Here is a 70,493-nt window from a genome sequence, read left to right as displayed (position 1 = left end):
GAAATGGGCTTCCATAGTAACACCAAATATTATAGCATTTATTATAAATGATAGGGAGGAAAAAACTATCGCAACTTTCATTTCATGCTGACTTTAAGAATCAACACATCGGTTTACCAATAATCCAAATATTAGTGGATATAATGTTATATATATAATTCAAATATAATATAAAATATGAAGTGTTTATGGTGGTTGCACAGAGGTTTTACATTCCTTGATCATAGTTTTACTCAACAGTTTACATTTAGACTCCGAAATTCTTCACCTACACAGTCTCTTTTCTCCACAAGGGGACGCTCTGTTCGGTATTAGCTGCTGTCAAAACAGCATGGTATGTATGATGTCATGTGTCTGGAGTCTGTAACCTTTTCCCATGCATTGCAGGCACATTAGCATTAACTCAGTACACAGTGACACAGGACATCCTGGACAGAGCTGTATACAAACAGGACAGGCTGAAACGAAGCAGGATTCTTTCAAAATCCCTGGATTCTGCTTTTCCTTCCCTACCCCACCTTTAACTCTACCACTAACCAGGCTCACATGGAATCTGCGTCTGCCGCCCACAAAAACCTCTGTGGATTAAAAAAAAAACATCAATCACAAGTCCTTGCCTATTCATAAATTAAATGTTTGGCTAATTATGCTTTAGCTACCAAGAATACTGTAGTACACATATTTGTCATGCTTATATCCATTCCATTCCTCTCAAAGTCAGAGCAGGAAATGCTGGAAACATTCATCTGAACCTGTGACTCAACTACAACTTAAATGCTGCGAGAACATACTCACTTGTAAACACATACAGCAGTCCATTAACGTAAATTACACTGACTCAAAAAAAATTCTCAAAAGCCTGGATTTGCATAGTATTTATGAACTAACCCTTTAAGAATGTTGTCAGTTACTCAGTTACTCACTCTTAGGGCTTTGACTCCGAACTTCGTTATTCGAATATAATTTGAATATTTAAAAAAAAAGTCTTACTGAAGGCATTTAATGGTCAAAATATTATTAATAAATATTAGAATATATTAGAATATTAATAAACAAACAAACTTCGAATATGATTTTTGGGATAAAGTCAAAGCCCTACTCACCCTTATGTCGTTCCAAAGCCAAAACACAAGATATTTTAATGTAATATGAGAGATTTCTGTCCCTCCATTAACAGTCCACGCAACTACCACTTTGACACTTCAAAAAGTTAATAAAGAGATTGTAAAATGAATCCAAGTGAATTGAGTGGTTTTGTCTTTTTCTGAAGAGACTCGATTGCTTTATATGAAGAACAGATTGAATTTAGGCTTTTATTCACATAAACATTCATCAACACACTCTCAAGTATGTTTGCTTGATGTGAGAGAACAAATGAGGTTCATTCTCGTGTTATGCAGCACGTTTGAGCTTCAGCAAAAACCAATGAGGTTTGTTCTCACGTCAGTACACTATTTATGCTCGCTATTTTGAAAATTTGACTAAACCGCTCAATTCATATGGATTCGTTTTCCATTCTCTTTATGAACTTTTTGAGGCGTCAAAGGGTTAGTTGCGTAGCTGTCAACGGAGGGACAGGAATCACTCAGATTACATTAAAAAAATTATTATGTTTTGAAGATAAACAAAAGTCTTACGGGTTTGGAACGACATGAGGGTGAATAACTGATTACTATTTTTCTTTCTTTTTTTTTTTTTAAAGATACTTTTTTTAAGAATTACACTACTTACAAATTTGTGTTAGTTTATCCTAAGAACTTACCCTTATTTATCCTTTTTTAAATCGTGAATCTGAACCTAGCACTGTCATTTTCTCTCCCTCTTACTCGCCCTTCTCTTTTCTACACTACAGGAAGTTGTATGTCATTGAGAAGCCAACTAATGAAATAAGATCATGTATAGTAACTCTGCTATCTGTCAGCCCTTCTGTGGTCAGTATGGATAGTCCAATTAAAGTCAGTCATTAAATGCTTAGCATGAACAGAGCGTCTCCTGCAGTCACGCAGGTGCTCAGAGTCGGCGGGTCTCCGCTTTGAACAGAGGCCTCAGTTTGAGCTCTTTGTTTACATTTTCCACTGTCTGAGGCAGTAAAGCACCACTGCCTCAAGTATGTTAGCTTAGCTTATCTAAATTAGCCACACTTTGAGAAAACCCACAGTGACCGCTCGCCTCTATTGCCCTTCGGTGGGGGAAGGGGGTTGACATTCTTACTCATTTATAGCCCCCATTTATGGATCTCTTCCTTTTTTGTTCCTGCAATTTGCGCCACAATAATTGTTTTACTACACACAAAATGACTCCCTGCCCAGCGTGCTGCCTTGAATTTGCCCTCCTGGAGTATTATGGATTGTTTAAGTTGTAAGATAAACAGGTTTAGGGACCTGAGGCTGTGGAATGTGTTCAGTGGGTCAAGCTTGTGTGATTTATAGGCGTCTATGATGAATTGCCTCCCTTTTCGGGGGTTAAGAATGATCAGATTTGCCTAACGGAGAGCAGTGAACTAATCTGTGGATTCAGCTGTGACCCTTGTACCTTCACAACTCAGGTTGGTGAGCGAATGAGGTGAGTTTGTTTAATCCGACCCTCCTCAGTGTGAATGTTATCAGTCAGAGCATCTACACAGGCCAGACAGCAGGGCAAAGAGCAGGCGGCTCAGACGAATGAACTCGGACCGTTCACAGATTAGGGATCTGCATGTTTTATCACCGAGAATATTCTCCTATATTTCTCTCCAACATGACAGCTTTATTTATATCGCCGCTTCTGTGCAAGACGAAATGTCTCATGGGAATGAGTTTCATTTGACTGAACAGAGTGACCGGGTGCAGATGTAGTCATTGACTGACATACTTCACTTTCAAATGACGTCTGGTAATAGCGATGCAGGTCATCAGACCTTATCATTAAATTAAAGATCATGCAAATCTAATCATTGTGCTATTTGTACAGTCTGGAAGCTCCAGAAGCATATGACATGAGAGAAAGATGACATTAAGGATAAGAAGCCCCTTTTTCCATTTGAGAGATCTGTACTTGCTTCACACAGAGATTATGAAATAACAGCCTGGCTCCTGCCGTCACATCCAGAACATGAGATTCGGGTCAGATGTGTGCTAATGCCACTGCTTAGTCATGCACACATATGGTCAGTGGGACTTTCAAATCATTTTGCCCATGGAAACAGTTGATTCGATGGCTGCAACCAAATTAAATTATTATTGTTATGATTTTTTTTATTGTTGTTTAAAAAAAAATGTGTTAAGGTCATGCTTAGGTCATGCTTTTGAGCTCTTAACTTAAAAAAAAAGATGTTTTGTAATTCTATAAAAGTATTTCTATAAAATAGCATATAGACTTATCAGAAACTAATAAAAAAAATTAAAAAACACACACTTAATTCCCCTTTGTATTTAGATTACCTTTGCCATTATCTAATGCTCAAGTTCATCTAAAAAAAATAATATAATATATTCAAAATCTAATATATTTAATAACATGGTTCATTGTAATCTTTAGCAAATCTTTTTTTTTTCATACTGAACATTATAATGTTGAATTCACTTGTAGCATTTCAATTAATTGATTTTGGTTTTTATTTAGTTTTAAATTTATTGAGGAGGCAATTAGTTTAGAATATTTATATCAGTCTATATTTACCATATATCAACCATAACTTATAAAATAATTATAAGCTTATCAGCATTGATATTTTTATGAATTTTGATGAGTTTCTTATATTATGATACTGATTTCTTTACATTTCTTCCCAAGAAAACGTGTTTTTTTTATTATAGATAATGGAAAACAATGAATATTCATGGAATATTTCTTATCCAGTTTTTCATATTAGAAGCCAACATTTGCCTCTATTTCCAATTAATTGTGCTAAAATTAACTAATATGATTTCCATCTTGAATAAATTGCATAGTATTTGCATATACTGCATAGTACGTTTTTATTTATCAAAACCTTTTTAAAGTGAGGCAAACAAAGAAGCTATTGGTAGTTTATTGCTGTCATATACATATATACCTGAACTAATTGGGTCACTGTGTGAAATCAACAAGCAACAAGCAGATGTCGGGATTAAACTCTGGAGATTAAACTCAGACGGAATGTTTAATTGCCTTGTGGTCAGATCTAGCTGAAGTGCTGCGATGGCCTGTTAATTAGAGGACAGCCTGCTAAATGAAGCATACCTGTGACATGTTGTTTCTGCTCACTGCTCTCTCACACTCTAATTACGGGAGAAAGAGAGAGCCGGCTCTTTGTTTTGCACCTTGTTTCAAGTGTCAGTCTTCAGAATGGCCGGCTGTCACAGTAACGAGCGCTCACAGATTTAAACCCAGACACGCGGATCGACTCAAAGATCCTAAAAACGTGTTAAAGGTCCTATTACTATCCAATTAGCCAAATTAACTTACGTATTATCCTTTAGCTTGCTAAATGTGTGCTTCCAGTCTCCTTAAAGTCATTTTACAAATGTTCGTCATGGCTCGGCTGTCAGAAAAACACCTTTTTATCTAGCAAATGTCTGAATTGCTGTGTTGAAGTCTTTAAGACTCAATTTCCATCGCTGCATCTCCACCGAGCTGTAGGTAAATTAAATGTTATTCTCCTGAGTAGATGAGTAATGGATGTTTAACAAGCACGTCACTCAACGGATGGCTTTATAACCCCAGTCTGCTTGTGATATAACAGTTATATCCACCAGCTTGGCTATGCGCCACATCTCAAATAAATGTCAAATAAATTCAACTTTTTTACAGGGACAAAAACAACAGGAGCCCCTGTTGCGTGCTGCAATAAGTGCAAAAAGTTTTTAGTATTCAGACTGGGTCTTCAATACTTGCAACTTGAAGATTTGTTCAGGCTCAATGTGTAAAACAGCTTGAGCTAGCTGAGATCAATACCATCATTTTTAACAGAGGGGCGATATTGATCACGGAGAGTGTCTTTACTCAAGGCCCAATCTCATTGTTGCAGACTAAGACGCGTATTATTGTAATCATTGAGATGTTTCATCTGCCAGTCTGGTTCAGAAATAGTTCAGAGGAGTGCAGCTGAATGCAGTGTCCCTGACACTGACGCTCAAAAAGAAGATGAGAAAATTCTATGAACTCAAATGTATTTTGCATGCATTATTTGGTGCATTATTCCTTTTTTTCTGCCCCCTCCCCCATCTTAAAGCACATGCATGCACGCCAAGGTGCGCTGTGGATTGTGACGAATGAATCAGCGAAAGCGCCGGATATGTGAATAAAATATGTGCCCATGAATCGGATTCGTCTGTAAAGGCTCATTAAACCAATTCACATCCATCAGGGACCTCCAGGGAGGCAGGGGGAACTGTCCATCACTCAAAGCCAGGGTGCCGCGGAGCATTTTTTTCCGGCTTGACACGCTTAGATCAACGCCAACGTCCCCTTAACAAATAATTGTCTCTCCTCTTGGGGGAGGCCATGACATCACGGCGGGCTGCGGCCAGTCTCTTATCCGTCTTGCCCAATAAACAGCTTGCAGCCATTATAAAATCCTACAACCCTGGGTAAATACCACGGTCATTATGGTGGTGCTAAATGGCAGACGCTGCTCTCCCTGGGATGGGGGTAAATGCCACCGGGGTCATCGCTGTGCCAAGCGGGCAAATAGTACTGGGTCATTCCTGAATGATCAGCCACATGCTAAAGGGCAAGGGGTTCCTTTTATACTGACTGGCAGTGAGACATCTGAACTGTGAAATTGCTCCGTAAGATGGCTCAGTCTTTATGAAGCACAGAAATGCATGCTTTTAGTTATCTGACTGGTTGCTTGTCTTTTACAATCAATTATCAGGGGTCTTCAGACACTGTTTCCTGCCTTGGTTGTCCACCACGTGAGAGTCTGTCGTTCATTGTTATTCAGGATGATAGATATTTGTCTTTGCATGTTTGCTGTCTGCACCGCTTGCAATTGGGGCTATTAACGAAACAACGATAACAGAGAAGAGATAACCTTTGCTGTTAATAATAACTCTAACACAATAAACATAATTGACTTCGCCATGACCTCCCTTCACCCTTTCCTGGCATTTTTTTTAGTAAGAGAGAACCATTCCAAGCACATTTGTAATTGCTTTGTTAATATGTGGCAAATTTATACAATTGCCAGTTGGAACTGTAAGCCTTTTGTCAGCTTGGTGGGCCAAACAATCTACATAATTTGCTATAATTTATTCATTGGACCAAATCTGCAATGGGGAAAAGCATATTCATAAAGAGTAAATGGGGTAGATTGAGTACAATCGTAAATTGTGCATCGCCAAAAGATCCATTGAATGTGATTCTTGCTCACACAATGTGAATATTTCATCAGAGCTTCTGACCCTATATTTGCCCTTATCCCACTCACTACTTACACACCGATATTCCAAATGGTAAATCAAAATAATAATATTTAAATTAATAATTAAATCAATAAATAAATTAACCAACAATTGAATTCACCTTAAGTATTTTGCAATATGCTTAAATTATCCATTTTTCATGTTTAAATGTTTTTTACAAAAATAATTTTCCAAATGACACCTAATGAATGAATCACAATTTTTGGTTTTATATACATACTTATGCTTTAGGATTAGCCAATCAACTCCAAGTGCTGTTGATTGACATTTATGAAAACTCTTCCATTATTATGACAAAAAAAGTATTTGTGGAAATCACATTTTAGAAATCTGTGATTTTTGGGGGGAAATAATATTTTTTCATTATGGACAAGCAAAGTGTTTACATTTAATCAATTGTACTTCTGTAAGATTTAATATTGTGGAATGTTTTAAACAATAAATGTTGTTTTCGTGGTTGCTTTTGTTACATTGGTACATTTATTTTTCGGCATAACTATTTATTGATTTAATTATTTAATTTACAGTCCTTCAGAAAAACAGAAGCACACTTTGTTTTAGAGACCTGATTAGATCTAGATTGCCTTCTCACTCACTTTTTAGGTCTAATATCAGAGTTGATTGTTGCATTTGGCTAAGAAACACAAGCTATTCAAAGAACCGCTTCTGCATCTCTGATAACATCTGGGTTTTTTAATACATGCTTATTTTCTTTAATCGTACCCAGCTTTCATTTAACAGAGATTTCTTTGAATTCAGCTCCTGTAATCTTTTTTTTGTGTGTGCAATGCAATTCACATTTTTTATTCCTCCACTCATGTTCGCATGAAGCCAGTAAAACGTGTTGCCTTCACTTCTGGGCTGTTATTGGATTTGTGAAAGATGGTGGCCCATGACCAGGCTGGCGGTGTGCAGCATTGTAATGAGGCGCTCTTCCTCTCACATATCATTACAGACAGGTCTCTGGAGACCATAAATCTCATCTCCTGCACTAATCACAGTAACCCTTTCTCTTCCTCTACCTTTCAGTCGCCACTTTCAACATGCCTAGCTTCCATATCAGAGTCATTTTTCCCGACCGCCGTTGTTCCCACAAAAGAATCACATTGTGAAGTGCGAGGGGCCCTTGATGTGATCCAGTGTCGGCCCCCTGGTCTCATTAGAATGGATCTATAATCCCACAGAGCACATTTCTGCAGTTACCGCTTGAAGAAAAGCACTGCACTTAAAAAAACACCTTCTTTCCAGCTCTGTGGGGAGGTCTCGTGGGAGCACAGATGGAGAATGACCATTTCACCGCTAAAACTGCTCTGCTGCGCGGCCGGTGCTCGTAAACTGGTTTACAGTATGAAAGCGAGCTCAAGGCGTATTTGTGGAAGTATATGTGTGTTTGCTTTAGATCATATGTGCAATATGTATAGAAGTGAGACTATTTGGTGCACACATGGTATGGAAGTGGGGAGGCTTTGTTTGGTTTGGGTGAGTTAAACTGTCACCTGTGCAACCTAAGGTGATTTTTTTCCCCCGCTGTGCTGAGCTGAGCGTGTTTGATGCATTAGGTCAGCATTCACTTAACATCGCTTTCCTGCCTGTAAACACTGTTTTTTCTACCTTTGACTAATGCATTTATATATATACTACCGTCTGTAAGATTTTTTTATGTTTTTGAAAGAAGTCCATTACTAAGCTGCGTGTTTTGATTAAAAATACAGTAAAATCAGTAATATTGTGAAATATTATTACCGTACAATTAAAAATAACGGTTTTCTATTTTAATATATGTTAAAATTGACTTTATTTCTGTGATTAATTCCTGCATTTTTTTGGCATCCATCACTCCAGTCGTCAGTGTCACATGATCCTTCAGAAATCATTCTAATATGTTGATTTAGTGCTCAAGAAACCTTTCCTATTATACATTTTGAAAACGTAATATTCAATTCTTCATATTTTTATGGAGACTTGATGTTTTTTTTCAGAATTCTTTGATGAATATAAAGTTCATAAGAATAGCATTTATTTGAAATATAAATCTTATAAATTATGTCTTTATGGTCACTGTTGATAAATTTACTGCATCTTTGCAGAACAAAAGTAGTCATTTAAAAAAACAACATTTGAATAGTATCGATATTTGTAACTTAATGTTATTTTTATTTTTTTACTTTTTAGATATTTGTATTTTTGTAGATTTTATTGTTAATTATATATTATTTAAAAAAAACAATTATAATAATTGTATTAGACTTTATGATTTTGTTATGTGATTGAACTATTTGGTTATTTTAAGTTTTTGGTTTTTAAATCACCGCTGCTTTGTTTCTTTTAATTTTTACATTTGCATTAATTGTTGTATTTCCGTTAAATGTTTTTAGATAGTTGTTTCTTAGTTTTTAGTTTTAGACAATAACCCTGCTCTGTACTTCTCATGAGAGAGTGAAACTCTGTAAAACGACCCTTGCACGGAATGGTAGCGACCTGACAATATCCAGGCTCTCCAGGCCACCCTCAAGTACAGGCCTGGACGATTAATCCACCTCCCCATGTTTACTGCACTGTGGATTACTGGTGCATTTCTGGGATTAGGGGAAAATGCCCCATAGATCATATAGCAGGGATTAGTCATAATTCACAGATTTAACAGCCAATTAATCTTTGATACAAACCAATATGGGACCAAGCCAGCTGACTGGCTTTGGCTGGATAGAATGGGACCCTGTAGGTGCCAAACGAACGGAGTTAACCGAACAGAGAGAGTGAGGCTGAGAGTGCAGTAAAGAGTGTGAGGCGTTCCAGCGCTAATGCATCCTGACAGGGTGAGTGAAGAGGCAGCTCATTATTATGCCACGCATCAGGAGTCTGGCACTGACCCCTGACTTCATAAAGACCCTCCGGAACATGAGCCTCACCGTTCACTCGCTCACTTCCAGCAATATGGCCCAAACTGCACTGGAACAAAGAGAGAGAAATGTACCCTGTGATATCAGAGCGTGGGCCGTAAATGTGAAATTTGGACAAACTAAAAAACAAAAAAAACAAGTCTGAGATGTGAGTTAGTCCAAGTTGTGCTTAGAAGAGCAGTTCAAACTAATGAATCATAGGCCTGACAGATGTCGTAAATCTTAATAAGGAAGCTATTAAACGCATCAAGCAACCAATAAATCATTTCTTCGTGTCAGCAGTGTTTAGCTCGTAGATTAGTAATGAGATGAGAGAAGTCAGAAAGAAATGACAGCAGCTTTCATTGCATGACAGGGTCTGGTTCTGTGCCACTGCTAATTTTCAGCTCTGTCGTGTTTGATGCTCGCTGGACGAGCAGTGGTCACCTTGTGGTGCTTTTCTACCGCATTGGATATAAAGGTCACAGGCGTTCACCCGTGACATGACTACACAGAGACACCAGCTGCTTACTGTTCTGCACGCCATAATATCTTCACTCAAATGTTATGGTGCAGAGTGCGCATAGGGATGGTGAGTTATTTTAATACGCAAAAAAAAAGCCTAGAAAGGCGCAGTTTGATTCTGAATCTTGGGTGTGTGTGTGAGGGAAAATACGGATTCTCATGCAGTGTCCTCATTCAGTATGTGGGTTAGAGGAATAGTTCTAGTGTAGTCACTCTCGTTTCATTCCAAACCCACGATGAAACCTTAAATGTTTTGAGAAATATACAATCTATTCAATTATAATTAAAGTTAATGAGGACTGGGGCTGTAAATCTCTAAAATGATACTATAAACAAATAACATTCATATGACTCATGGTCTATATTCCAAGTTTTCGGATGCCATACATTAGTTTTGTTTGAGGAACTGATTGAAAATTAAGTAATTGTTCATTGAAAATGTACTAATATCTGCCCTAGCTCTCCTTAGCACATTCATGAGAGTTAGTGAGAGAAGCAGAAGTCATTTTCGGTAATTGAAATAAAGATGAAATAAAAATAATATATTAGATGGAAGAAGAAATGTTTGAGTTGAAATACTACAACTAAAACTGAATTGAAAACTAATTAAAGCTAATTAGAAATATATATATAACAAAACAACATACCATAAAAAATAAAAGCCAATTCAAAAATGAATAAATACCAAAGAAATACTAAAATAACTCTGAGAGGTAGGATTTTAGTGTCAATGAATCATTCTGTTGACTTAATTATCCAGGTGATCCTGTTCACAAAACCGGTCAGGGGTGCGTTTCCCGTACAACTATATAGCTCACTGCTTAACTACCATAGTACGATGCATCGTTGGAGAAATCAACTAGCTCGTCACGACTGTTTCCCGAAACCGTATGTCGTAAAGTATCGTTCAACCACGTTGGTTTATGACGTCTCGCGCGTGGTGGACTAATAAATTATTTTAATTCATCTTTTTGAGATCGAATTAACGCTAGATTTTGTCATATAAGTTACAGACATGTCATCTGAAGATCATTTCTAATTTTTCTCAGTTATTTTGCTTTATTACCAGACTCAATATTTGGCTCGTTCTTACATAGTAGAGCACGTTCGCACATGCGCAGTCTTCAAAAACGGTGTTTTAAATCTCTTGACAAACTAAAAGACGTAAATTACATTTGTATGTATTCTAAATAAATAACACGGGTTGTACTGAATGTCAGCTTGCTTATTTTGCTAAAGATAAGGATTTATTCAGTCTATATCTCATGTAAACTAGAAACTATGCTTCTAACCACAGCTCGAGAGCTGTCGTTCCAACCACACAAGTTTGCGATGCTGTTTGCGAACGTTCGTCAGAACGATGGTTTCGGGAAACACCAAATCGTTGAACAATGCTGATAATGACGGAACTTGCGACCATAGTTGGCTAACGATGCTTTCGGGAAACGCACCCCAGAATGATTCAGTTCAGACAGGGAAAAAAGTCCGTCATACAGGTTTGGAACAAGATATGGGCGAGGAAATGATTACTTCAATTTTTGGGTGACAGTTCTTTACGGAAAGGCAACAGTTCTGAAGCTTGCCAGGTTGTGAAAATTATTTTTCCTTTCTTTAAAAATAAATCAAATGAAAACAATATCCTCATTCAGAATATGGGTTAATATCTCACTGAATCTCCTTCATTTTTCCAGCCAAGTTATTATGACTTGAGTGACATTTTCTCACAATTTAGTTTCACCTACACCTTCTATTCACTAAACAATGCAAGCAGGACTCGACTGCTATTACCTTTTATCCTTTCAAAATTCCTCTCAGAAGTGACCCTTTCCCTTTCGATGTGTCAGTCATCATCAGCGGGACATGCGAAGAATGACTTAAGCAGGCTATGCCTTTTTCAGTCTGAGTAAAAGGCCACCTCTGGCCCTCTGACTTTATTGAAATACATCTGCCTGTTTCATTCACGCTCTGCGGATCCCACCGGAGGGTCAGGTATCCCTCGGAAATGATGCCAGACATTCCTTTTTTTTCTGTGTATTCCCACTTCTTCAAGCACAGACACTGTAATGTGCAGATCTCAGTCTGCGTTAAAGAAATCCCAGCTGGTTTGATTTGATAAGGAGCTTGTTGTCTCTCTTTTTCTCTTTACACTCACAAGGTCTTAGATCAGATTGGACTTCCTTTGTCCCTGAAGACCTGTCCTCAACAAGTAGCTTTTTTCAGCAGAAACACGTTCCCATCAAAGACTGCATGAGTGTGTCAAGTGGTTTTTCATGGGGTAGGGTTCAAACACAGCTGCTTTAATGGGAATAGACAATTTAAACCTCAATATATAGATCTCAAAAGTCTGATGAAAGACTATAGACATGTTTGTAGGCATGCATGGTATAACCATATGTGAACGTGATTTCAAGTACAACACGTTCCTTGATAAATATCTTTGTGAATATCTTTCTCTCTGATTTTAGGGATAAGTTATGGGCAGGGTTAGGTGTAAGGGGATAGGGTTAGGACAACATTTTCGTACAAAAAATTCCAGGATCAAAAAAATATGTTGATCCAGGAACATGTCTTCCTTGGCAAAATGACGTGCATTTGTGTGTGGGTGCATTTCATGAATGTTGTGATGTCTAAATTCACTTGTAGAATATAGTTTTTAGTGTTTATGTCCACATGTATTTTTGACAAGATTTTGCAGAATTCTTATGTTTTTATGTTTATAATCTATCAGTTATTTGGCCGAAAATATATATTTTTTAAATTTCAAAAAAGGCTTGTATATTTATTGTAGTTCTTGCTTCATTTTTTTATTTTTCCTCCCTTTGTTGGGTTTATAGAGTTGCCCAGTTACATCAAATTGTATTTTATTTTTTTCTGCCTGGTCTACTCTACTCCACATCAGAAAATCCCTGAGGACTTATGTAGTATATGCTATAATACCTCCTGACATGCACTTCTTTATCTGTTAGACTGTCATCTGAAAATTTGTTCGGGGAAAAAGATCACACGAACGTAGTCAGCTGAAACTGATAAGTGAGCTGATTGCAACTGAGTGAATGAATCCGGGTCTTGTTCTGATCCGGCTCTATCCGGTGAGTGTCCCGCAGCAGCGAGAGCTTCCTCTTCTCCTCCTATGTCTGTCACGCCTGTGATCAGAGACATGCGGTCAGTCTCCAAAGTAATGTAAAACTACGGTGAGAACTTCCCGTTTTGGAATAGTTGGGATTCCGATGTCAGCAGCGCTCGTTTCATACGTTGAGCTTGAACAGGGAAGGTTCTATAGGTCACTAGGATTTGGTACCTTGGAGCAAGGACATGCCTGTCAGTGGGAAACATGTGCTGAGCGCCGTCCGTCCTGTTGGAGGGTATTAGAAGCGTGATGTGTGTGAACCGCAGGTCATGTAGAGATAAGAGAGGTCAGATGGTTCACCACATTTGCACGTTACTCAAATAAATCGTGACTTTAAACAAGCTCAACATTCAGACGTACCTCGAGACATAGTCTCACCCCAGACATTGCAGAATTATTTCCATGAATCTGAAAATAACCTCTCATTATTAGTCTTAATCATCTCATTATATACTGAGTGTGCGGATAAAAATATATTTTTCTTCTTCTTGTTTTGGAATAATTGGATGACACAGTTCATCTTTTATTTTAGGTGACCATTTACAATATGCCACACAAGTGCTACTAAACTTATAATGGTTAATCTATTGAACATTTATCATGCTTAATTCAATCAATATTTGTACTTTCACTCTGTTGAATTAGAAAGACCAGTTTATTTCTCGTACAACAACTGCTAAAATTCTAAGTTTCATTATTAGTGATTATTTAGAGTATTTGATTATTATATGAAAAACGTTTTCATTATTCTCTTGAATTTCGTAAATAACAATTTGGGGCCAATGTATGCAACGCTTTTGTGCATCTGCCCCATATAATAAGTGCACACTTAAGCCCCACTCATGAATGTCTTTGCATACAGTTGTGCTCAAACTAAGTTTACATACACCTTGCAAAATCTGCAAAATGTTAATTATTTTGACAAAATAAGCGGGATCATACAAAATTTTGTGTTTTTTTTACTTAGTACTGTCCTGAATAAGATATTTTATATAAAAGATGTTTACACATAGTCCACAAGACAAAAGCATAGCTGAATTTATAAAAATGACCCTGTTCAAAAGTTTACATACCCTTGGTTCTTAGTACTGTGTGTCGTTACCTGATTCTGGTGAAAACTTTTGAACAGGATGAAGATGTCCAAATATTCTTTATTTTGTTTAAACTTTTTTTTTTTTTTTCATTTATACTGTCCTTCGGAAGCAACAGTACTTAAATTTGTCCCTTGTAGTCAAATTAAGTACAATTTACCTTGAAATTAAAATTCAAAAAGTTTTCACCCCCCGCTCTTAATGCATCGTGCATCAGTGATTTACTTTTTTTAATAGTTGTGTTTGAGTCTCTCAACTGGTCCTCAGTGTGAAAAGATGGATCTCAAAATAATACAGTCTCTGCTGGAAAGAGTTCAAATATGCAAAAGATGCTGGAAAACTGAAGAATTTGCAGGATCTGAAGGATTTTTCTGAAGTACATTGGGCAGTTTAACTGCTTAGGACAAACAAGGGACTCAAGAACAAACATTACAAAACAATACAACAGTCGTATATAATCCAGGTAACGACACACATTAAGATTCAAGGGTATGTAAACATTTGAAGGGGTTCATTTTTGTAAATTCAGCCATTTTTGTGTCTTATGGACTATGTAAACATCTTTTATGTAATTTATCTTATTCAGGACAGTACTAAATAACAAATAACATGCATTTTGTATGATCCCTCTTATTTTGTTAAAATAATTCAACATTTTGCAAGGTGTATGTAAATTTTTGAGAACGACTGTATAATAAATCTATAATGTCAAATATCAAAAAGTCATATATTTTAATTATAGCATAAGCATGCTTTACAAGCACAACATTTTAAAAAATAATACAGACTAAGTTAGTAGTTGGTTCATTTGTTTGCTTATACCTGGATATCATTTTTTAAATTTTGTATTATTTAATGCAATAAAAATTTATACGGTTTTAATTGGGACTTAAGTGCTCAGAAACTTTTTGGGCCTGCTGTATAGGCTATATTGCTGTTCTGTATGAAAGACTATTGATTAGACAGTCCAGCTGGAGTCAGTTACAGTTTCAACAAGACCAGGCTCTTAAAAATAGAGAAATAAACAGCGTGACTGTAGAAGATATAAACATTTATTCTTCCAGGATTTTGTTCAGCAGATTGTAGGATGAGGAGAGAAACATTGGAGCAAATGATAGGAAGGGGTAAGAGGAGGAAAGGATTCTTTTAGCAAAACTGCACAAAAATGATGGGTTTCAACCCATGTTTGGGTCGAATATGGACAAACCCAAAACGTTGGGTTTAATATTTATTATTATTTAATGTAAAAATGTAAACCAACGGTTAGTTAGTCTATATTTGGCCCAATTGAAACAACCCAGCATTTTATAGCAATTTTATATTTTGTCATTCATTATGATAGATTTCAGAGTTTTACAAACACTCCATTAAAGAAACATAAAAAAGTAAACATGGGTGTAAAATGTTATTGTGCTCATCCATCATGTTGTAAAAGAGTAAAATTTATCAAAAAATTGCTTTGAGGATCATAAATCACCTCAAATAAGATGATCAGTGTTCGTGAAATCTAGTAAGGGACTTTGGACTTAACAATATTATATAGGCTAATGTAGTTTTGGTTTATTCCACACTATTGGAATGAGGCTTTGGGGAAGAGAGTAAACATTTTCAGTTTGATGAAAACATCTTTTATTGCACAAAGAATGAAACCAAACAACCATGTAATAGCCTACTATTGCAATCGTTTAAAATCAGTAGCCTAACAATGCTTATAGCAGATGAGAAGGACAATGAATGCATTGATGAGATTGTAGCTGGATGTTGATGCTCTATTTTAAGGCCTACATAACGCCAGCCGCTGAAGTCCTCTTACATGAGAAATGGCCTAAAAATAAAACATTTTAAATGATAATGCGGTGGTATTCTTTGCACCACTGCAGTCTGCAGTTTATTCTAGGTATCTGCAGACATGAAATGGAGAAAGAAAGCTGGGGGCTGGTGTAAAGTAACACAATAGACCATCCTGCAGCCTTGACATGCTGAACGCATGCCCACGTGTTCTCTTGGGCGGTTTTCAGTCGCTCCACTATGGGGCGTATTAGCGCTTTAAGGTCTACTGAGGGAGCGGGCAATGTCAACTGTTCAACTGAACCATGTATTTACTTGAGATGAGAGCGAGTGGGAACTGTTGTGGTTTTGAGAAAATGTGCCTGAATATATCAAAAAGCAAAACACACAAACCACCCACATAAACAAACACACTTTTTGAACATTAGGCCTATTGCGTTGTAGGATTTATGATCAGATGCGTGCGTTCAGTTGAACATTTATCGTGAGATATCCTACAGGCTAATTTAGCAATAAATAGGCCTAAGCCTATACATATCACTTTATTTGTTATAAATTAGCCTACATATAAAACCGAAAATAACAAACATGTTTAAAAGTTTGATTAGGCCTGGCTACTTATTAAAGCACTATACGTGTAAAAAAAAGTAGGATTTGTGGAATTATCTAGAAATGCCACGAGATTTATTTGCTCACAAGTAGCCTATTTTAGGCAACATTTCCTGCAAAGCTTAGATAGGCCTACAGCGCCACGACAAAAGAAAATTTAGAGAAAGAGCCAGAGGTTTAACCGGAGCATGCGGTCAGGATGAAGTTAAAAATGAACGTGTTGCAAGTAATAGCCTACTCGTCTTTATGCTGATTCAATCAAAAAACAACCATAGGCCCATGGTGTTGTCCGATTCACGAATTATGACTTGAGCAGGTTATATTAATGAATCCCTCAAATCCTATACAAGGAATTACTGAAATTAGCTACTAAAGTGAATCTGTCAAAACAGCCTGAATTATATATGGCCAGAACAGCACAATATTTTCAGTCAGTTTCATTGAGTTGGGACTGCGTTCCTCTTAAACATGACGGCTGTTCAAAGTAGTTTAACTATGAAGTAGCCTAGGCTATTTTAACGAAACCGTTTTTTTTCCAAGAAACATAGCATAACTATTTTGATATATTATCGTGGATGCTTAATTGGAAGGCGCTTTCTTTCTTTTTTTTGTAAAACATTTTTTTTTTTTTAAATTTTTTTCAAAATATTATTGTCAGAGGAGGCTACCATCTGCCAAAAAAATAGGAAACTCTTTCAAGAGATATTACCCAGTGCATATATCCTTAAGAATTAGGTACACCGCCGTAAAAAAAAAAAAAAAAAAAAAAAGCACCTTTGGGGGCGGGATGTCGTTTTTGTAACCGAGACGCCCATCATTCAAAATGCAAACCAATGAGAAAGAGGGAGAGAGCGCTGGAACTGTACCGTCGCGCGCTCTCTCTCTTTCTTGTGACAGCATGGTGCACCCTGACCAACTCAGCTGCCTGGAAGATTCCTGTTGTGGACTATATCATACCACTGAATCTTGAATGCGCTAAAACCTTTGTGCATTTCGTCCAGGAAGGTAGTTTGGTTTCCTGATCTGAAGACAGCGCATCAGGGCAGCATCTATACAAATTCAGTTGGTAAACGTCAAGGTTTGACTATACAAACAGAGTTTGGGTCTTCATTCACATGTTGGAAGATGAGGTGCCAGTGGACATACGCTGTTGTTTTCATTCACTCCAACTAACTACAGTGACAACCCGCACTTTGGGATGGGAAGTGAACACTCAAAGGACCTGAAATTTGTCTAATTGCTTCCTTTCCTCGTGGAAAACTAACTCGATAAATCGCAAGAAAAGATGTGCTTGAGATGAACGCATTATCAGAAGACTGGACTATTGACAGACAGCGAGCGAATTAACCGGCTTCTTGATTCTTCTAAAAATCTACATGTAACTGTGGCTCTTTGAAGGCTCTGACATTCCTTGCACTGCGGTCGTATAAATCTGTCATTACAATTAAAGAAACATAATTTAATAAGAATATATTCCGCGCTTGGGATATTCAAGGAACACTGACGGGTCGCGCAGTTCGTCACCACCGGAACGCTGTATCGAAGGAGGCTGCGATTGAAACTTTCAGAAATGCCGCAGGTGGAGATGTTTTATTTTGCGTTTTTCAGCTTGTTTATGTCTGTGTTGGGCCTGGATCCGGCGTCTAAGATTGTGGCGGATCGCTTCGCAGTCTACTGGAACCGAACAAACCCAAGGTGAGTTAGTTAATTGTACAGTAAATATAATAAAACGCAGTTTCACTTGTCATTAGAAGCGCCATAGTCCGCAATACCGGAGCGAGTAGGCTATAGCCTACTGCGGCTGCGAACTGAACAGGCTCGTCGACCCGTCAGGAACGCTTGAATAAGTTTCATGAATCATACAGCAGTCACAACAAACACATAATTGTAAGCGCAAAACTTCTTTAAAAATACAAGAGTTCACATCTCTCGCGCGAGGCACTGGCAGCGTTATTTTACAGTAGCTAATTTGGCAAAATTCTATGAAGTTACAAGCGCGACAAAAAAAAAAAAAAAAACGACGCTAGGAATTGCCAAAATAGCCTAATCGAGGCGCGAATAGTTAGCCTATACAATTATTTACGTTTTAGTTAGTTTAGTTAGCTAGTTATAAAAAGTGTCCTCTAACTGGTGTAAATGGTGTGTGTGTGTGTAAATATATATTGCCTATATCCTATTTTTTTGTGGAATTTTACCTCATTCTGCGATAACTTTGAACAGGATTTATATGAGAGGGGTTTCTTTCTGCGTTTGGGAGATTGACAGGCAAGCTCTTTCATAGGAAAAAGTTATTATGCCGTACCACTAGCTTGTCCTAGACATTGCCCTCTAGAAACATCATTAGAAATAAATATCATGCCTCATTGGTCAGTTGTTCTTTAAAATCCAATTTACCTCTTTGAAATGTGATTTTGCTTGTTATCATAATTCTAAAAGGGCACAATTCTATCAATTCGTATTTCTTTTGAGGCATTTATAAAATGTGTGGCTGAAAATGAGCTAGTAATGGTTTTCAACAAAGGTTTTCTAATAGGGTAATATAACCTTCATGTGCAATGAAGGGTGTTAATGAAAAATAGCATCAGGAGTACTATTCTGACTGAATGTGAGATTGAATAAGTTGGTTTGATGACTGTTAATAGTCTGGGTAGTTTAATTTGAATAATTCATCTCTTAATATATTAATATTCATGTGAGGAATTTGCTTAACAGATTAACATATAATAAATATATTTATATTGAAATTACATCAGGCTCACTGTGCCCTTCTCTTTGCCGCAAGTCTTGGGGTGCCTGAAAGTGCTGTGATTCCAGCTCATCCCCATTCTCGGTTGTCTCTCTTCAGTTGCCATGGGGCTTTCTCTCTGCCCTGCACCCCAGCCCCATGCTGGCTTTACACAATGGGTCAAACCCTGAGAGGCATTTCAGGAGTGGCTGATGCCCAGTTGGGTGCATGCTCATGAGAGAGAAGCGCATGCAGGGGTCACACGTTCAGTGATAACAGCACAAGGCTGCGGTTAACCATCATCGGACAGTATTGAGCTCTGGTCAGGGTGAATTTGAGGGCGAGCCCTGTTTCTATAGCCTGGCAGCAGTGTGTGTTTGTGTGAGTGTGAATATCTGTGTGTGTGTTGGAGGCTCCCTGCCTATGTTTTGTCCGGTCAAAATGAGGCCCCTCTAGCAAATAAATGAGTTAGTTCAAATGAGTATCTCTCATTCACATTCATGTACTCACCCAATGGCCTAATTCAAATCTGGCTGGGCTGTATAATGTAGCAGCACTCTCTGGCAAGACCTCAGGGCCTTAAATGTCACTCATAACCCCCAAAACAAGTTACCTCCTGATCAGAATGTGTCTGCACATCGGCCTGATGCTGGACTTCTTCATTTAAACATTGATTCTAATCTAATCTATAGGACCCTCGAAAGACCAATTCTTTAGCAGGTCTTAGGATGCTTGATCATTTCATTTTGTTGTTTTAAATAGCCACTACTTCCACTCTTAATGTCACTCATTAACATGCCTAAATTACGAACATTAGAGACAGCTGTACAAGAGTCCAACTCAAAGACTTATATAGCCATGAAATATTAATTAGTTTATAGATTGCCTACATTATAGCTTTAATTGAAGTTCTTAGTAGCTTAATGGCAATGAGATTCTATAATAATAATAAGAAACACAACTGTTTATAATTTTTTTCCCTTAAAGCGTGCAGGGAGGCTTATCTCTTAAGGCTTATCTCTCGTTATTTTGCAAGCGTAGGAGTTGCACTTTAAAGCAGCGGCGAACATACTGAGTGATTGCTAGTATTTTCACACGAGTGAGTACAGCGGAGTCTATAGAGATTCTTTAGAGGATTTAGGGGGGAATGGCTCCTTTAGTTTTTGGCCTGAGATTTGCAGCGCACCCATTCATATGTAAGCCTCTGTCTTGCTCTACATATGGTGGTCTTACAAGCTTCACTGGGTTTCGGGGGCTCTTTTTTTCCCCTCCAATGCGGTCCACGCTGTTTGCAATTACAAATTCAATTCAAGTTGGCAGATTTCCTCTGAAGTTTCCCAGCTCGTTCTCAGATTAGTCATTTCTAAGTTCGAGACGTGTTCGTTCGCAGCCATTACTGGATTGGCTCGAGATAGAGAGCTTATTGTTTCCTTCCCTATCCTGCGTATCTGAGAAAGTAGTGTTCTTGTAATCCAGATAAGCAATCTACATTACAAATATATTCATTTGTAAAAAAAAAATGTTGTGCTAGTTCTTGTGTTGAAAACGAAACCTGTTTATTTGTTGTTGATGGTCTGGATCAGTCAGGAATCAGTATTGAATTCCTACCTTAATCTTCTGGCTGTTTGTGTATGTGGTGCCATGGAAGCCGATACCGCTGTCCATCAAAGAGGTCTGTCGAATGGACCTAACAGCTGGGGAGAGGGATTTCAGCATTCTGACGGAGTCCCGTTTTAATCACTGATAATGCCTCTCAAATCTCTCAATAACAGATGTGGCACATTTCCTACAGTTTTTGAAGCCTTCTCAGTCAGGTGGTGTAGTGAGTAGTATGCTCTGCCTCTTTAGACTTTTCACACTTAAACGCTTTCTAGGTTGTCTTTCTCTGCTAATTTCTACTCTACAGAAATGGGAAATGTCATGGATCTCCTGTAAAGCCGTCTCTTTTTCACCTCTTAACTCAAGCTTGCGCAATATGACCTCAAATGGTTTCCTTTTTGTGCCGGCTCAGTTTTAATCCCCACTTTAAAAACAAAGCCCATGGTTTGTGGTTTGTGGCCAGTTGATATTGTGATAGCTGTTCGGTGGTATTGTGTGGGGTTCAGTATTGTTCTGTGTGTTTACCCTCCTTTTCCCTTGCTGGCACTTCTAGCCTCCTGCTGCTTGGTTCCGCTTGGATTTTAAACGGGGGGTGAAAAAATCATGTCCAAATATTGACTGGTCTGAAGACCTCGGTCTTCTCTCAGCTCACGTGAAAGGGTGCCATTGTTCCTGTCTTAGTGGATCTTTGCCAGAGTTTCAAGTATTTAGGCTCTTACATGCAGGAAGTGCATACAGCAGGGCTTGTAGAAGGAAATATAGAGCGACTAAAGAATGGAAAGAGTTACAGATGGGAACCGCAGGCCTCTTGGTTTGAGTCCCACAATCGCGCCCCATCCCGATTAACCCTCCAGGGCTGTGTGGCAGTGTGCTGGTGCTCTCAAAAGATTTGGGCTATCAGAAGACTCACTCCTGCAGAGAGAAAGTTCTCCTGCAGGGTAACTAGAACATCCTGCTGTTTGATGACCCCTAACACTCCGAGAGGCGCCTGGCCCCCTTCCTTCTGCGCTCAGCTCTTGCGTTACGCTAATAAACTATCATGATTGCGTCTCTGGGAGAATTCAGGGAGTGTCTCTTTTTAAATTAAAGTTAACCATTCTTTCTCTTTTTTTACGAATTCACGCTTGAGTCATCACAGCGATCGCTCATCCTCTCTGAACTTTTTGATGATAACTGATGCATTTCGGGTCTCTCTGTTTGCTTGAGGTAAGCTCCTCATACTCTGTGAGCTTTTAAACTGTGAGTGGTGAAATGTCTTTGCTGGGGTCTTTGAAGGCCTGGCTGAAGGTATTAACAGAGAGGCACTAAAGGGCTTAGGAGGTCATCGGCCCATTGTGTAAAGATACAAAACACTTCCTCTGAACCCCTTCACCCTTCTATGTCTCCCTCGGAGAGCCACGACCTCAACAACCATTCATATTAATCAGCTTCAGACCTTAATGACCTGATAAAGCTCCTGAAAGGACCCTAAAGTTTACTAAGCCCCCTTGATAAGAATTGGAGGAAAATGTAGCATGCGGTAATGACTACTTTGCGCATTCTTTCGCAGCGAAAGCGCAGAGCGGTTTGCTCTTTGTGCCCTTCATTACGGCACATTTAATCGCAATGAGAAATAATGAAGGAAGCATTTGTTCGACAGGCTAAGCTAATAAAAATGGACTGACTTGGCAGGAGTTGGCATGAAAGGAAAACAAAAAAGAACAAGAAACAGAGAGATAGGATGAGAGAGAACGCTTCCTAGCTTGAAAAACATGTCTCAGAGATTTGAACTTGGTCTGTAACCTTAAAACTGCTTTCACCTGCACAAATGAGGGACTTTTGGATGAAGAATACCTTTAATCTTTCTTTCTCATCCAGAAGGAACCTACAGTACAAGCATTATTTGAAGCTGCCTTCTATAAAATATTTCACTTTTTCAAAAGCATGGACGAATTGGATGATGAATATTTTTGTGCTGTGGTGAAGGACATACATCTTTTCAAATTCACTGTTTGTCATTAAGCTGCTTTGGCTACATTATTGTGAACATATTGCAATCATAGCTATGGTAGCGCTCCAACAAAATCATGAGATTGTTAATTAAATATTGTAGAGAAAAATAAATACAATGTAACAGTTTCAATTTACCAAACTTTTTCTGAACAAAAATAAATGATGAAGGAAAACATCTAAGGATAATGCAGCAGTTGATTTTCTTTTTTTAAATAGTTTATTTCTGGATAAACCCAATAATAAATTATGCAGGAGATGCTTTAATCAGGCTGTTAATTGTTTACAAATATATTTTTATATGTTGCACATTCATCAGTTCATATTTAGAAATGTGTCCCTCTTTTAATGAAAAATAAAACAAACAAAAAAATTAAAGCTCAAAAAAACCTTTTTGGGATCTAGATGTTCCAGTCACATTCTTGGTTTGAGATTGCGGAACCGTTTATAGTAGATTATCAGTATGTGGTAAGTGGTAAAGCATTTCCATGTCACAGATTTGAGTACTCTCCGAGCATTGGGACCCATAAAACATTAAACGCTGTTTGCGATCTCAGAGTCAAGTCTGGCCAACAAACCTTCACACGCAATGTGGAGAAAATTAGGTCAATGTTACCATCATCGGAATCTTAACTTAGGTCATTTTGCTATATTAATGACTATGCAGATTAATGTCTGCTTTTCACTTTGCCACAGATTTTTAGATGTCATTAAATATCATTTTCTGTCTGTTTTAAACATTAAATGACACTTTTGTCACGTTTGTCATCATCTATGAGTTAGTTGCCCTTCACTTTTTGTCCGTATGAGTAGTCTAGTATTTGTCTTCCAGACGTAGGAGTGTATACGCGGCCATTTTCAAACTTGCTTCCATTTTGTGTTTTGAACGGAACAGCTGCAGATTTGGGAGTATAGGTTCTCATTTTTGGATGCCTTTTTTTCTTAACTTTTACGCCTTTTTTTAATACGTTGCAACTGATTTCCTTCCAAACTCTGTTTAATTTATATCTTGCAGTCAGTCGATGCAAAAGAATGAACTGTTTATTGATTTCTAGCAGTTTCAGTGTGTCGATCCCATTCCAAACTAGTAATGTATTCCTAAAACATTGGAGTTATACAAAACAACCTTCAATTTACACATTTGATTTACTCCACAGAAGCACAGACATAATAAACCAGACTCATGCAACGGCAGCACAACCATGTCCTCTGTACGCTGGTGCTCTGGCACTAGTATCACTGGTAGGGGGAACATGCTGGCAGACGGTGGAGTCATAGAGGCATCCACTTCTCTTTTATGTATCTGCTGCGGCCAGGCCTCAGTTATTCTTGTGCATAATTGATGGAAAAGTTAGAATAGCAGAAGTAATGCGATGAGAGGGTGCAGCGAAGCGGCAAGGCGGACAAGCGCACTGCTGGCAGCCGGGAGTGGGATCGCGTGCGTGGGGCAGCAAACATTGCAGGGGATGAGAGGGCAGCTGGAGTAACAGGTCATCACAAAGAAGCAGGACGAAGTGTCAGCCGCTAGTCAATCAAGCACTTCCTATCCCAAGAGTGACCTTCTGGCTAACAAACACACGCAAGTTTGCCCAGTTGACCAAACGTGTGACTTTTTTTTATTATACTTGATGCACTGCTTGTCATTTGATTTGTAATGAAATGCCATTTTGAATATGCATATGGGCGTACGCCATTGTTTTGAATCCTTTGAACTCCCATGTGATTCAGTGAAACTGCAGACATGCTCATGCTGCTCCAGTGACAAGTTGTGTGTCACACCTTGAGCAGTCACTACAAAGAGGTGCTAATGGGTGAACAGCCCTACTTTGTCTAATAGACAATGAGCCACTAACCAGTATCATCCTGTTTCAAAGCAGCCGCGCGACCATTCAGGGGCAGGGAGTCTGCAGGAAATGAAGGTATCTTCCCCTCAGGCTCCCTTTGAATTACTGTGAAGCACTAGTTACTGAAACGAATCATTATTTCTCCTCCCAATTTGATCAGTGTGACCATAAGAACGGACATAAAGCAAAACACTGAAACTGTGACAGGTGAAAACTGGAAGTGTCACATTTTATTGGGCTGAATAAGTAACATTACATTCCTGTTTCAGTATGTACTGCAATATATATACAGGAATAAGGATGTGGTCAGCGATCAAAACAAACTTGTTCTATTGTCTCTGTCAGCTTTGCTGCTTTTTTTGGTTTGCCAACATTTTGAAGCATGAAGCAGTGAGAGAATAATCCTAAATGTGATTAAAAACATGAGTAAATGCACAGATAAATCTTTTCTTTTTAGGATTAGGATGGGAGCTTTTGTTGGGTTTAGAGCTGTTGTGCTATTTATAAAAAAAAATAATGGCTGTTTTTATGGCTACATAAGTAAAAAATTAAATTTTTAACAATGTTACATACAATTATTACATTATACATATTTTCATGGATTATTTTTACATGAGGCATATTTAAGAACATTTCTCTTTTTTGAGCGTTTAAAAGCACATTGTTTTTCTGTGTTTCTGTAATATTTGTCTAGCATTCATTTTTGCTTTGAAAAGATGCATATCATTTCTAATAAATACATTTTCTATCTATGTTTTCCAAAAACAATTCTTTGAAATTAATTTTCCTGATGTACGTTGAACTAAAAAAATATCTATTAAATGAATAACTCTTGATTCATAGGCTTCGTTAGAAAATCATATCCAAAAAAAAAAAAACCCCGATAAATTTTTCAGTAGGAATTTTGTGCAACCACTAGGCATGTACAGAAATACGATCCCAGTGTAACTCAAAGGAAACCATCTGTCTTCGACATAAATATTATTGCGATGCCATAAAGGCTTCCGATGGAAACATAAGCACTAAATGTGCTCAGGAAACAAATAAACCATTTTTATGGCTGTACCTACGGCCCTCTGGGCATTTCTGCTTCCCTGAAAAGACACAAAGACAATCATTCAAATCATCACCTTCTAATGTTCTCAAACCTGCACGCAGTAATTTGCAGCAATTTACTGTTTTAATTATTACAGGATAATTACTCATGGTACATGTAATGTGTTTTTATTTTAATTTTATTTTACATAGAATTTACAAAAAAAAAACAAGATTTTACATTGTAGATTTGAGTAGGTTTTTGATGAGGGTTTTTATGTTTTTAAAATTGAATACAACTGTGATCAAATGTATGATACCATCAACCCAGCCTTTCATGAGCAGATTCATATTGTATGATGATTGTTTTCTGGAAACAATTTTTTTAAACTTAAAATATTAACATTAAAGTCAGATAGATTTAGTTGTTTTGTGTTCTGTTGACCTGATGAAAATTTGGTTTAAAAAGAAAGTCTCAGTATCTTGTGATTATTGTTGTGGATGGATGTGGGAGTTCAGCTGGTCAGGTCCAGACACGCAATGCACATGGGATGTTCAAGTGCTATTGCCAGTCACAGATTTTCCATATAGCTTGTGTCAGAAAGTAAGGGTTTTTTATTCACTTTTTACCCTTTAAATTCACATAAATATAATTGAGTTATTTTACATGCATATATTATATCATAAAATACACACTAATTTGTCTTCTGACTATCATTTTTAATAGTTTTTTTTTTTTTTTGTCAATTTGATTCTTTATAATTTGCAACCATAATTTACAGCAAGCTACTACATGTTATAATGTCCCTGTTTACTATTGAAAAAACTGGGGCACGGAGCAAAGCAATCGAGGGGAGTGGTTTCTAGAACCCACCAATTGGAACATCAGTACGGGCTCTGCAGATCTGTGGAAACCAATAAGGTTTTGATGGGCTGAGTTAGTATCTCGGGCAGATTAGCGTAGAAGAGTAATTTAGGGTGGCCTGAATGAATGCAGAACATGTTCATTCTCAAGTTCACTTTTGGTTCAGGCGATCTGCATGGCAAGTTCACTTAACGATCGATCACCCTTAAAAGCCTGTCACAACATTTCATAAGTGGGGAGAACGTACACTTCCTTCAAATTTACAACATTTAATTGTTGGCCTGGCGCTGGTCCCTGCCAGCAGAGAGTGATTCATAAGTTATGTTCTCATATTAGCGTTTGTATAATTCAGATGCTCTACGGGACACCTGAAGTTTGCTAGGAGAGATCCGGTGTGAAAGTGAGAAGGTTACGGGATGCATGGGCCCCCTTAGCTGCTCCCCTTTCCCTTCTCTTCCTCCGTCGCCAGTTGTCTGCCACGTCCATAGACTGTCTTAAGGGCTGATATCAGATACGGTGGGGATGAAATGGCTTACGCTGGGCTGTAGCCTGTGCTCAACCGAGTTCTCACCCCTTTTTATTGTCCGCCTTAACTCTGATGTCATTTCCATCCCCTCTGGCGACCCTGTCGAACTGATAATATCTTTTGTCGGCAAGTCCCTTGTAGGAATAATCCCAATATGCATACCAGCCTTTGAAAGCAAGGAATATGTGTTATATGGGTGTTAGGATACGAGCACGCAGACACTTTTAGCTTTCCCACTGGGGGAATGAATCTCCGTTTGCCTCTGTCTCATCCCTTATGTCTTATAATGACTTTGTGTTTTCTCTTTTCTGCGTTTGATTATTTTGCCTATCTCCCCACTCCCTGCCCGGGTGCGATATCTCATGGTGGCCATTGAATTCGCCATATGGAGTCGGTACGGCGGAGCCTATCTCAGTCCAGATGCTTTTCAGATGATTGTGTAGCGCCGTGCGATTTTATTGTGAAACTCCGCTCTCGCCCAGACAGAAACACTAATTTCATTTGGTGCGCGCAGGATGAAGACGTGCTTTTGAAGACAGACCCCGATGCGGTCGTGCTTATCTGGAACAGCACGTCCTGCCACATTTGCACCCTTTTAATCTGACATCCTGGACGCTGGGTTTTGTACTCGGGGTGTGAACATTATTTAATGATGCTGAAATGTGATAATTTGTACAAAATGGCAGTTCATAATGTTATCGCGTCGCATTGAAAGGCAAAATGAGAATGTTACATTCGTCGTCTCATTTTTCACAGCCCTTTTGTTGTGGTGCAGAATTACGTTCAATTAAGGCAGAATTGTTGAAGCCGGTGTGGGAGTTCAGTGGGTTTAATTGTTTCTGGTTTTCTCACTGAGACAAAGAAAATTGCAATCGTGAGGCCAAATAAAAAGGTTTATACTGACCTCATGGCACGCAGTTTGATGTCAAAGCCAGAAAGGTCACAACCACATGGCTGCGGCTTCCAACGCTCTCTTGACTTCAGTCCATTAGCACCTCCAGCCAATGGGGTTCCAGCCTGAGCTAATCACCACTCTGAGATGTTTATGATGCATTTAGGATGTTTTATCTCTCAAATAAAAGTGTTTGATAAGTGTTTGAAAAGACAGCCAAGGGTAATCACTCAGGCCATTTCACAGACTCTCACGCTTTTGAAATGAGTCCTGCTGCAAAGATCAAAGTCACCTACAATTTTTTTCCTTCTTAAACATCTGTTAAATTATGATTCACAGAAGAAGAAGAAATTGGATTTGCTCCTCTGAATGTTCTCTCCGAATCCTGCAATTGCTCATTTGGTCAGATTGTAAAATAGTGTTATTCCGAGTGTGTTTGTGTTCAGTCATTTAGGTCATTATTCAGCTCTGTTGGGTTGCGGCTGCACTCAAATAACCCTTGATGGCCCAGAGATTTGCTGTGTCAAGGATAAATACGTTTACTGTTGAGGACTAAGGGCAAAACAAATAGGTATATATACCTCAAGACAATATCATCTTTCAGCCCAAGTAACACATTTACTAACATAAAATAAATATATCTATATATCCATCTATCTATATTTATACACTCTAAAAAATGCTGGGTTGTTTTGGGTCAAATATGGACAAACCCAGCCGTTGGGTTACATTTTTAAATGACATTTTTAACCCAACGTTTGGGTTTGTCCATATTTGACCCAAAATTGGGTTGAAACAACCCAGCATTTTTTAAGAGTGTATATTTTATATTATGCAGAAAATATTTTGGTGCAGAAAAATATTTCACCCAGAAAGTGCTAGTAAATTTCACAAACAATTACAAAGAATGTGACATTTCACAGTAAAAACTGAAATAGTATTTTCTTACCATTCTCCAATAATCTTTTTTTTTACAGTGTATTTTTTATTTATTTGCTTAATGCCGTTGGTGGCTGAGACCACACAGTTTGAATGTAGTTGAAATTACTGTAGTAAATATGGTATTTTGGTAGAACGGGTAATTATTAACATTTACCGGTAAGTAAAAAACAATAGGAATCAGTTAAAATTACATTTCTATTCTTTTGAGAAAATCAAATTTGAATATAATATATCAAATTAATGTGGTGGCTTTTAATGAAAAGAGTGTCGTCAGGGTGGGGAAAACCAACTGAATAGTACCTGGAAATGTTGTCCACATTGATGGGCCTGTATCACATCAAGTTCAAGACAACACCCGGAGTCATTTCAATTCCAAATCAAATGTGTAATCACAGCAACAACCTCTGTGGTTTTCTGTGTTCAAAACAAACCAGTGGAAATGAACTGCAGCACGGAGAGCAGGCCGAAATTGAAGAAAGCGACATTCATCAGAAGGCTTCCCAGAATTCCCCAATTAGACCGATGATATAATTACACTGAGGAGCCCACTTTCTTTCAGGTGCTAATTGAATTGGTGTGTTTGCCAAAAAAATACTCCCATTCTAGCGGAAAGAGAGAGAGAGAAACTGCTCGGGCACATTCTTTCGTTAAGCCCAGGGGCGTTTTTACAGGGCGTGAGGACGGTGTTTTCAGAGAAGATATGTGAAAGCTCTTGTGTCTGTGCTGGTATTTGAATCATATGTTGTGCTCTCCCAGGGCCCGTCAGATGAGCAACCTGTGGCCTGCCGCAAACATTAGGTATAAATAGCACTTAAAAACCCCCAGATTTGATTAAAGGGCGTGACGTCTTGAGCTATTGAGTTTCTCAGCTAACTGTGCACTTAAATGAGAAAGGATACATCAGTTAATTGTTGTGAATGGTTTAACATGAATATGTATTATGTTATATATATTATATATTACATATATAAATATTTTCTGAGAAATATATAGCAAACAATTATTTTTAAAAAATATATAAAAAGACAATTCTGTAATATAAATTTTAAAAAAGATCATTCAAAGCCATTCGATGAAAGGCTTGAATAGGCAAAATCACTCATAAAGGTGGTACCTAAAGCTTGAATTGCTTAGATGGTTGGAAAATATTTTTTTTTTTGAGAAATTTTGTAAGAGTCAGGGGTCATAATTAATTTTGTCAACTTTTTTATTCTTTTTTATAATTAATTACAAAATGAAAGGGTTTATTGAGAAAGGTTTTAAAAAGTCTCACAGGAAAAGGTTTAGAATTTCTTTCAAATATTATTTTGAAATATTACTTTCTTTTGAAAGTGCTGGAAGAGTTTGTTTATTGTACTTTTTAGCTGTTTTGCTTGCCATGAAGATTTTTGAAGAAGGTGCTGACTATCTGTCACAGTCATGAATTTTGTCAACTATATTAAAATGTAGTGATATATGTAAAATGTATGATGAAACACAAGCCTAATTTATTATACAAACCTTTGACTATCTTTGTGTACTTTCTTTTTTAATACTCTTTATTCTTCACTCCCTGCCAGATTATATTCTCCCTACCATAGTTGATGGCATTTCTTTAAGTGTTTAAATCTCCATTATTTGAATGCCAATATATGTAAATGAAATTTAAACTGCACAATTATTGCGGTTATCTCAAATTATCGTGATTAGATGAAATAAACATGATCATACGATAAATCAATAATCATGACAGACATAGTGCCAACATGGTGTAAAAAAATTAAAAATAATAATAATAATAATTCACAGAATAAAACTGCTGTAAGTTGACAGGCCTAGTGATTCAGTTTACTTGACAATTTGGATTAGTTTGCATAGCAAATACCACTCACTGGCTGTTTAACACCCCAACATTTTGTAGCTATCCCAAAAGTTGCAATCTCTCTTGAGAGTTTTGGTTCAGTGACTGAGACCATAATCGTGCCTGCCTTGTTTAGCTCTTAACTGAAGACTATGTCTTACTAAATTCTGTTTGGTTATGTCTGAGTGCGTTCGTTGCCAATTGAAATAGATGGTCTGTGGAAGCAGATGAAAGAACTGTTGAACAAAATCTTTGTAAATGAGAAGAGACAAGTAGCGCGCTGGTCCACGCGGTGTGCGGAGCAAGGTGTCTAATTGTGTCTGACACCTCTCTCATTGGCACAAGTAGGAGGTTTCAGCACATCAGCGGGATCTTAGCGGGAGCCCAACTCTCACATGACTTTGGAGAAGCCTATTGTTAGGTTTATATTCTCGATGATGTTATACTATACATACTCGCTTTTTGGATTGATGTCAGCACCTGGCAATTTAGGACTTTTCATCCATTAGTAGTGTAAATAAATATTGCAGTGCACCGTTTGCATTGTCTGATGTGGACAAATAAACGCAAATGTGAGTCAAAGTGATTGGAATCTCAGGCCAGATTGGCGGCTCCGCCTAGTGTGTGTTTGTTTGTGTGTGTGTCTTTTCCCGCTGAGCAAGCAGCGCAGGCTGTTTCTCACAGATGGAGGAAACTACACACCGAGAGTGTGACTATCAGCACCATCACAGGGACTTTTCCTCTCTTCATGTTGTGCTCCTTCTCACCCTAGCCACTGAGGGGGCCACAGCGAATCAAACGCCCCATGAAAGCTGAGTCGAAGGTTATCTGGTGGTGTAGACACATGATAGTTGGCAGCCTGTCTTTTAAAGCTGACTCTTTGAAATTCACAGTCAGCATTAATCATTCTGTCCTATCTATTTGTTCAGTTTATCTACTCATCTACAGTTTTGACTAACAAGGCAAAAGACTTAAGGCCAGGGTATACTACATTTTCAGCGTTCCGCTCCATCTCGCTCGCAGTTGAGCGTGCAAGCCTTTCAAAATATACTCCTTTCCGTGAGCGTGGAAAGACGCGTTCGGCGTGTGCGCACTGTCTAGTGGACTTTGTTTTCAAGCACTCAAGTCACTCGCACATGCGCTGTTGTACACGCGGACACAAAAATTGTGCTTTACTTGACAGTTTGTGAGGAAATTACATCACACGGACTGTGCGCAGACCGCCGTGGACACGGATGGCCAAAGTATTTGATCCATATTAATCCAAAGTAATTAAAAGTTTCTATCAGTGTATTACATGGCAAGTTTGGGCAAGATTCAGAATTGAAGAAATGACCCTCTTCAATTTATGAGTGTGAATTTGAATTGAAATAGCCACATTCCACAGGAAGTTCTATCTATCTATCTATCTATCTATCTATCTATCTATCTATCTATCTATCTATCTATCTATCTATCTATCTATCTATCTATCTATCTATCTATCTATCTATCTATCTATCTATCTGTCTGTCTGTCTGTCTGTCTGTCTGTCTGTCTGTCTGTCTGTCTGTCTGTCTGTCTGTCTGTCTGTCTGTCTGTCTGTCTGTCTGTCTGTCTGTCTGTCTGTCTGTCTGTCTGTCTGTCTGTCTGTCTGTCTGTCTGTCTGTCTGTCTGTCTGTCTGTCTGTCTGTCTGTCTGTCTGTCTGTCTGTCTGTCTGTCTGTCTGTCTGTCTGTCTGTCTGTCTGTCTGTCTGTCTGTCTGTCTGTCTGTCTGTCTGTCTTCAAAACTTTCAAACAAGCCACCATTCAATCTGTTTCTTTTTGTTATAAAATTGTTATGTATTTCTTAATTGTTATTTGAATTGATATTAATTCTACTTCCTTCCTACAATTCAATTCAAATTGCAACTTTGCATTCTGTTTGCTGCTGCTAATCAATATCGCACAGAGCCACAAAAGTATTTGCATAGTCATGTATACCCAACTAATTGTATGTACCTAGAAAGGCCATTGGTGATGTTTGGTGATGGCCTGCTGTACAGAAAAACACTGGGCAGCATGCAAGTACTTAGAGTGCAACCGGTGTGACCATTTAGAGTTATACTTTTGACAATGTAATTTACCAACATCAGGCCTCTATTAACAAAATGATCCACACTGACCCCATACAAGCCCTAAGACCGGTCTAGCACAGCACAGTCTACTCAACAAGACATTTATCTCTGATCAGAACCAGACGCAGACCATTGCAGCTATGACGAGAGAAGATATTAGCCCCTTCCCTCAGCAGATTTTTCTGGGAATGAGAGCGGTTTCCAGGCTCTGGTCTGCTGGGCTCAGGCTGATTGAGCTATGCAGCGCAGGCTTCAGTTGTGGCTGCAGATTGTCTGCTGGATGTGCATATAACGGCAGTGATTAACACGGCCTGTCATGGTGCCATGACGTTGCATGGACAGAGAGCTTCTTTTATGGCGCTGTATTTTGCTGAGTGAATCAGGTTATAAAACTGTCTCTGCTAAAGAGCCCTGCTCTCAGATCTCTTTGCAGACTCTCTTTTATGTATGTTGCCCTCTTGGCCGCATACGTTTAAATGTTGTCTATTTTACTGAAGACAAACGCTCTGCCACTGAAAAGAGCATGATTGAAGGACGGATGTAGAGGTCGACCATTCACAAGGAAATATTTATCATTATCAGGGCTGTCAAAGTAGTTAGGTTTAACAGTGTCAATTTTTAAATGTTGTTAATGCAGTTGTTCATTCTGTTTCATGTGATTTATTTGTTTTTTAAAATTGATAGAATCCTTTAGATCTCATTGGGATGGACTGGAGCTGCACCATGTCCATGATACACACAATACCAATAGACCATTTATCATTATATGATGATGATGATACATTTGTTTTTGTTTAATTTATATATGATTATTTATAGTTAAAACCTAGGACATTTAACAAAGGTAAAGTCATTTGCTTTCTTTATATGGTGAATGTTTTAGCATTATTGCAGATTTGCATTGAGGTTTAAATTTTTGCAAATATGCTGATTTAACTAAGTAAGGGCTACATACATATGTACAAATTCCATATGTAATACAAAAACAACAACAACATCATTTATTTAATTGATTGACACCCCTAGTTGTTATTTATTAAAGTTAACGCTACACCTGGGTCAACAGCCAATCAGATTCCTCCTCAGCCCAGGCCTTAAAATAAAACTAATGAAACATTTTGAGTTGTGCTGAAATCAGGGAGTGTTGAATGAGTAGTGCATGACCTCATATATAGAAATGCTGTCAGTCAGCCTGTGGATCCTCTTAAATGCACAGTTTGTTTCAAACGCACAGGGAATATTCTTAGACTTACAGTGGAAAAAGGGACTTCAGGGCAAGCGTGAATCACAAAGTAAGCATGATCTCCGAACACGTCTATTCACAGTTCTGTTGTCATGGTCACTGTAAACATGGTAACATATTTGTTGAACTGTGGCGAGGCACTGTTTTGACAGACTCTTTTTCGTTAGGCCGTTCCATTCGTTTTACTGATCCTGGCCGCTGACTTTAACCTTTAAAAGTTCCCCTTAAACATAACTCACCCGAATAAGCTTTACCACAAGCTGAGTGACTGGACGCCTCTGTGTTCATTGTGCGCGGCCATTCGATCCCAGATTTCCTGTGGGAATTACACAAACATTTTACAACAAAAAGGATAGAATTCCTCTCGCTTTAAAAAAATGAGTTGGTGTGCATGCCATTGTGGTCTTGGTGAGTATTGTGAGCCGGCCGGTTTCTTTCTTTACATTTCATGCTGAATGTAGTGAATCGCCTATTAAACCTTGAGGTGCCCACGACATGAAAGGCCTCATTGTGACACCAAAGAAATCCTTGTGACACCTAATCACAAAATAAAGAGAAGAAAAAACTCTGGCACCTCACACCAATCTCCCCGGGTTATCTTGAGCGAGCGTGACCTTTGTGACATTGATAGGATTTCACACACACAGAAACGCGGCAATACTGACCTAAGCAGACGCGCACACATCCACACAGACGCCTTTCATATGTCTGCGCCTCTGTGGTTTTGTATGTGTGGGACTGAGCTCTTTGAAGCTGTGAGGATCATCAGGGCAGACGTCTCCGTGGTGATGTGCTCTCCTGGCTGTTTCTGGAAATAAAGCTCCGGAATGACCTCAGGATTGGGGCTCCACCAGAAAAAATAGACCTAAAAACATTTTATAATATTTTATACAGCATGTAACCCACTGAAAAAAGCATCTATTTTGCGTTTGATGGCTACTGTGCTTAATAAAATTTGATGGGGCATTAAAAGTATTGCATGGCAGGTTATTAATGTCTTGCTGCTCTGCCATTGGCTGGATGGTGCTGGAATCAGCCTGGATTTTTCCCAGCCATTCAATCCAACTGACATTAGCCTCTAAAGTGAGGCCAAACATGTGCTTTCCCTTAATGCTGGCCTGAAGATAACCTCCTGCGCCTCGCTCGCACTCAGACGTTCCTATTTTTCCACAAGCTGTAAATAAAATAAACATTTCTTTCTCTTCTATATGTAAAGATATGGCGTGTCTGTGTGCGTGAATGGTCAGATGAATGAGGTGTGTCCGTCCTCAGCTTTAAATCTGTCAGATCTGAAAGCGTTTAGAGGAAGTCTGCATAAGCTGGTCATGGTAACTCAACCCTCACCTCATCATCAGCGCAGGTGGAGTACGGTGAAAACCTCAGCCCTATGAAACCCCCATCTCACTCCCACACAGAAATAAGGGCCATCTATCTCTCCTTTAGGGCCAATGAAATGGCTTGTGGCTTACTGAGTGATGTCACGGTAATGTGTTTTCTTGATATTTAAAGAATTAAAGGGATAGTTCATCCAAAAAGTATGTCATAAATCTGTCATTTACTCACCCTCATGTAGTTCTAAACCTGTATGACCGACTTTCTTCCGTGGAAGACTCTTTTGAAGAATTTTTTTTTTTTTTACTGTTTTTGTCCATATACAATCTTAAAAATAAAGTTTCCAAATGGAGGTTTTGCAGAGTTGCCAAAGTTGAAACCTTTTGGATTCCCCAAAGAACATTTTTCAGTGAACAGTTCATAAAAAAACTATTTTATTTTAGTGTGAAGAACATTTTATTAATCCAAAGAACATTTTGTGCAATTGAAAGGTTCAATGGGTGTTAAGGCCGTGACACACTGAGTAAGAACTAGCAATAATGAAAGCCGACTGTGTTGTCGCCTTGCATCGGCTGTGTCTGCACCTAACCCAAAAGTGCGTTCAGGATGGTTTTTAAACCGTCTTGCACACCTCTGGCCACACCTGTCCTGATACCCTAAGGATGACAGCCATACTATATAATCCAAAACACCTGGATGGGTTTTTGTTTAAGTAAAACAAGCAGGCGCTGTTCTTCTGCATCAGAGTGATCCCATTTGGATCAGTAGTTCAGTAGTTTTGAATTGAACATGATGCAGTCATAGCGAACTGTCCGGCTCTCATTATCACTTGAGAGGTGATGTCACAGGAAACTGGACTGTCTGACACTTTGACCTTTCCTCTATTGAAATCTACCAGGTCTCAAATGTCACTAATCATAACATGACAATTGAGAGTACCGTCCTCCAGCGCTCACGGTGTGAATGTCAGACACACCGTCTTACCACTCGCGATTCTGTAGAGGGAAGAAAGACTAAGCCTTTGCTTTCCATCAAAAAAAGGAAAGGATCAGGTACATGGTTGTGGTTCAGACTACTTATTCTTCCCTTGATCCATTTGAACAGACAGTTGTTCTTATGCCAGCCTTGTGGGTAGATAATTAGTATGTACGCCACATCGCCTGTTTCTTCAAGAAATTCCAGTTTTTATTTTTGCGCTTTTGTCCGCAGTGTGAGAACTTTGGGTTATCAGCATTATTAGCAATTTTGTCATTTTATGTATTTCTATATTATGTACATGCTGTGTCTGCTTCTGAAAGTTCTCATTCATAGCTTGATGGCATCAGGTTGAGATGGCTGAGGCCTTTGCCAGCATTGCCTTAGGTGAGGGGCGGAGCCTAGCGCTGTTTGCATTACCTTCCTCAGGCTGATGCACAGAAACTGGATGAACCAGGATGCTCGCTGGCTCTCTTGAGTCATGTGATGTCATTTAAGTTCCAGCAAAGGCCCGGGGGAGCCGTGTCTCGATAGGATCAGCACTGGCTTTGTGTTTTGTTTGCGCCGGAGAGTGTGTCTGTGCTCCCACACTCATTTTGCAACTCAGACATCCATAATAATCCCATAAAGACGATTTAAATGCATTGTGTAGCTTAACTATTGTTGTCTGGATGAGAAAAAGATCCTCTGTGATGCCCCATATGTTTTTGATGAAAGCACTGTGTGTACGGTTATCTGCTCATAACGGTGGAGAATACGACCCCCCCCCCCCCCCCCTCTTACTGCAAAGCATCTGGATCAGATGTCTCCTTGTTATCTTAGATCTGTGCAATACTCACAAATAAAGTCGTATATCACAGAGATTTGCTTTAAAAACCTCGAACATTGCCAGAGAATTTAGACTGTGAGACTTTTCATTTAGAAATCTGGGCAGAATGAGGGCAAATAAGGACGGAGGATGTTCTACACAGTGAAGAGAGAAAAAAGAGAGGACTTGTTTTTTGTTTTTTTTTAACCAGTGAAACCACTGGTCTTTTACAAAAGTTTTGATATCCTTGCTCGGGCACGTCGGTGTGGGTGCAGATTCGGCAGTGTGTGATTTATTAGTGCTGTAGATCTCTTTTGCAATGGGAAAATTGCCTTTGAGCTACTTGTCCAACAGCACTATAACTTGTAACACCTCCTCAACATACACACATGACCATGTTATTCTCTCCTCCACCACCTTAGTCTGCATATTTGAAGGGTTCATCATGGAAAACGTCACTGGGACTATATGAATCACTGAAAACAACCTATTTAGTCATCAGCAGAATATGTAAGCGCTAAAGAGTGGAAAGGAAATAGGGGGTGAATATTTTTGCCTGCAAAATGTGATTATAATAATAGGAATACAAATTATATTAAATATTATAAATATAACATTCTCAAACATTTACATTTAATATGATTATAATATTTTTTGTTATAATTACATCTATATCCCTCATCTGTGACATCATGCTAACATTTAATCATCAAGTGTCCAGAGACAATTCAGGGGAGGCTCTAAAAGTTCATCATCCATTGTCTGCGGACTGGCTCATTTATGATTCAGATTTATTAGCCTTTGACCTGGCGGATTATTACATATAACTGTACAATGTCAGGGCAGGGTGATGAGTTTAAAGAGGCCCTGATCAATACTGCTCAAGTGCTCTCCATTTAGATAATGGACACAGAGTCATAACTATCCACTCTGGATGAAGTGCCATAGGGTCACAGAGTGATCCTTTGTGCAAGACAGGAAAGGGATTTTCACCCACGCATTGAGGTAGAGCGAGAAGTTGGTTCCTGCGTGAATTCCCGGCTCCCTACAATTTAACGCCATTCTCAATGGTGCTCTGACTGTAATGGGCCGTTGAAGTAACGAGGGTGTACATGAGTATTGTTAATATGTGGGTGAGTGTTATATTAGGTATTTGGTGTTGTGCTTTTTTTTTTAAGCAACTGACTGATATAGAAACACCCAAAATTTTCCACCAATAGAATTCATACATGAGCTTGCTGTATTGTTTCGGTGAAACAATATAGCTATTTAACCGCTGGAATTCCCTGTGGTAGAAATTAAATTGGATATATAATGCATAAGCATAACCTGATAAACTAATGATTTGTTTTCTTTTCTCTCTTTGTTTCTCTATGTTTCCTTGTTTCGGGTGACTTGTGGAATTTCCTGCTCAGGTAAGAGAAAACACATTCCTTCATGCCTAATATACTCTGTTGTTATAATTGCTTGTAAATAATATTCACCCTAGAAGCACAAGGATAAATGCGTGTGTATGTTTTATATGCATCATGTCACACTGCAATTTTTTTTTTTACCCCAATAAGGTTATGTTAACATTGTTACCATGGCAATAGTTACATTAACAGCAAACAATATTTTTACAGCATTTATTCACCTTGATAAAACATTTTTTTTATTTTTTATTTCTACATAAATAAACAGTATGGTAACATAGGTTGATGCTAAATATATATATTTTTCTAGTTTTAAGTATAATTTTTACTAAATTTAGTGAGGTTTATTGTTAAAACAAGAAACAACAATTTACCAATTGGGTTAGACAAATAAACCTAATTTATCATATATTATTTTAAAACAAGTCTTAGCTAATACCTCAAAAAACTATGCTGAAGTACGTTTGTCTTATTTGAAGAATGTTTAAACATTTTTACTGGACAACGACAAAAATATTTGGATTAAGAATACACATTTTTTGTGCACCACCATTTACGCTCTGTCACTCATAATGTATTAGCCCATTTTATCGCTCACAGGTTAAAGTTTCCCGTTTAGCAAAGCAGCACTAAAACATGTTTGCCGTTAGACAACATCTGTGCCGTGTTAGCTCCGTTCAGTAAAACATGTGGAAGCCCTGTAATAAATAAGCAGCCCATGGCCGCACGCTAACAAGCCCAAGCCCAACAACATGCATTAGCTATGCCACGCTCTCTCTCTGAAAGAATGCCGTGCGTCGGGACACCAACCGGCCACAGAAAAGCGGGAAGCAGATGTGCGCCTGCCGGAGGCTCATCTGGCTCCCCTCTCTGAACCTGCGTGATGTGGGAGTTATTGATGGGTAGCCACCGTGCGCCGGCAAGCGGTGTGGTCATTAGCGAGGTACTGGTGAGAGAGGCAGAGAGAGAGAAACAGTGGGAGGTTAAATGTGGGAGTGTGTGGGAGAAAAAAAACAAGTCTTTCAGGACTCATTCATCAAATAGATCCACTGAACTTCCCTCTGGACATGATTTTTAGACGGACTGAGAGAGGGAGTGTGAATAAAAATCATGGGTACATGACATACAGTCTCTATCTATCAGTCTTCACCTCTCAAGGGAAAAGTCCCAAACAGATATTCCTGTGCCTTATGTCAATAGTCAATGGTTTTGTTCCAGGAGCTTGAAGAACGAAGTGCATGCACTATCCTTCATGATTGATGCTCCATCTGTAAGAAACCAAAGGTCTGGCGTGGCTTTATAAAAGGTGCTTGTTTTAGCGCTGCTCTCTGAAGTTGTTTTCTGTTTGTGCTTGTTTGTTTCATGCAGAATTGATTCATTCAATACATTTTTATAACTCTGTGAAATTCCTTATAAAAATTCAGTCCTCTCCCTTTGAAAGCACATCGTTGTTTTATTTGGGTTTGTGTCTTATTGAAATTGGAGTTTATTTGCTATTTTGCGGCTTGCGGATTTATCTGCTCTGCTATTTTACCCTCTGTGCACTTTGTTTTTTTTTCTCAGATTCTGCATATTTTTTTAATTATCATGTAACTTTTACTTAAATTAAACTGCTGAATTCAAGATAGATCTCTAAGGACCAGCATTAGAGCAACTGTTGGGCCAGCTGCCCTCCCTTGGGTCCATGGAGGGGCCATGAGGAGTTTTTCACTGCTTAGGTCAGAATAGGAGGTGTGGAGAGACAAGACTTTGAGTCGAACCATAATCAGGGCTCATCGGTGCCTCCTGCATTCCCACCAGCCCGAGGTGTCCATCTGAAGAGACAAACTGTCAACGCGGAGGGTCCTCTCCTTGGCCGCAGATTAAATTCCCACATTCCAAAGATAAACGTGGCGGTCAGTCCTCAACGTTGCTGTGGCTCCAGCTCATTTGCAGGTCTGCTAACGAGGCCGTGCTAGTTAAAGCCTAGCTAAAGCGCAGATAAGCGTATCTTCTTTTCATGTGTCATTGACAATATCTGTTTGTGTCTACCTGTCTTGGACAACTTGAAGTCCTCTCATGGAGGAGTGGGTGTTTGGGGCCCTAGCTGCAATTTTTGCAGTTTCCAAAATTAAACAGTTGATGTTGAAAGTAATTTTTCTTCCATGGAATACAAGTAGAGATTTTATTCAAAACATCCAAGGTGTTCTTTTCCATGTAATGAAACCGAATGGAGCTGTGGTCCAAAAAAAGTCGTCCATATGACTTATTCCAAGTGTTCTGAACCCACACTGGGGTGTCGCAGTATATCGGTATTGATAATAACTGAGATATCAACTATTGATGATATCATATTCATTCTACATACTATATGATAATATTGTTTATAATCCAGCTCCAGTAACTATCTGGTTGACACTCCAACACAGTAGATGGCGGTATTACTGTTACACCTTAATGCTGGTTGCCACCTGTCATATAATGGAAAAAGAAAATGACGATGCAGTGTGTAGCTATAGAAGAAAGCAAAATGCTGTACCCAAAACCAAAAAACATTAACTTGCCAGTGTGTAAAATGACGTTACACACCCCAGTCTACAGGAAGTGCAATACGTTCTTTTATACGCTTTTGTACAGGTTACAACATTGTGGGGTTAAGGCTGACTCAATGATCGGAGGAGTCTAGCAAACGTTACCAGAGATAAGTATGTAATTTCACCAGAAGATTGAGTTATGACATTTTGATTCAAAATTACAATGATCAAAGATCAATAACATGAATTTCCATTTCATGCCAACTTTATGTCACTATTCACTAAAAATCTTCCCCTCCGCCTTAGTTTTTAAAACTCATTTGTGTTTGTGCTTGTACAATTAAACACGTTAAATCACAATCACCCATAGGGCATTATACTAAATATCTCCTGTGGTAAATACATAGAGGTTTAGAGCTACATGAGGTTGAGTAAGTGATTGCATTTTTTTGTGAACTGTTCCTTTAAAGCTTTCAGGCCTCTGCAGCATTTGAATTTCACAGTGTGCTACAGCGAAACTGCCTGTGCATGATTCATGCAGATAAATGAATGCTATTGTGCTTATTCATTCTTTTGACCTCTCGCACCCTCACATACCGGCATTCATCTTCGATCATTTGTCCGAGATAACTCCTAGAGTTGAAATTACGGGAAATTATGAGCCGTACATGTCACAAGTGTGAACGCTGAATCACACTGACGTATCGCCCTCAAACTTTCAGCACCACCATCTTTGGCACACTTTGCTTCCTTGTTTTCAGTTTTTTTGCCTGCAGCGACGTGGCATTAGATCAGTTGGTTTAGGAAACATTCACACCTGGAACAGTGCTGTATTGTTCTGCCACGCCCGCAAGCAAAAAGAGGCTTCCTCCTCTCCGTCTGGAGTCTGGTCCCATGAGGCCGCAGAGTAGGCCATTGATAAAACGCCTGCTTTTTATCTCTATAAACTCTTGGCTCACACTAGTTGAGCTCATCCCTCTGGCCTGGTCTGACAACTCAGGCTCGGTTAAGACTTTTTCATGGCATCGATTCCTGTTAACCTACGAGCGTATGTGTGGAGCACGGCTTATTAGGCGTGAATGAAGGCAGGGATGTGCTGGGGAATGTGTTTGTGTTTGGAAAGCTGCCTGACACTCATTTGTGAGGCAGTGAAAAACATTGGCAGTCTAGAGGTGCCTGAGCAGACTTCCCGGTCTCGTATTTCAAATCCTCTTAGATGAGGAAGATGATAGTGCTGTGAAATGGAGATGATTATGTTTACTCTAAACAATGCCTAACAACATGCACAGGGATTTCCTTTAAAGATAGGAGTCTATGCCATTCTCTCCTATTTTAACGCGGTTTGGAGCGTCGCATGTGCTGATCTCGCCCATTTTACCGGTGGTATGTTGTTTTTTGGTTGACTTTACAGTGTAAACAATCCGTTAAGCCTTTAAATCTCCATAGAAAAAGAGCAGTTTATCTGTACCTGTTGAGTGACAAGTATAAAAGAAAGAGTGTAGTAAAAAAGAGTATAAGCACTTTCTATGCATGCTAGGGTGTTTCTTGTATGGCTGCTGTCATTTTGAACATATGTTGACATTTTCAAACCCTTCACAGAACTGGAATTCACTAAATCTCTTTTCATTCCATCTGTTTACATTTGGATTTGTTGAGGAAAATGGCTAAACATGCAGCCAATTGTCCTCAGTAAGAGGTGTGTTTGTCTCCCGTTTGACATGTTTGGTCAAAATGGTGTTAAATGGCTCAGCAGGAGTGACTGACAAAAGAAAGACCTGGCAACCCACATATATACACACTGATGCTCATTAGGCACTGCTGCCCGCTTCTAAAGCAACTGCATCTTCAGAAAGACATGAAAAGAAAGCGAGGGAGAGACTTACTGTGTGGACTGGGATCTGGTCATTGGCATAGGTAACTGGATCCTTCAGCATGAGAATTTACTGTAGCTTGAAAATAAAAACAAGAGTAGAAATTTCCATGTCCCTTACATCTGTTTGACATTTAAAACTTGAGACTTAAGATTAAGTTTCCCCCTAAATGCACTTCAGGAATAAATAAAACATTCAGGTTTTACAACTGTATCTTCGTCTTGTTGCCAAGCTTTATTTTGAAAGGCCTGAAGGTCCAAAACCTGAGCAGGAAGTCTTAAATTCAGGGATGTGGAGGAGGAGGAGTTTGTGCAGCCAGATGGTGCTAAATACTGATTAAACCCTGGATCTTTGAACTCTGTAGATCTCTCCAATTAGCCATTGTGTGGACGACAGAGTGAAGTGGAGAGGGCCAGGAGGCCCCCAGTGAGTCCTTAAGCCTGGCTTTGTCACCTGACACTTCCCCCGTGCTAACAGGCCTGCAAGAGACTCTTCAGAAGACTTTAAAACATTCGAGCGGGTGAATTTCAGTGTGACAAGTGTAGAGGGACAAGAGCCAGCAGGCACAGAGGAATGCTGATACTTTGCGCTCAATGCAGGAGAAACTTCACGAGTGTGCGAATACGTTTGTCTTTCTGCACTTTCCTCCATGTGGGTGTGCAAGCTCGATGAATGTTTGAATATCGCTCTTCACTTGCTAAATCTTAGGATAGATAGATAAGTCATCTATATTAATATATTGCAAAAGGTTTGCATCAACAATTCATTGTTAAAGTGTTAAATATAGATGAGGGACACAAATGCCATCCGTTCTGTAGAATCCCCCTCATTTTCCCATGCTTCATTCCTTTGACCTCTCTTTTTTATTTTATTAGTCCTAATGTCTGTCCTCCATCTCAAGGTGTATTATAGTGTCAAATCTCTTGTTAATGGTGACCTGCTTTCAATTAGTTAGGAGTAAAAAGAGGATTAGCTCTGTTTTACCTGCTACAGGAAAAAAAGCCACATCATTGGTCTGCCAGTGACAGCACTTCTTAAGATCTTTCACTGAGTCCATCAATACTGCACAGGGCGGCTTGCCAAGACCTGTTTCTCAAATAAGCCCCTGTACCTATTCACACTCACTCAGAATGCAACCCATACTTGCTTTTGTGTGTACCATGCTCCAAGTCAAACACACACACACACACACACACACACACACACACACACACACACACACACACACACACACACACACACACACACACACACACACACACACAGAGGTAAATCCCACTTACCACCCATCTGTAAACTTCACCCTCCCTTCAAAATGCTGACTTTGAGTGATCGCTTCTCCTTCTGGGGCTGAAAGTAATTCCTATGAAGGGTAAATAAACTGGGAGAGCCTTTGTCTAGTTAACTCAAGGTCTGCAGAAATAGCTTAACAGACTGCTTTCTATACCTGTTGAAAGAAAAATTCACCCTTGATTTAGTAGAAACCTGAAGCTTGTGGAACAAACAGGGATGTTTCCATTAGAACACCTTGAGGGCCATGCGTATTCAACAAATGTTGCTCAAAAGGCCTTAAGCTTAAAACCTAAAAGCCAACATATCACACCAGTGAAATTACTCACCAAGTCTTTCTACAACTAAACAAGGATCTGTGTGTTGAGTTCCTGTGTTGATAGACGCTTGGCGACCAGCCTGTTGAGAACCGCTGTATGCGTGTTAAGTGCGCACTAAAAAAACTCAGTAATGTCTGTTGACTGATGCCTGTTCGCACCGTTTTCATGCTCCCAACAGCGCTCTGGATGCTGCGGTTTGCAGAGTGAGTCCAAGCTGCTATCTCTTCATACATCACTAAATAACTCATGCTGGCATTGAACCAACACAAAAGGTGATGCCTGTGCTTTTCTGAGAAACACATTATAAACAGCTCCCCCACCGCATATGATCGTGCATGCTGAAAACCATCTATTGTTAATAATAGAGCGATTACGAAACATGTTTTATTCATTGTATCAGAATATGTCTTTATTAAAGCGGGTTAAGGGGCCCTTGCTTACAGGAAAGAGCCGTAATAGTCATCTGTCCTTTTCCATGTGGGGATGAACATGCCTGTCATTCACAGAGGTTGTGTATTAATACACTGCACTAAGTGTTAGCCTTGCCACCTGCCTTCCCGGCCCCCTTCTGCTGTGCTCTTATGCGGTCTGAGGGCCAAGGCTGCTCTATCAATCTGTTAAAGCGACAACAGTGGAGGTCTTAACTGTCTAACAATAGCAAGGTAACTACCACATACCATGAACTCATACACGAGACCACAGATTAAATCTGGCAGTTTTCTGGGATGCTAATTACTTTAGCAGGCCCAGACAGGCCACTGAAGATACAAATATGGATTATGATATTGACAGAGGACGTTAGGCAGGATTGATGGCATATGTCATTTGACAGGGATGCAAACGAGGCTGTAAGCTATAGTCAGTTGTCTTAATTTACATCAAATTATTGTTTACCACAACAAGGTTTTCTAACTTTTCAAAGCCCCATGATCATCCTATTCTAAATTACCTAGAATATAAAGAGACATTATGTAAAACATTACCTACTATTAGAGTTTTCATTCATTTTTTTTAAATATAAAATTTATAATTTTTTATTTATATTTACTTTATTATATTATATGATCACCGCTCTATTTCCATTCGTGTTGTATTAAATTTGGCATCTACCCTGACTTTGGTTTAACTTGACTCCAAAATTCAGAAGGCCAATCAAAATCTACAGACATTCAGTGAATTCAGCATGACAATATCACCTTTGCCAAATCACTTGTCTTCGTTCAACAAAAATATCTCTGCCATGGATCGGTTACAGTTGCATGTCAGCCTCTAATTCATAACTTCAAAGAGTACCGCGACATTCCGTATTCCATCATATTCCACTTCATAATCCAGGATGTTATGTTATGATGTCAATCACACAACCACAGCCCATAATAAATATTTTCCTCACGAGGGCTTGTTGAACTTGGAGCCCTCAGCTCTTGAATGCAGATAGCAGAGGAAGCACCCGGAATGAGAGGAAAGCTCTCCCTCCACTAAAAACATACTTCAGTCATACGCAGAACGTCTTGCCGCCAAACGTTATATACTCAACTCACTATTTATTAGCTCGTTCATGGAGATAAGAAACATCTGCATCATGGTTCTGTCCCTTCATCTTTGGTCCCTTCAACTGAGGCAGGAATACCCCGATCTGATTTATGGAGAGGTGTTCTAGTCTACTTTAATCACCTGTCATCAAATGGCGATCATAAATCCTGGTGATAATATAGGCTGGGTCTGCCCATACCCAGACTGCCTCAGTAGAGGGAAAATGAACTTTCCAGAAGGGTTCCTTCCCAGAATGCTATTTGGCTATGCTGTCCGTACAGCACAATATGTGGTGCATCAGTGAGCTAATCCTTCCAGGCCAGTATGAGGCGAATTCAAATGAGGTCTGGAGGTGTTTCTCGTCCAAAGCTATGAGACCATATCTAGTCAATACCATTGGTGCGACATACGGTACAGGCATACAGGGTTTTTTTTCCCCCAGGGAATGCATATTCGGCTAACTTTTTTATTTATTTATTGCAGGCTTCCATTTCTGTGGCAGCATTATGACACAGTGATGATATCAGATAGTAATACCATGGTACTTTTTCATTAGAGATGACCTGGACTATACAAATAGACTTTAAAAGCAGTCAATGCTACTTTAGGTGTATTAGGTGGATTTTAAATTTACATTCACTATTGAAAGTCATGTAAGATTTTTAAAACATTCTCCTAAATTAGGCTATAGCTGCATGCTTTCCAGCTATACTAACAGTTTTATGTGTATGTGTGTGTGTAGCTGTTTGTTGGCTCTCAGCCCTGCAGGGTGTGTTGGCTGGCTGGCTGATGGACGAGGCTCTGACAGGGCCGCTGAGGGTTCTGATGAACTGGGCTGGATGGGGGAGATTGAGAGCACCAGGTGTGGGGGGCCTGAGCACGGCATGCCTGGCACTCTGAAGGGACTCTATGTTTAGATGTTACATTACGTTACATGTGCTGTTTTTTCTGGCGCTGATGCGTTTGTTGAAGGTAAAAACGCTTCTATGCCAACCTCTAGGCCACCCTCACTCTCTCGCTCTCCCTCCAATCCTAATATTAAAACAGCATAGTTGGTCAGTGTATGTTGTGTTTTAGATGCTGGTGGTCTCCACATAGGATGTTGATGTACTTCTTTCTTCAACAGGCTGCTTACATAGCTTTCTTGGTTAACCTACTTTAAAAGTTTGAATAATTAATTATTTTGTAAAATATAATATTACAATATTTTCTATACAATTATTTTAAATGAGAATATATTTTATATACTGTATCAGGGTGGCACAGCGCTGTGAGACCATAAGGCATGAGAGAACATTTATAGCCTATGTTACAAAATCTCGGTGAATCACAATTTAGCCTTATTATACAAGGCTTCTTTACAAGCAATTAGTTGTCTTTTTAGGCCAGACAGTCACCATACCTTCCTCGCCCACTCTTTTCTCTCATGGCTTATGGTCTCACAGCGCTGTGCCACCCTGATGATACATTAAAGTGTAACTTGCTTGAAAAACACCATGGTGATACTCCCACACAGGACTTTAATAGGACATAAACAAAACGTGTTGTGCCCTAGACTATTTTAAGTCACCCGTAAATCAGTGGGAGAGCATTGTGGACAATTAGCATGGGTTGCTGATTAAAGCCAGACTTTGTGGCTTGCTAACTGCTGCTCCTCTACTTTTAATTGATTCAACGTTGTCTTGATTGGGTGCAGATCGGCTTTGCCCAAGGCACTGTAAAACGACCCGGGCAGTTCGAGGCGTGCAATGGCCCCTCTGGGAGAGGTCAGATCTCCAGCCAGCTCTGGGAGGCAGGTTCATGTTTGCTTAGATGTCCGTAGTCTGACTCTTACCCTTTTCTCTTTTGCGCTTGAGCTGCTGAGCTGTTGCTTGTTTGTTTTTCTTAACAAATAATTTGTTCTTCTTAACATTTGTCTGTTTGCTTAAATTTGATGTTATACACACCCACTAGATGAATGACCCCAGGGTCAGCGCTGTCATTATATTCGGTCTCTTGAATATGGAGGCCTTCATTAATAATGGCCGAACCATGACCTCTGATCCTAGTTCTGACCTCATGTGGTCTCAATGTTGCATTAGGGCCACTAGAGTATATTTGGTGCCAAGCACTCATGTCAATCTAGTTATTTGAGATCTGTAAAGCATCTACTCAATATTCAGTTGCAGCAGTAAAGAGGATCCACTCAAGATAATGAGGTTTTCAAACAAGTATGTTATTTATAAGAAGTATGTTTACTTGCGCTCGTCCGTGAAGTTCACAAGGCCACAGGGTGTCCCATTTGCGACCTTTAGCTAAACCTAATGCAGACTATTCTAGGGTGGGTAAAAATACAGATTTTTCTTGATTGAGATACTGATTCATAAAGAGATATTTCACCCAAACATGGAATTATTGGATCATTATGCGATCATTTACTCACCCTCATATCATTCCAAATCTGTATGCCCTTTTACTTTAGCAGAACAGAAAAATCTGTGTTTTAAGAACGGCTACATGGTTTTTGTCCATACAAAAAATGGCAGTGTGGGTCAATGTTGTCTTGGACCCCATTGACTTTCATTATATGGACAAACAGTTCGGACGTTCTTCTCAAAAAAAAAAAAATTCTGTTCCACAAAAGAAAAAGTCATATACTGTACTAGGTTTGGAACAACATGAGAGTGAGTAAATGATTACCGGGTTTAATTTTTTGGGTGAAAAATTACATTTACTTTTTTCAACCAGTGTAGCCTGATTCCCAAAACAAATGATTCGTATGAGCCGATTATTTTATTGAGTAGTTTAAAAAAATAAGTTACCTGTTTAAATCAGTCTTAAATACTTGAGATTTTTTTAATGTATGATCATTTATGACTGTATGATCATGACCATAATTTATGAAATATACTGAAATCTAAATTAATCAAAATCAGAATCAAATTGAATCAAGAGCTTGTGAATATAAGATATGAAGGTCAGCCATTTGTCTTTGTGTCTTCAACCCCATCAGCCCATAGGGTTAACCACAGGATAGTCCTGTTATTGATGAGTGACATAAACCATACTGCACTCCACCAATCACGACGACACGAGAGCAGGAAGATTAACCTGTAGCACTGTGAATATTTTCCACATATCATACATGTTAGACAAGCAACAATCGCACCCATGACCGATAGTCCCGTTCTCACTCACTCAAGTTTGCTTGCTTTCTTCTATCCACACATCCGTCCTCAGATATCTACCTTAACCAAAGCCTTTTTTCTCTAATCCACTGCTGTATGTCCTTTGCCAATGTTTCTGAAATATAGACATGCCTCCCACAAACACCAATATGTTTTTAATGTAGCGAGCCATATATCTTGTCTCTTCAAGAAAATCTCACACGGAGTGTTTTCCATGGGAAACTCGCAGAGAGACGGCTTTTATATGCCTTTTTCTCCCCTCCTTCACCTTCATCCGTCTTTTGAGGCGTTTGCCAAGCCAGCACAGCTTGAAGTCCTGGCAGGCCATTGTTTGTCTGTGATGTTAATGCTTCTGGGCAGACATTCTTTTGGAAGGGGTGAATGAGTGATATCTGAGGCGTTGGGAGATGTACCGTTGCCTCCCCACTGAATGATGGGACAACTGCTCCACGGCTGGCCCGAGAGCTGTAACCTGAGGAGGAGATCCTCCATCTGTGCCATTGTGAAAGGCCTGGAGGGCTCGAGGCTTAGCTGACCGACACCCCTGGGAGTCACGTCAGTCATTGCCTCAAGAGCGCCTTCTACAGGAAGGTGTAGGGCATAGTTCACCCAAAAAATGACTCACCCCTCATGTTGTTCCTATCTTTCTTCTGTAGAACACAAAAGCAAAATGTATTTTTTAAAAATATCTTCTTTTGTGTTTTAAAAGAAAGAAAGAAAGAAAGAAAGAAAGAAAGAAAGAAAGAAAGAAAGAAAGAAAGAAAGAAAGAAAGAAAGAAAGAAAGAAAGAAAGAAAGAAAGCCAAACCAGGTTTGGAATGTCAGAACATTTGAATAGTCATTTTGGTGAACCTCTAAATACTCTAAGATTTCCCGTCAAAAGAAATAATGCTGTTTTGTCCTGAGGCTTGTCTTTATCTTAGCTTGATATTTTTGCCAGTTTCTTCCCTTCATTGGAAAATCAATGGCAACCTCTCAGAATTCTTTTTATGTAATTGGCTTCCGTTGAAAATTCTTAAGTGAAGAGCCTGCTTCATTTTTCATTCCATTGTTAAGTCTGAGAAGTCTGACCTTGGGATGAACCAATTTTAATCATGAACTCCTGGAACCCACTGCCTCCCGGTGCCCTGCCTTTCTTTAGACTCGGGTCTGCCCCGGTCATCACCCATCACCCTCTGTTTGAACACGCAGAGAAAGAGCGATGGAGAGAATCGACTGAATAGGGGGATTATCATTATGGGAGGTTTTTGTTGTAAGACTTGTTCTGATGCAGCGATGTGCCATGTTTGTGTTAGTAGCCCTGATAGATACAGCTAATGAGCTTCTTTTTTAATCCTAATGATGAATTGGCACAGCATTGTGTGGTTTATTGACCAGCTGGCCCATCGCTCTTCAAACGCATGAAAGAAATCCCAACATTGATGAGCTGTTTGTCTGTTATTGGGTTTAATAGGGTCAAATCTCTTTATAACCCACTGGAGCTCATCTGATACACATTGAAAATGAATTGCTGAGGTGGCATTTGATATAGAGTCCGCATAAGAATATTATTAAGTGACACAATGTGACTCAATCCTCTCGCTCATTGATTTTTCTAACACAGGACATAGAAAAGCACTCTGTTGCCTTTAGGTGTTGTTGTCTAGAGAGATAATATGTTGTTGTCTGGTCTTCAGACTTTTTGACCCAGGGAAAATAGTCTTTTAGTATCCTCTAGCAAAGATATTTCCCATGTGACAGGTGAAACGTCATTCGCTTTGACTAGAACTACATTTCACAGTATATTTATGTGTTTGGCAGATGCTTTTATCCAAAGTGACTTGCAGTGCATTGAAGATGTACTGAAGATGTATTGAAGATGTACAGTGCATCATTGAAGATGTCTTTATATTAGTTCATGCATAACCTGGGAATTGATCTTTGTGTTGCTTGCGCCATGCCATGCCTCTACGGTTTTTGCACTAATTTAAAGCTTAGTTTGAGACGTTGAATGAAAAAAAAGAAGTGATACTTTACAATAAGCAAGCAATAAGCAAATAACTTTACAATAAACAAACCCTGTTACAGCATTTAATGTTAATGTTAATTTATAAATATACTATGGTTTATTGTCAATTCATGTTCATTCATAATACTTTAATGTAAAATGACAGCTGTTCAAATGTTTTGGGTCATTAAGTTTTTCTTTTTTTTTAAAGAAATTAATACTTTTAATTTAGCAAGTATGCATTACATTTATGTAAAAACATTTGTAATGTTACAAAAGATAAATACTTTGTATTCCTCATGATCAAAGAATCCTGCAAAAAAATTAAATGTTTTTGAACACCAAATGAGCATATAGAGTGATTTCTGAAGAATCATGTGACACTGAAGACTAGAGTAATGCTGCAGACAATTCATCTTTGCAATCACAGGAATAAATGACACTTTAAACTATATTAAAGTGAAAAGAGTTATTTTAAATGGTAATAATATTTATTTCACCAATTCTGATTTTTTTTTAAAATCTGATATATGCAGCTTTGGCACGCATAAAAGATTTCTGTGAAAAACATTTTTAAAATACATACCACCCCTAAACTTTTAAATGAGTGTATAACTTAAAATGTAAAAGATTTATTAGTAATATATAAAATTAATATGAACCAAAATATATAAATAGTTCATGATAACTAATGTTTTGACTAATGTTACTTTTTTTAAAAGTGTGTTCCTTGTTTTGTATTCCATGATCCTATCTTCTGGACACCAGTTTTGGAAATCTGTAGGTGTACGCTGATTTTTGTCAACGCTTGACTGAATCATTCCACTCTACAAGATGACAGGAAACACGAGAAGCCAATAGATTTAATCAGGAAATAGCTTTGTTTTTGCCAGTGCTCAATGATAAAAAAAACACATGTTTAACACTTTCAAATCACAGATTTTGAGCTGGAAACATTGCGTGACTGCGTGATCACTCACGAAGTATGTTTTTCACAGCTGAAACTTTGCTTTCCATTTAAATTATGTACTGTAGCTCCCAAAAGTAGTAAACAATAGTTGTTCAAAATAGCCCTAAAGTGCTTGCAGACTTCAAGCAGCATCGATACACAGCCCCACACACTGCCAAACATGCATTCACGCACACAAACCACCGCCAACCTGGCCAAACCTACAGGGAAACTCAGTATTCCAGCAGTGAGTTTGAAATCCACATAATGATAATCTGATAGGTCTCGAGCTCCATCTGCTCTCAATAGTCTTTTATTGTCCGTAATGAGTGGAAATCTTTGTGTCAGCGTGCCCAGCTGTGCTTCTGTCCACATCAGGATAGTAACACTATATTCACATTAGCCTGGAAGCTCATCTGGCTATCCCCAGGGTTTCTGCTGGGTGTCCACCGGCTTACACCCCGAAAATTCCCACCAAATCCTGAGCATCCTTCATGTTTAAGCCGAGTCACTGGTCCACGGTCACGTTCGCTTGCGTCACCTCACTCAGTCTTGGTGGAAAAATAATATTTTTTGCAGTGACTCTAAATGAATCTGACCAGAGCGTATCCATCTCCGCTAAACTCTTATATGCAGCCTATGGGAATCTATGTTTTTAAATTGCTTCCTTGTCAAAATGCATTTGTGCACATTCTGTTGACATTCATATTTGGTTAGATCCTCTCGAGGTCACCTCGATTTATAATAAACAAGATGTAAATCTGGAATAGTTGGCTGTTTTGGCACGAGAGATGCACATTTTTTCTTCCAAAACATTCCTCAGAGTGCCATATTTCAAGCTGTCATCTCTCGCCCATGGAAAACTCATTCTTTCAGGCGTATTTAAAGCATCCACGTCAACGGCAGGATTATGAATTTTCCTCGTGATCCTCAGTGAGCCCTAGCGGACTCAGATTGGATGATTTACGTGCTTTCACATTTGCGGTAATTCCCCTCAAATAAGTGGCTTCCTCCAGAAGTGGCCTTTCTGTGAAGTAGGGGCTCGATGGCTCGTAAAACATACGACTGAGAATAACTGCATCGCTAATATTTCATATAATATATACTCACTGAGGCCTCTCTCCTTCTCACAGGTTCTACCGAGGAGACTACCACATCGACGTATGCATTAATGATTATTTGGACGTATACTGTCCCCACTACATGGAGGCTGTCCCTGAGGAGAGGATGGAGCGCTACGTCCTCTACATGGTCAACTACGACGGCTACAGTTCTTGCGACCACACGGCGAAAGGTTTCAAACGTTGGGAGTGCAACCGGCCTCACTCGCCCAACGGGCCCCTGAAGTTCTCCGAGAAGTTTCAGCTCTTCACACCATTCTCATTGGGTTTCGAATTTCGTCCAGGCAGAGAATATTACTATATCTGTGAGTATCATTTAGATTTTTTTTTCTCTTCTTTTTTGTGCAGCAGTGATTTGTATCCCAATGATGTTGTAGGGTCTTTGTGTCCAAAACCCAACACTGTGCATGTTAAATAGATTTGTAAGGTTGGTTTTCAGTGGAAAAAAATGTTGCATTGCTTTGAAAAGGATGTTGTATTAGCGTCTTCACGGAGGATAACGCAACACAAGTCTTACATTTAATAGTATACTTTTAAGACGCATATCTGATTACGAGCATTAAGAAAAGGAAGTCATTGCCAAGTATGACTTTGTTTTTCAGGAGTCTTGGCAAACAGACTACAAGGAAAACATGAACCTCAGGGAAAAACATCTTGGTCTACCACTAAAGGGTCTTTGTTACAAACTCCTAGTCTCAGCTTTCGTTTGCTCGTGAGAGGGCTCTTAAAAACAAGCATCTAAACCCATGTTTTTACAACTGGAGTCAGATCCCTACAGGGCGGGAGTGGGAAGACAAAATAAGGCACAGGAGTGGTCCGACTGCTCGGACTGCTCAGGGCCGCAATGGGTTCATTTATGCAGGCGCACGCAGGAGATGTGGAGCGTTTGATTTGGCGGAATCTGACCTGATGATCTGACAGATCTCATGGGCGCATAAAACGATGGACATGTTTTTATGAGATGTGAAAGGAAGGAGTAGGAGAATGAGGAGGGGGAAGTGGTAGAAGCAGGAGATAAGTACATGGAGACTGCGAAAAAAGACAGATAGGAATGCACGGTACATAGCATTTAGGGGTTAGATCCCAGCAGGAGATATGGATGGTTTGCATGAATGTGGGTGTCTATCTGAGACGTTGCAACATGGTAAAATTGACTTTTTTCCCTGAAGGCCTGTGAATAAGAATAATAGGATGGGAAACATCTCAACGGAAGTGATGGAGCTGTCAGGTACTATGAGGGATTTTACTGTTAATTCGACTTCGAAAACAAGAATTCATAGCGCACTGTGTGACTCAGTGTTATGATTCAACTGTTACGGGCTCTCTCAGGAGAAGAGGAAGTTTCTCAATGTTATCTCTAGTAGACAGTGGCTTTCAGTAATCTTAATTATATCAGAACAGAGTTGTTTTATAAACAAAGTTATCTGAGTGGTTGGCTAAAAAGAAAATCATATAATTTATAATTTTTTAATTGAATATATGTATATTTATATATATATATATTTGTCTGTATATAATTAAAACATTTTAAAGTAAATAATTTTATATAGTTTACTGTTATAATTTTACATTATTTAAAATTCAATTTAATATACTGTAAAAAAAAACGTATAAATAAAATTTAAGTCTATGTTGCTATAAAAACATTGCATTATATTGCATATAAATTATATAAAATATTAAAATAAAAATGTTTATATGTATTTGTATATGTACCTGTATAGTATTATTTTTGCAGTTTCTACTATTTGATACATACTGTATATAAAATTATTTTATAAATATGTATTTTTTAAAAATACAGATTATAGCAAGAGGCATTTTCCTAAATCATTCCCTTCATTAGTTTGATGTCTGCCTGTCATGATTTCGTTAGACAGAATGTCTTTGTTAGCTGGTGTGGTGGCTAATCATTCTGAGTGAGGGGGTCGCTCCAGGAGAGCAGAGGGTGACAAGCGCGGTCTCTGTGCTGTCAGTCAGCGTGCCCGGCCCGCTCAGGAAGCGATCACGGGGGATCAGAGGGCCCGGCCCTGCAGGTCAAATGTGAACATGCTCTGATGACTGCAGTTGAACTCACAATCCTGAACGGCTCAAGGCAGCATGTTTTTCCAATATGGCCGATGTGGAACTCTGATCTTAATCTCAGAGGATAGAAATCCAATTTCAAGGAAAGGTTTTTAGTTGGCCTCTCCCTCCTGCGTGAGCGGGGCCAACGGCAGTGCAGGCTGTCTGATATCAGCCCGCTTCAAAAGACCACGACTGCTATTTGTAGTCTAGTCCCTCCATCTTCATAATGTAGGGTAAGGTAAACCAGAAACATTCCCACTTTGAGCTTAAAGTAAGATCTGATTTGTAGCTTTGATAAGAATTCTGTACTTTGCGGTTTACTTATAAGTGGTGTAGTCGCTACCTGAGCCAAAATTATTCCCCGTATTACAAAGCGCTTTCAAAGCACTCAAGAATGCACAAGAAAAGAGATAGGTGTGTGTCTTATCTCAAAGACGGAGCATCCATCCATCTTACCCTCATTTATCAGACTTCTCGGTTACATCACATCTGATCTCTCAACCCATAGCTGGAATAGTGGTGTCTGGGAGGTTTATTGCCCCGGGCCGTCTGCAGCTCGGGTGGATAACTACACAGGGATCGGGTGTCGGCCGTGTGGGAAAGGAGACGTGGATGAGCAGCTCGGGCCGTGACAGTGTAGTGTGTCTTTGAATAAGCAGAGGTGGTGTAGTAGTCTAGTCTTAATGTCTGCCAATGAGAGGTCAGTTTCACACCGCATGCTGACAGCGAGGGAATTCTGATGACTGTCAAAATGAGAGTTTGTCACATAAGCCACCCATGAAATCCTCCTAATACGGCCAAGACTTTTGATTATCGCCACAGTTTATGTTAAAAGAATTTTGGTGAGAGCCTTGAAATCAGAGAATTGTTTTCTTGTTGGCATTGAGCATTCATGCAGACACATATACAGTAATCCAAAATGAATACTTGTCAAGTGCAATTAGCGAGTAAAAATTTGCTTTGATGAATAAATAGTGAGTTGCTTGCCAGTAACTGATAACTTCATAAGGAACTACAACTTAATATTTTGTTGAATCAAGCTGTAAGATGAACAGTCTGACTGTGCAGTCTTTAACTTGTGCAGTTGATCATCAGAAGTTTATCTAGGATGTCTAAAGCTTTTTTTTACATAACCCCATGTGGCGACACACATGAAATATTTCTTACTTTAATGTCAAGAATAGATAGGTGGACTGTTTAATCTCGCGTATGATGCCGCTGCAGGAAAAGCTGTTATTTAATTCTATTCAGATAATTGTATGTTATTTTATTTTCAGTTATCCTATATTTTATTAGTATTGTCTCTAGTGGTATTTAATTGATTAAGCTGGACACTTGCAGAAGAAATGAGTATTACCACAGCTTTAGTTCATCATTCCACTGCGCTACTTTTTGTGTAAACTAGCTAGACGGACGTCTTCAACCATTGCGCTCGCATCTTTTGCAGGATCTCACACATGACACGGCCTTCTAAAAACATGTTGCTCAATTTAAAATAAGTTCAACTTTCAAAAAATGTATTTAGACCTTGCGCTTTATTTTTTAATTCTTCTGACCTGCATATCTGTGTGAACCGGCCCTTAGTTAGAATACATGTTTGAGATAAAATCCGCATAAAATTCTTTCTTTGTTTAAAAAAAGGGGAGAAATAACCTTAATCAGGGCTTTAACAAATACATATTTCTTTAGTGTGTGATGTTGCCGCTAAAATAGAAAGTTTTTAATGTTTTTCTGCGGTTTCGCACTCCTTGTCATCAGTCATGAATCCCTGTATGGACAGCAGTGTTCACTCCTGCACATCTTTCGTCCGCAGTGTCCCACCTCACATATCCAAATGCCCACCCCGGGATGGCATCCTATAACGTCTCTGCGCAAAAAGTTAATTCTGGACTCTGTGGCAATACTAACACTACATTATGCAATACTCCGTTTGCACGCACACACTCAGATGTTATTTATTGTAGTAGTAGCCCACATAAGGTTGTGATGTACAGTGTGTGTGTGTAAAGTGGTGTTTCCAATCAACACTGGGATCCCGCTCCAAACTAGACTAGACTTGAGGAATGAGACAAAAGCAATTTCAGCCATATCAAAGGAAATATGCTTGTGGGGACATGATTAAGGGTTTATAAGCCCCCAGTATGTCAGTGTAGACAGCATATAAGCACATTGATTTAACCCAACCTCTCCCCGCAGTCATGAGGGTGTAGGGATGAGAAGAGAGACAGCAGATTAAGTGCAGCTGGAGACCCCACACAGCAGGGAATCATGGGGGTCAAGGCTAGAAGAGCCATGGTGCATTATGGGAATGTCTGCAAGCTCAAAGATGAGCCAGTCAGCTAATGGGGAAAAGAGTTATAATTCTTTTCTTCCAACATGTCTTTCTCTTGTTTTGTTTTTTTCTTCCCTCTACAGGCAAGATATCCTGTTATAGCTTCATCTTGACACTTTCATGGTGGTTTAAAGTGTTAAACAGATATACAGTACGGTTCAATGGCAAGCCGTTCTTTTCATCTTTTAATTTATATATTTTTAAAAACATTAAAATACAGTTCACTTATTTAATGACTTGAATGACTGTCAAGGTCAATATGTCTCTTATTAATAAGTTTCTTAACTTTTATATAATTTTCTGTAACATTTTCAGTTTAGTCACTTTAAGTGTGTCAAAAGGAAAAAAGTAATTACACACATTCATTTAAGGATTTAAGGTGTAATGAAATGAGTGTAAACACCTACTTTTAATTAATACTTTACATTTTTTTATATATTTCTCAAAAAAGAATTATATATAATTACTTCAATATATAATATATTTTAATACTCAAAAATTCCAATTCAAATTATATATTTTACTAATTTTACTTTGCTAAATAATCCAATAAAATATTTTTATATACATAGTTTATATATATATATATATATATATATATATATATATATATATATATATATATATATACATACATTGTATATTTATATTTTTTTTACTTGAGTCATTAAACTAAAGGTTGTATAGAAAATTATATCAATTTTGATACCAACATAAATAAGAAAATAATTAAAAAGTTCAATATGTGATTCTAGTTAGATGCTGGTTGAAGTTCTCCTCATATCCTGATAGAAATCACTATATTAAGTGGTCTAAATGCATTTTTATAAATATACATCTGATCTGTGGAAGTAAGACGTACAATTGAACCATAAAATGTTTGTTTAATCATTTCATTCGGTCCGAATGACTGTCCTATGCATGTAATTCATTGAGATTTGACTGTGTTGCCTCTATGTCCTGAAATCGCATATGAATTAAGCTGAAATAGATTGCATTCTTTCCTTTATGTCAACAGCTCAACTTCTGACTCATTTCACAGTCACATACTTATGTAGCCTATGCAAGCAAGCGCTTCTGTTTCTCCCCTCACTACTATAAAGTTTTCTCTCTTGTGAATGACACATGATGCAATCCATAACATTGTTTCTGGTCGTATAGCTTGTGGTCTGTGCACTTTCATGTGTTTTGGAGGAGGCGGGGCTTTGAACGGCAATTTGCAGGGTGATCGTATGCTTTCAATGCTAGCAGGCTAAAGTTAGCATTTCCCAGATCACCTATTGCACCTTTACTTGCTGAGCAAGTAAATCAGCACATGCATTTTAAACTACATTTTTCCACTCTCCACTTTATCATAGACACTCTTATATACTCTCAATGACCTATATATTTCCTCAATTAACCAGTACTGTGGATTCATGAAGTATGACTGGAGGAGAAGATGTAAGGTTCAGCAGTTCAGAGTCACTGGCGATATGGTCTATGGACTGAACAGAAGTCATTTGTATCATCACAGCTGATTACAGAGCTTTTAGTGGCAGGTGTTTCTTTCGGCCTGTGATCTGTCATTTGCAGCTGTTGATGTTACTAGCTGCCAGTACAGCTTTAAGTAGCAGGTGTTGATGTATGTAGTGACCAATCAACATCTAAGAGGCTTGTGGAAAGGTCACAACCAGCAAAGGTTCGGAAAAGAGCTCGGAAAGATGTAGCACAAATGTTCTGTCCAGTAAAAAAAAATATATATGTATATATACAGTATAAACTGTTGTTAGGGATGTATGTGTTTAAGATGAGGGTGTTCAATAAATATTTGCTGCCAGTGAACAAATTTAAAGGGAAAGAAAGACTAATTCATCACCCTGCCACTAATGGACCGTATGTGCTATGAACATTAGTCTTATCTTATTTATGCGGAAGTATGCAAATTGTCAAATAATCCAAATTTTAGGCATTCAACCAGAAAAACAAGACATCTGCGTCTAGGTTTTGTTTTTTCTTTTCATCATGAAAAACTCAAATCACAGTGGAGCACATGTCCACATCAGTGAAAGCGAGCCTCACCAATTGAATTATCAAGAACATATTGTGTTGGCTATAAGGAAATTGCATTTTGTGCAGTCCACACATATTACATTGAGGCTTTGAAGAAGGGGATTTATTGAAGTGCGTTGCATTGCTCATTACCTAGTCACCTTTACATCCAGAGTGATCTGTGGGGGAAAATACCAAGCGTTCTTTCCCCCTCACCCCACCGGTCCTCATTTGCATCACTCCCTGACTATGCCAGATTGCATTATGTACTGCACAAAGAGGACAGTGGAGAGAGAGGCTGTCTACCTGTTCTTCTTAAAGCACTAATAAGCTTTTCTTTATGGAGAGGACAAATTGAGAAACATGGCTTATGGTTGACATGACAAGGGTAACAGCATAGCAAATGTAGCGCCGTCTGCGTCTATCAGTAAGAACCAAAATGAATGCTGATTGTACATCCCTCTGAGGCCGGTGGAAGCATTCAAATGAGGCCTTTGCATGTAGAAAGCCGCAAACTGCTAAGACAGGTAACATCTGAGGATGTACTGATAGGCTAAACCTGAAACAAATGATCCTAGTTGCCTTGGGCCTGTGAAGTTGTTTTGCTTTGACCTTTTTGGAAAGCATGTCAAAAAATAAATCATTTTCTAAATTCCACTGGCTAAATTTGAGGTTTTGTCTTTTGTTGTAGGAGGAATCAATCAAATCAATGGCTGCTCACATGTGAAGCATTGTGCACTGTAAATATTGTCTCTTCTGATAAATGACTTGTTGTGCCTCATTTGCAAGTCGCTTTGGAAAAAAGCATTAGCTAAATGACTTGATGAAAATTTTGGCAGTGTAATCTGCGTATCTGACCAGGCCAGTAGGAAAATAATCCTTATTTTTGAGCCCTGCTAATGTATCTAAAGCTAAAAAAATATTGATGTATTACACAATGGACAGCATGGATCGATTGAGCCTAATATTGACTATCTAAAATGTTTCCACAGCATCTACAGTCAGTGAAAATGGGAGACGGAGCTGCTTGAAGCTGAAAGTTTTCGTCAGACCTTCGAGTAAGTTTTACAAGCCCCTCAGGAGATATCCTGGCATGGCTTCTGACAAAACATGGTTGCAATCGCATCGTTTATCACTGCTGGAATAGTTAAAGATGATGTCATGACCCTGACAACACCTTGTTCTATGTTTCTCCCTCAGACAACTGCGAGAAAAGTCACGACCGCGTGGACAAGATCAATGATGGAAGCATTAACTCCATAGAAAATAATAGTGGTTCGTATTGGATGTCTAAGGCATTTCCATATTTAAAACTATCAGTAATGTCAAATGTTTTTGCACAATTAGGTATTAAAAACCTCTTTTAATACTACTTTCTTTTCTCCGTTTAGATGGCACGAGTCATGAATCTGCCGAACCATCCCGAAGCGACGTCAACGGTGCCGGACGCATTCAGACTGTAGGGCCCTTGTTGGCCTCAGCGCTGGTTCTTTTGGCTTCACTGTCCTCCTTATAGCATCCCATATGTGCACAGTGACACACCTGAAGTATACAGGAGGACTCGTGATCGAGCACTTTTAAGGAACATCTTTCTCTCAACTGAAAAGTAGTTTCTCGCGCTGGAAGACGCAACGATTTGTGCTTCTCATCTTTTGACGATATTACTGGATGGGTTTCAATGAACAAAATCTCTATCCCATGAAAAATCCCTATGCTCTTGTACACACAAATAAAACCCACTAAACTATGACACGTATACAAAAATAGGTCCGTGTCCTCTCAGTGCCCTTATGTAACGTTGGAGAGGGCCTTGTAATTGGGGGCAGAGGAAGAAAATGACTTTTTCACAAAGACCTCTTTCTGTGTTGCCGTCCAGAAAAGAGAAGTCTTATAACAGATCAAGAGGACAATCTGAGGGATCTCTCCACTTGCATTGTGGGTAAACGTCGTCACTATGGACTCAACTGCTGACTCTACTAGATATCATGGCAAATTGTTGCCTGATAGCATCCCTTATAACAGGGAGAGCATGGAGCGTTTTAATATCTAAACCAGAGTAGTCCACGTTGACTCAGGTGCTCAGGTGAACGGTGACGTTTTTGAAGAGTTTTCGTAGATAATAGAAAAAGATAAGCACTCTTTTTGTACATTGTGTACAGGTGTACATGGGACTGAAACGCAGATATGGTGTTCTTGAAGTAAAATGCTCATGTGTAGCTGCCAAAATCGATGTTTTGTTAGGAGTACGGAGCCTCACTGATCAATCGTTTGAGTGAATATACTAATTTGTTTGGTGAATCATACTTTTCTTATTTATTGTTCAGTCTTAGTGCTGTTGACACTTGTTGTGCTAGTCATCAGCCAGAATTCAGGAGAAAGGAACGCAAAATGCCTAGCTTCAGTCAACTTACCTTGATTTATACGAATAACAACAGCATTGCAGAGTAACTTCTGATTATGGTTTAGTATTTTAGCGAGTCAATTCTTGAAATGATATCAGGGGGGAAAAAACAGTTGTACGTCTACATATCATGTCCGTCAGGGGTCACGTCACTCCCTAAATGGGTCCATTGTTATGGATGGGCGAGAGGGGGAAATGGCTTGCATTCGTTTTGTAAATGCTTCCTGTCTTTTTACCCTAGAGTAACCAAAATGAACCGCATTAACATTTTAATTCAGTCAACAATTTGAGCTCATACCTTTGCCAATTGAATTAATTATGTAAAAACCCTTTTCAAGGATTCTTTTTTTTAGGCATAAAGTGAAAGTAATTCAGTTATTTTCTTACATCCTCGAAAGGAATCCTCACATGGACTTTTCTTTTATCAAAGTGCATTTCAACCATGCTGTTTTGTATTTATTTACTTTTCCAATATGGAGCTGTGCGCTCTAAAAGCTCATCTGGGATCTACTGAAACAGTAGCGGTGCGTCGCTTCCACCCCGGTGGCAGCTGACACCCTAACGTGATTTAATAGGCTCTTTGATGTTGTCCAAAGTGCCTGGCATGCAGACCACATACTGCGAGGCCTCATGTGGGTTATTTCTGGAATTAAAAAATCGACAGCAGCACAGGAGGAGCGCGGTGTCCAGTTTAGCCGTGGGGCTAGCGTTACTCTTGTGAACTTGGCCAGAGATGGAGAAAGATGAGATCTCCTGCTGGGATCAATAGAAATGGCCTTTACAGACACAAAAAACAGGGTAAATATTTGCCCCAGTCCTTGTTCTCCTTGCTCCAATGGTTTCCATGTTTTTCATTCACATCTACGTATCGACAGTTGGTTAAGCCACATAATACGATGTTTTTAATACGATATACGGCTATTTTTGAGTAGGCTAGCTTCTATGGTTCTTTTACACTGGTTATAGCACATGGGTCCTATGGATGCTATGTATCCGTACGTTGTCTAGCATCATATCATATAGTGATGTGATAAATGAAATGAGACATTAAGGAATATTCCATTAAAAAAAACATAATATCAAATACACTTTTTAAATAAATGTTCAATCAGAATACTTTTTTTCATTTTATTTGAACATTTGTTTTAATTTTTAACAACAGTTAAACGGTTCAATATTCATGAAGACAACTAGGAATGTGTGCTGGTCCATCCTCAAAAGCACCACTGTACTATCATTAAATCATATGCTTCAAAACCCATCTACATTTTTTAAAACTCCCCTGTGGAGCATCTAAAGTCTGCAATGCTCTGATGTTGCACCACAAAAAAAAATGCTGTCATCAATTTATTGTCATGGGAACAAACCTAGAAGGAAATTTTTTGTAGATTTAATTCAGGAAACAATATTTTCATATAACACCTACAGTGTCTGTTTTTGTCCATATGCAAAAGTCCAGTTTGAGGTCAGGGTAACGACTATCTCATTGGACTTCCTGCATTTTTCACCACAACGCAGTCATGTGCTTGTATTCTATCATCGTTTTTATCAGAAAATATTTCTTCAGTGTTAGACATCATTTCCTAATTCTTTCCACACCTGCTTCTTCATACAGCTGTGAAGACCATGATATCTAAACCACCATTTCCCTTAGCTTCTTGGCTGTGTTGCCTGAATATTAGACATTTGCTGTGACGTCTCTTGACGGTACAGTGCTGACTTGCATTATGATATGACACGTTTTTTTATATCTTTAAATGCCATTGTTTGTAAATACACTTGCTGGAGCAGCTCAAATAAATGATTAAATAAATCTGTCATTGTTGTAAGAATCATCTTCCTCTCTCTTTTTTAATATTCACTATTTTTGGATGTTATTCATTTCCATTATCCAATGGGTTGGTATACTGGAGCCGGTTGTATTTACTGTATTCTACCTTTTTAGGTGATGATACAATTAAAATAGCCTAATATTAAAATAATAATTTCCTAGCTTTCCAATGAACTGACAGTGAAAACATTCTTTGGCAGCAAATTCCAGCACTTTGTTTTATCACAGTGTTTCAGGATTTAGCTGAGCCATAAGAAACCCGCAGTTTTCTTTCAAATCCTTATTAAACACAGAATTATACCAAGGCATACAGGGATTTCTGATAACTGATTGTTCAACGAGTGAGGGATAGAAATGGTAACATTTGTCCATCATTATTATTACACTCAGGTGTCAATGAATATTAATGAGCGAGTGCTCGCTCTTGGGCATTGGCCAGTTTAAACAAGAATAGGCTTCAGGGGAATTCATGGTGTTGAATCCTGTCGAGTGTTCTTGCTGATTTGTCTCTAAATATCCTGGTGCCTTGTTGTTTTATTTCTGCCCCCTGACCTTTAAAAAAACGTACATAATGTGGTTAAACAGGACAACTGAAATTCATTCCATACGTCACATGCATTTCAGCAGTTTCCTGCTTTTTACCTTACTGATACATAAAATAATTATTATTAGATGTATTTAAAGCATTTTATTTTAATTATTTATATTTACAAAGTTTTGTTAAGAAACTATAGTTATTTTGTGTGACAAAGCAACAACAAAAAACGTTCTGAAAATGCTTTGACCTTATTGGCCGTTAAAGTGAACGATTGCTATAAAAACAATAATAAAAGTATTTGTTCATCCTTTTACAATTATATGCAAATAAGTTCTGGTTGCTAAGGAACTGTAAAGAAAAGTGGTTTACCTCTGAACTCTGCTCAACTAACTGAAATAACTAAGAGAAATGAGGCTGGATAATGTATTAAAGCTAGTTAAAATCCTGAAACATGTATTTGCACACTTGTTCTTTTGGTCATATGAAGCATCATCTGAGGAAATAGATCAATATATATAAAAAAAAGAAAGAAAGAAAAAAAAAAAAGAAGTGAAATTCTAAGCTCTTTAGACTACAGTCTGCCGATATTTATGGCAACGAAATATTTTAGTGGCCACTTCCTACTTAATTCTAAAATGAAACAGTATCTGGCTTTATACGGAACTGCAACTCCATTCAGCATTCTAAAAATAACCGCACACTACAGCTGAGAGGATTCATTTCTCCTTTCATATACAGGGAAAGCCTAGGGCAATGTGATATTTCCAAGGCCAGGGATCACGCAGAAAATAAGGCACTGTGAGCAGGGCCGTCGCTGATGGGGTGAAAGGTGGTGACAATTATAGGGGCCCCCGCTGCCCAGGGGGCCCCACAAAATCCAGCAGTTATACTATAGGGACACTATTGCATGAATAATTATAATATTTATTAGTTGTATGCCTGAGATTTAAAATGAAAACCACAAAAAAACATGCAACTTGGTTAAATATTTTTTCCAAATAGCTGCTTCTCTTACCTCCGTAAAAATGGTTTAGTCCGATCTATTTATTAGTTATTAATAAATACCCCGCCCCAGCTCGTGAAGAGAACCAATCAGAGTTGAGGCGGCATTGCCTGAAGACGTTAATCTGGTGGAACTGACTCACTGGAAAAATGTTGGGAAAAAGAAAATACAAATCTGGTTTTCAGAAACGCCACGAAAAGATGGAGAGGGAGGCCAGGAGAGTTGTTGGATCCCAGTCAATTAAAACCTTCTTTAACGCAGGTTAGTGTATTGTATTGTTATTTCGCTGAGAATCAGAAAACTACCGTCTTCTTTCACTTTTCATTAACGGGCGCGAGCGGCACTACAACCGACTGAATGATTACGCGATTAAAATCCCTGTCCTTTTCACTATTGTAAATAACTTGACACGAGACACGACGCATTGCATTATGCATAATATGACCTGCTGGCTGGTGATGTGTTTATTACATCAAGAAACACGAATACAACTGCACTTGAATGAATAAATGTATGAGCTTTATTTAAATGTTATTTTACCAGTTCCATATTATCTCGATTAAAATACATAATAAGATAAATCTTTTTTAAAACTTTGACTACATTCTTAAGAGTGTTACTTACGTGGTTTGACCATACGGCAACATACGACGAAAAGGGTACCCCATAACGTCAATATGAGACGGAGACATAAGCGCACCAGCAGCGCCCCCTAACGGTACCCTAACCCATACCTAAACCTAACCATAACCTGAAACGTCTCATATTGACGTTATAGGGGTACCCTTTTCGTCGTATGTTGCCGTATGGTCAAACCACGTCAGTATGTGACGTTTTGAGATGAGACTGTGTCACTCACAACCCATAAAAACATTATTTTACCGTTCCTTTTTAAAAAATTGGGTTTCTTATTATTTACATTTTTTTGATTTATAGGCCTAACCTTTGATGACTTTACACCTCACTTCACTCCACTTCAAGCTTTTTTAAAATTTTTATTAGTTGTAATTTTATAGAATTTTAAGATAAAAAATGCCTTTCTTACTCAGTATTTTTGTCTTGTTTCCAGTCCAAATATCTCAAAATTCTTAAATCAAGATGCATTTACTAGATAAGTGAAATGCAATAAAATATTAAGTCTTGTTTTCTGTTGAAATAAATCAAATTTAAGTGAGTTTTTGCTTAACACATGTCAAATAATCTGCCAATGGGGTAAGATAAATAGTTAAAACAAGATAATTTTTCTTACCCCATTGGCAGTTTATTTGTCTTGTTTTAGGCAAAAATATATTATTCTATTATTTATATCTAAAAATACTGAATAAGAAAAGCATTTTTTTGTTGCCTAAAAAAACCCTAGTTACATGTGGGCCTCCATGCATATTGTACAGTACGCCAACAATATATGAGTATGCATGCAGAAAATATATTGGTGGTGGGGGGCCCACATCAATATTTTTTCAGGGGGCCCCGGATCCTCTAGCTACAGCCCTGACTGTGAGTGACTGTATACTTCCAAAGTGTAGTAATGTGAAGTCAAACCTTGACCAACAGACAAACAGCCTGCACGGAAAACAGAAGGACTGCAGACCTGGAAAATGATACATTTGCAGGTTGCACACGGTGATAGGAAGGCAACTAGGCACATCCGAATCCAATGGTTTGGATTTTAGATGTAGAATAAAATGGGTCTTGATTGTAGCAAATTTATTTAAGCCTGTATATGCCCTTTTTATTTTATGCAACTCTTTAAGAATTTAAGTCAATAAATATTGTACTTAATTGTCTGTAAATCTAATTTAAAATTAGAAATAAAACAAACACGTGACGTTATATGGTGCGAAGAGAACCTGTCTGACACCAGTTTCCTGAGTGTGTTTTTATCATAGACTGTAAAAAAAAATAGGTTTTTATAGCATTTTTGTGTTGCCTTAAAAATTCAGATAAGCTCCGCCCCTTCCCTCACATTCAGCCAATGCGATTAAAGCGTCGAATTGGCGGTAATGCTCTTTTTAGGAATGCAAACCGCCATTCCGCCAATAAGCCCAAAGAAGAAGAAGAAAGCGTCGAATTTGTGGAATGTGTTCAATGCAGTTGCAGATTACGAGACGCACGAACACGCGAAATTAACCCTAGCGAAGGTAACAAGTACAAGTACAAATCAGTTGGTACTTTCACACACAAAAAGATGCATGTTTAGTAATTAACTGACCGGGAATGAAATTGACCCTTTTCCGCAGTTTTCAGAAGCGGAAGTCGTCATTTGCTAAACGAATGGGGTTTTCAAACTAAACCTGTGGTAAACATAACTTGACGATACTTTGAAGTTGTATTCTACAACGTGCACTGCACACACTGTTGGATTAAGCACCCTCACAGCAGTGTTTCGTTTTTAAAATTTACTGCTAGGGTAATATGTTTTTTTTTTAAGTAAAATATGAATAATTATATTAATAACTGTGGAAAAGCGCCATCACAGTCTGTGAAAACGTCCATTAGGGTGTGAATGGACACAGAATGGACACAGACATGGAAAATAGTTTAAAGACTTTGAAACTATAATATTAATTTTACCTGATACTGAAGTAGACTATACATGTATTTCATAAGCATATGCTTTTGTCATGTGATATGCCTGCTGCAGCCTGCAATGTTTTTCTTTCATTTCACCATGCTAAATATTCTTTCTTACAAAGGAGCATGTTCTAATAAACAATAACATGTCCTAATTACCAATTAAAACAAACACTGTGTTAACTGTGAATGCATGAATGCTTCAGATGTGGGACAGTGCTGCACGTGGAACAGGTGAGCAGGAGAGCGCCTCAGGGATCTGTAACAGTTGTCACAAGGCCTGTGGGAGCACCTGGCTGATTACATACAGGTCCCGCTGGGCCGGTTCAGCGACAGGACAGCTCAATTACAGCGGTAAGCAGAGACAACAGAGTGAAATTAAAGCTGATAAACAGGACAGTGTCATATGCGGGACAGGAAGGAGAGCGTCTGAGCGTGTTTGTGTGTGTGTGTGTGTGTGTGTGTTCAGGGGTAAGGGAGATGTCAAACTGCTCTCAGTAAGTGCTGCCATGGGAGGTCCCGTGAGCAGATGCATGCTTGTGCGTTTGCTTGAAACTGAATGAAGTGTCTTTAAACAATGCTGATCTCTAGAAAGCGTCAAACACTAAGGGCGGTGTAATTAAGTCGATTGTGGTAAGTGTGTTAGAGGAACATTATCCTTGTCTGGTAGTGGTACAGGCTCTTTTCGCTCTATTGTGGTCTGTTGAGGTTCTGCTTACCATCTCCTTTATACTGGCTTTGCATGAGCTGAGAGGTGTGCCATTTCTTTTGCAGTATATATGATGGAATCAAGTTACTTTTGTTAGTTTTAAGTGGTAAATAGCTCTGCTTCTAAACTCAAGAAGTGAGCTTAGTGAAAAATTAGTTATTTTTAAATTCACACCATCTTTGACCTTGAAAGTGGACTTGGCTCTCAATTAAGCCCATTTAAGCTGGTCCATTATTCAACATTAATTTACCAACATGGTACAAACTATTATTAAAATAATTTTGCATTGGTACTAGACCCCAAACAAATAGCAGACTTTGTGATCAATAATAGCCTACACTTTTATATATTCAATTTGCTTGTGAAGTTAAGAGGTTTTCTACCGGGTTTTTTTATGTTTTGTTTTTTGCCCACTCTATCACTATTTCCTTTTTATCGCTGCCTTGAAACAATCTGTAAAGTGCTATATAAATAAAAGTGACTTTACGTGATTTATTTTTGTGTATAATATCCATGTGGCTGTCGGTAGACTTCCCATCTGAGACAGAGACTAGATCTAACAGGCCTCTCCTTGTTCCAAGAGAGACTCAACTGCTGAATCTCTTCCCTGTCTGGATAGTAAACTGCATGTCACAGTCAGCTGTTTATGTATTAAAGCTTATAACTGTTTCCTAAGAGCTGCATTAGCACTGCATCATTTAGCTTGTGCATATAGTTTCAAATTTGACCACAGGTATTACAACAACAATAATACTCAAAAGTACTCAGGCTCAGTATTACAAATGGAGCAAGGGACAAATCAATTTAGGCTAAATTGTCATTTTATAGAGTAAAAACACATTTCATTTTGAACCGAGCTCACTTTGTCTGTACAAGCTTGTAAATAATGAGCATCTTAAATCTTTATTAGTGTTACCTTGGTGATCGTACTGGCACAAGAGACATTTAAAAAATAGCACTGTCAGAGCTCTGCATATTGTTATTGCTCTGCCAAATAGTAAGACATGATGACAGCAAGGAATCTGATCATGTATTTTGAGCCTGACATATAATGACCTGACCATGCATCTACTCAAACCTAGCGCTTATAACTGCTGCCAATTCGAGGATGATTTAAAGTAGTTAGCAAGTTTTCTCTGCCAAACTGTATGTATGTGTAATTTTGTGCAGATGGGTGGACCGATGAGTGCTGAGTCGCTGGTGTGGTTTATGGTTTAACATTGACCAAGCAGCCAGATGCAATGTGAAGGATGTGGTTTTCAGACATGAACTTCATATCATTATGGGAAAGAGTAAGATGTTTTTTCTTTTTCTATCCTGATTTACAGCTTTCTGAATTTTCCTTCGTACAGATGTAGCGAGCTGCGAGACCAATTACGTCCCGTAGGAATAAGTTTGGTAAGTACTACATCTTAAATACAGCAAAATACAGAAAGTGCAAACTTAAATAACCTCTTGCCTTCCACATTTGTACAAATTTGTTAAAAGATCTATGTATCTGCATGGGGAGCGATTGGTTTGCTTGGAAATACAAAGTGGTCTTCGCACAAATAATTTCAAAACCATGTAATTTACTTAAACCTTATTAGCACAAAGTGAACAGAAAACAGATTGAGCTATACTGTGAATGTAAACATTTCGTGAGAGATATTTTATCCCCTCCTCAGAGGTCTTGATTTATACACACTGGTCGCACACAGTTCCTCGACTTCAGTTTTTCCATATG

At 38.6% G+C, this 70,493-nt stretch overlaps 2 protein-coding genes across 5 annotated transcripts in view; both read left to right on the top strand.

Annotated features, from left to right (window-relative positions):
* Nucleotides 1-17,233: 17,233 nt before the first annotated feature.
* Nucleotides 17,234-63,930, top strand: efna5a (ephrin-A5a). Its single transcript, XM_079585493.1, has 5 exons — nucleotides 17,234-18,100; nucleotides 53,294-53,586; nucleotides 60,704-60,769; nucleotides 60,912-60,986; nucleotides 61,103-63,930. The coding sequence occupies exons 1-5, from the start codon at nucleotides 17,976-17,978 to the stop codon at nucleotides 61,225-61,227; spliced, it is 684 nt and encodes a 227-aa protein (XP_079441619.1). The 5' UTR covers nucleotides 17,234-17,975; the 3' UTR covers nucleotides 61,228-63,930.
* A 3,575-nt stretch (nucleotides 63,931-67,505) lies between these two features.
* gadd45gb.1 (growth arrest and DNA-damage-inducible, gamma b, tandem duplicate 1) overlaps nucleotides 67,506-70,493 on the top strand; it is a 45,022-nt gene continuing 42,034 nt past the window's right edge. For 3 of the 4 annotated variants that reach the window (XR_013794540.1, XR_013794541.1, XM_079585761.1), the window contains exons 1-3: nucleotides 67,506-67,625; nucleotides 68,265-68,412; nucleotides 70,096-70,165. The gene's annotated coding sequence lies outside the window, so the exon portion shown is untranslated. The remainder of the gene's footprint in view (nucleotides 67,626-68,264; nucleotides 68,413-70,095; nucleotides 70,166-70,493) is intronic. The other variant, XM_079585762.1, reaches the window with a different exon arrangement.

Source organism: Phoxinus phoxinus, assembly GCF_949152265.1.
Source record: "Phoxinus phoxinus genome assembly, chromosome: 17".
NCBI classification, from domain to species: domain Eukaryota; kingdom Metazoa; phylum Chordata; class Actinopteri; order Cypriniformes; family Leuciscidae; genus Phoxinus; species Phoxinus phoxinus.
Note: the sequence above shows the minus strand (reverse complement) of the source record. Positions and strands in the feature narration are given on the sequence as shown.

Bases quoted from the DNA above. Each gene is read 5' to 3' on its own strand.
- efna5a (XM_079585493.1), top strand. From the start codon at position 17,976: ATGCCGCAGGTGGAGATGTTTTATTTTGCGTTTTTCAGCTTGTTTATG. The intron at 18,101-53,293 runs GTGAGTTAGTTA...TCCTTCTCACAG, and splicing joins TGGAACCGAACAAACCCAAG to GTTCTACCGAGGAGACTACC. The intron at 60,770-60,911 runs GTAAGTTTTACA...TTTCTCCCTCAG, and splicing joins AGTTTTCGTCAGACCTTCGA to ACAACTGCGAGAAAAGTCAC.